This window comes from Anastrepha obliqua, chromosome 2 (assembly GCF_027943255.1).
Source record: "Anastrepha obliqua isolate idAnaObli1 chromosome 2, idAnaObli1_1.0, whole genome shotgun sequence".
Taxonomy (NCBI): domain Eukaryota; kingdom Metazoa; phylum Arthropoda; class Insecta; order Diptera; family Tephritidae; genus Anastrepha; species Anastrepha obliqua.
Genome location: NC_072893.1, coordinates 119878785 through 119950873, shown reverse-complemented (window position 1 = coordinate 119950873; position 72089 = coordinate 119878785). Strand labels below are relative to the sequence as shown.

Sequence of the window (72089 nt, the reverse complement as noted above, 5' to 3'; positions counted from 1 at the left end):
CAGTCAAATCTCTCTCTCGCTACTGCAGTATTGCCTACCTTTGGATATAAAAACGCACTAAAATTCCCATCCAAAGAAAATAACACAACAAATTTTTATTGAATAATTTAAAGAATTTTGTATGCGTGACAAATTGTCTTTGGAATGTGCGTTTTTTTTTAATAAATGTGTTATGCTTATGTACAATTTAATTTATAAGTTATTTTTGTCAAGCGAGACTCTTTTGTTAAGGGAACGACTTATTTGCTACATTTGAGGTTATGTAACTAGATAAGGTACTTTTTTGTAAAAATGTCAGTATGGTTTCTTTAGTATTTTCTGGTATTTTGTTGCTTATTTTTATAATGAATACATCTCTTGATGCCCTATGTCCCACTAAGGATTGATGGCCGGAGGAAACGATTACACCTCTATGGTTTTAATCCGCATTCAGTAAATTCAAACGCCTTTTAAAATGTGTAAAAAGTTTTCAATCTTAAGAAGAGTTGAGAGAGGGACATTTAATATTCTTCCATAACCTTAAAAGGAGCAAAAAATTTAATTCACACTCTCAAAATATCAAATTTTATAAGAACCAACTAATTTTCATTAGCACTAAAATCTTCTCAGAGGTGCCTTTTTTAACCTTCTTTTGTATAATAAAAAGTTTTTTTTAACCTAAAGTTTCGGTAGCTTTAAATTAAAAACAAAAAGAAACAAACACGAAACTTCAAAATTTTCGCATTTTCGGTATAAAAAAGCACTAAATTTATTGCGAAGAGTAAATGGTTGGCAATACTGCACAACTCAGTAAACGTGACGTCACGTACTCTCTGACGGGCGCAATCTTCTTTCTATCATTCTTGAACCCAACCACTATTTTTCCGTACCACTCTCTCTCTCTCTCTCTCTCTCTCTGTCTCTTAGCTTGCGGACCAGTCCCTTGTACACAGTCACATACCTTATTTCTCCCATTATGAACATTCATCGCCTTTAAGTCTGTTTCTACGTCATCAAACCATCTCTTTCGTGGTCGGCTTCTATTTCTTGGTCTGCTTCTCTTTCTTCCTTCAATTGGACGTAAAGAAAACACCCTTTTTTGGATTCTTTTGTTGGGCATTCTTATTCCGTACTACACCAATTTTTTCATCTGCATCCCGTTGCAAAATTATAAATACTCCACTATACTTTTTTTTAGTAAAAATAAAATTCGTACTGCATCCAAAACCACATGTCGTAAAGTCTCAAACTTTGGCAAAAGAAAAAAAATCATCAAACCTTCCAACTTTTTAATGGGGTTTTTGGCATATTTATTTATCTGTACCAATATTTATAGCCTATTGAATTTTGATATAACAAAGTGCAAGTTTGAAGTGTGGGGAAAATTGTCAATAGGAAGTTGATTTTAAATATTTTTTTTCTTAAGTGGTTACATATGTACGTCCAGAATTTTCAAAAAATCGATTTTTTTTACAAATTATTATTCTTTATAGTTTTAGGCGTACTTCTGTGGAAGTCGATTGTAAAAATTCCCCATAGAAACAAATTTATGGTAGGAAATGCAACTATCCGACGAGAGTTTGATGCGCAAGAATCAGGGCTATGAAAGCAACAAAAGGGCCAGAACATCTCGACGACCGGAAAAATATACAACAACAATTGCTTACTGATCAGGAAAGCATACAATATGAAGCTGGAATGAAAGATTAGAAGTAAGTTAACAAAATAATTAAAAAACGTGTTTAAGTTCTTACTTTACTTACGACTTCGCGCGAAATGCACTTGAAAGCTCAAACTCATTTTTTTCGAAACTAATTTGTCCGGCACGGTCTGCATGGTAGCTCATACTGTTTTAAATGTTTTTTTATGCGTTTTTTTTTTAATATTCGAAAGTATTTTCTTTATAGTCTGCCGAGCCGGATTTTTGATACTGTAATTAAAAATTTTTATAAACATAATAAAGTGCGACATTTTTGACGTAAAACGCATACCTTTCCTTTAAAATGTCATAAGTTGCAAAATTTTTCGAAATTGCAAAATCCGACGACTATAACTGCAACTTTATTTCACAAGAATTTTTTTACTTTTTACAGATCCATAAATATGTCAAGGACAAATGATGCAGACTTGCAGATGATGCAACTTTTTTCCATTGTACTTTGGGTCACATGATTTTTTATATACTAATTTTTGTAAAGAAAAATTAAAATAAATTTTTTTATAAAGTTTAAGTACTAATAAACAATGCATAAATTTTTTTGATGGACGTATGTAACCCCTTAAGATATTACGCCTTTTCTTCCATACAAAGTAGATCATGGATTTTTTTATATTTTCAAAAGCCACCATCTCTTATAATTCAACAAATGCACATTTTTTTGGTTACACTTTTGTTACGAATGACTGTCTCATAAGCGGTCAGCTCTTATAACCGGACAGAAGCTTTTGATGTGCAATCAAATTGTTCTTAATAAATGTATGCACACAAAACTATTTTCAATTCAAAAATTTTACTCAATAATTCCAATCAAAATTCCATTCACTCCTTCAGTGGTGATGCAATGAAATTAGAAAATTCTATTAAATTCACAAAAACTCCATGGCTGGCAATGAAATCTGTGGATAAGTCGATCGCAATAAAATAAAGCCAATAATAACAACAAAATTGCCACCCCAATACATTTTATAATGCATTACATTTTCTAATGCAACATAATAAATTACACTTGCATACCGATTTACAAATTTTGTCTGCTTGACATTTGCAATTTGCTAAAGCAATCAAGTGACAATCAAAAATGTTGAGATCAGTGCAGCTGGAGGGCAGATGCAAAACTGCGTAGAACAGTACGGGAAGTATTGAAGTGAACAACGACGTGCCTGTGCGTGCAGCAGGACTGTGAAATCGCAAAATTTGTATGCTACAGCCAAACTGATATTACAAAAGTACGAATATTAAATGCAACCTCCACTGTTGACTGGAGGGAGTGCTTGGATGGAATATTAAAGGAAGAAAGATTATTTTCAGAAAACAGGGTTAAGTAAATATTAGTGAGTGGCAGGGCATTTAGAATGATGTAATAAAGTGATATAAAAATGAGAAATAATGAAATGTAATGGAATAAAATTGAGGGGACGATAATAGAATTGGATGAAATATAAAGTTGAGTGGAACAGAAAGTACTGTAATGCCTTGACACAAAGCGGCATGAAAGATAGTGTAACTCGATTGAATTGACCGCGCTTGAAGAGTATGAAATTTATGCATTGAAACGAAATAGAATAAAAAGGAATGAAATGAAAAGAGAAAATAAAAAGTGATGCAATTAAATAAAGTGAAGTGAAACTAAATAAACGGAATTATAGTGAAGTCATGAGAAATAAATATGCAGCGGAGTAAACTTAAACACAAAGTTAAGTCGCTATAAGCATTAGGCAGCATTTAGTAGTAGGGATTTTTGGCATAAGAACACGCGTATACATATAATTGGTCAACGACTCCTCAAAGGTGTTCTTGAAATCGGAAGACTTAAAGTTTTTGGACGACTCCGAATCGCGGATCTTTTTTATAAGAATTTTTGGTTTATAGTGAAATGTAATATAAGGCTTTGCCGATTGGGGTAAAAAGTACTTTTCCCGTTATTCAAGGTTACATGTGTGCATCGGAACAAACCGAAGAGTAGACACGCATAATTTCACTCTACCACTTGCTGTCGAAGCCCATGGTTTTTTTAGCAGCAGTCAATAACTAAGCAGCGGCGCTCTCACAAAAATACCACCCAATATAGGCGATCCGCAAGGCGAAAGAGGATGATTATTAGCAACAGTCATAAACTGAATCGAGCTCTGTGCGGCGCCGGTATGGGTAGAAGCCAAGAATACCCACATGCGTGAAGTGGTGCGTACACACAGGCGGGATTATGCGCGTATAGAATGGCATCTATGCATTATGTTTTGTAGCCGGAAAATTACTAGTTGATATTCACGCAAGAGAGCTTCGCCGCCGATAGAGCGAGCAAGGAGCAAAGCCTACGGCAACAGGAAAAGTCATCGAGAGAGAGCAATCTATGTACGAGTGGCAAAGAAGATGGGAAGAGTCACGTAAAGGGCGATGAACGAATATCACATCTCGACAAGTGGGTCTAAAGAAAGCATGGTGATACTGATTATTACCTTAGACAGAGATAGATTACCGGCTGCTTTATGCTAGCAGATAGCCCATTTGGCCCAACCTACGCTAAGGCAAACAAAAGCGCCTAACTCGTGGTTTTTTATTATGATCGCTTCGCATGGGAATGTGCAAAATTCAAAGAGTTTTGGGACACCTAGTCCTATTAACCTCAAACGGGACATATGCTCTTCCAGTGCTAGGTGGGAGACGGTTCGAGGAAAAAATAATGCTACGACTTCAATTCATTAAATGGGCGTGGAGCAGCAGCAGCTACATTTGCAAGTACGATATGGAGATGAAGTGTTGGACTGGACAGGATAATAACAAATGCAGATATTTGAGTCAATCACTCACAATAACACCAGACAGTAGACAAGACAATAGTGTGTAAGAAGTGCGCTATCACAAATTTTTCTATGCTCCATTTCCTCCAGAACCATCTAACAGAAGTTATCGCTGGCATAAATCCTCCGTACGTCTACAGGAGGGAGACCTGCACACAGGTACCTGCTTGTGCCAATAGACATAAAGGCGGTTCCACCTTGATGAAATGATTACAGCGAGTCCAGTGTGGAAACAGCCGAGAGCGGAGAAATGTTGTAGTGTTAGTGGGAGGATGCCCCACATATCACTGGTGTGACGGCACCTATGATGATGTTTCTGATATTTTCGATTCTAAACTCTTCTGACAAAAAAAAGAAGACACATGCATCGGTTTAGGCATAAATATAGCCATACGTATAGACACTGAGATAGCAATAAAAAGGAAATAATTCACAAAGAAAAGGGAAGGACACTATTGCAAGAAAAACGATTGATGCCAATAACCTAAGTCCGTAAATTGGTTTCGCTTCGATAATCAAAAGGCATAAGGCTACTTGAAATCTACAATTAGTTGTGGTTGTTGTTGTTATAGCAGCATAAACACTCCTTATTATGTACGGAGAATGTTGGTGGAGCCTTTGATCGGATATAAATCCAGGTAACGAAGAACCGACAGCATTGCGAATGAATATAAAATTAGTCTCTTGATTAATTTTACCAGCGTCGATTTCAGTACTTTGTGAAAATCTGTTTAAACAGGTGTTTTATCGTGACTTCCGCAAAAGGATATTCAGGTTCTTAAAAGAACTATTTGTTCGAGAAGTTTATGGCAATATTCCATATGTAACTCAAATCTGGTAAAATATACCTGGAATTGCACCTGAAAAGCTCCTCCAGACATCGAGTTTTTCAATCATTTTTTGCGAAAAACTAAGAGTATTTATTCTCTTAAAATAAATTACATATCAATATTTAGGCTTTAATGCACATCCGTAAATTTTTTTAAATAGAAAAAAAAAAAATGGCTGCGTTACAGGTGCTAAAACGTGGCGCCTTTAATTTGGGCCCTGGAATGCACAGCCTCGTGTAATTAATTGAAATCAACCAAAAAAAGTTTTTCATGAAAATAAGTTACTTCGCCTTGAACTTACATATCTATTTTTAACGAAAAAAATTAAAATTTGAAGGGAAAGGGGGAAAAATTACTCTAGTTGTTTTACAAACAACTTGCTCAAAAAAATATTTTTGATACTAATAAATATAAAATTTGAGATACATGCAAAGGCCTATATATGAAAGAATATCCCTGTAAAATTTTAAGTTGATATCTGATTAATTTTTGAGTTACATTCGGAAGTGCGGAAAAAAATGTATTTTGAGAAAATGCAATTACAGTTTTCGTTCTTATAAAGTAGAGTTAAAAACAATTTATAGTTGCCCAAGCTTAATCTGCGATGCCAGGACCATAAGCCAAACCTTCTTCTTTGAAAAAATCATTCATAGTATCTATATTCTGTTTCTTCTGTGCAGTTCTGGCCTCTTGTTGAATTTAATGAACGTCGCTCCTGTCTCTTCACTGGATATCGTACGTGTCATTACTAGGGACGTTTTAGACTCTCTTTAAAGCTTAAAACATTAAAAAGATATTCCTTAGACCATAAATGAATTCTTAAAGCCAAACAAAAAACATGGAAAATTTCAAAGTGCTGGAGGAGCTGCCCCCCTCAAGCTGTCAAGAACCTGAACAATATATGATGCTAGAAGTTTTTTAAAATAAAATATTCACAAATTTAGATTCCTTCCAGTTTCAATATTTTTATTCCAAATACAAATGTCAAAGTTGAATTAAAAAAAGGTACCGTCTAGGAATTATCCCCTACTGACATCTAAGTGTCACTTTTGAGAGACCCTTTAGTTAAGTTAGCTCCGCATAATAGCGAGCAATATGAGTATCACAGGCTACTGCGCTCTGTTGCTTGATTAATAGAGGATTTTGGAACACTCGAGTTGTATGACATCTTAGAGAATCTTTAAAAGAATATTTATCATATGGAGTTAAGGTGAGTGGTTAGAAGATCAAATGAAAAAATAATTAAAAATGGAAAAAGGAGGAATGAAAAATTGTGCTCTTAATTTAAAATAAAAAAATAAATAAGAAATAAAAATTTTTCCAATCCTAGTCAGCACAATTGGACTGTTTTAAAGCAGGTCAGACTTAATAAAAAAAGTAATGCTAATTAACTGGAACATTTAAGCTTTAAACAACTAAAAAATTCTCTGCACGTTAATAGAGGAAGACGACAGAATGCAGATTTTTGTCAAAACACTCACCGGTAAGACCATCACTTTGGCGATCGAGTCCTCTGACACCATTGAAAATGTCAAAGCTAAGATCCAAGATAAAGAGAGTATCCCACCAACAAGCAACTGGAGGATGATCGCACCTTGCCCGACTACAACATCCAGAAGGAGTCAACCCTTCACTTGATGTTGCGTCTACGTGGTGGTATCATTGAACCTTCGTTGCGTATCTTGGCTCAAAAATACAATTGCGACAAGATGATCTTCCGCAAGTTCTACGCTCATCTGTATCCACGAGCGACCAACTGTCGCAAAAAAAAGTGTGGGCACACCAACAACTTGCATTCCAAGAAGAAGTTGAAGTAGATTACTGGAATCTGGATATATGGACGAAAAGGAAGAGTGTTGGGAATGTGTGTGAAAATATATTAGCATTTGCTGTTTTCTTTTTACCTATGCGTACTATTTAATTTGTTGCATTTTTTACACTTTTGCCCTTCGTAATTTACCATTTCCGCGTAACGTATAGACACTGGCATTTCAATAATTCACACTTCCTACATTCTCTCCCATCCATAACACACCACACCCTGTTTTTCATTTAGATATGCATTTCGTAATCCTGCTATTTTATTGGATACTGTAATTTCGCCAAATAACATACTAGTACATGCAATAATAAGGACAACAACAAGCAGGAGCAGTAGGATATCAGCAGCAAAACAATAGAGCACAATAATACGGATAATATTAACAGTAATAACAGCTACCCACAGACACAGTAGAAACAGAATAAGATTTTAATATTAGACATATACATATTTGCCAGCGTATGCGTATGTTTTTGTGTGCATGCGCATAAGTATTTGCAAGTACATAAATATGTAGCAGTTGTAATAATAATCACAGTCGTCAGTGTGTAATATTAGGAGCTCTCACTCTTCGAATGGGCAATTGTTCTGGCAAGCTGTTTGCTTTTTTCGCCGTCGCGCTGCAACTGCCGTGAATACGACTGTGCAAGTAATTTTGTTAATATGTAAGTTTTGTTGTTTGGTGGCATTGTTGTCGCTATTGTCGGTGCTAACGTTAACGATGGCTCAATATTTGTTGGTTGGTATTTCGATTTCGGCTCGTAAGTAAGTTATCAACATGCAACAACAACAGGAAAAATTACAAACAATGGCAGCAATAAACACAATAGCGATTTGAATGTTTTTAATAATGAATTAAGAATTTTTTTAATTTTTATGTTGCTTGTTTTTCGAATAATAAAAGGTAGTTAAATTTGTATTAAACTTGTTTTTTTATCAGCCGGTTTAATTATTTTTTTAGATATATTCGTTTCATATTAAAATTGAAATTTGAAAAAGGCAATCCAAGAAGTACCGACAGATTGGTAACTCACAAAATAGTCGGGCTAAAAAGCCCATTTATTCAAAGCTCTGGATAGTAAAGGGGTAGATAGTCAAAGAGGAAAGGAAAGGAGTAACAGAAAGAAAGAGATAGAGTAGAATAGAGACTAGAGATAGAGATAGAGACAGAGATAGAAATAGAGTTAGAGATAAAGATAGAGATAGAGATAGGGATAGCGATAGAGATAGAGATAGAGATAAAGATAGAGATAGGGATAGCGATAGAGATAGAGATAGAGATAGAGACAGAGACAGAGACAGAGATAGATATAGAGATAGAGATAGAGATAGAGATAGAGATAGAGATAGAGATAGAGATAGAGATAGAGATAGAGATAGAGATAGAGATAGAGATAGAGATAGAGATAGAGATAGAGATACAGATACAGATTGAGATTGAGATTGAGATTGAGATAGAGATCGAGATCGAGATAATTATACATTTTTTTTTACAATTTCAATTAATTTTTTAAGGAGTTAAATTTTTTTTAAGCAAATTAATTTTTTTTTAATTTTTATTTAATAGTTGGGTGTAATGTAAATAAGAAAATTTAAATTCCTTATTTAATTTTGATGTAAATAAGGAAATGTAAATAAATAGAAATTTAATTATTAATGTAAATAAGAAATTTAAATTCTTTATTTAATTATTCTTTAATATTTTTTTAAATATTACAGTTTCGATTAATTTATTAATTTATTATTTTTGAGGTTTTTTTTCATTTTTTTTTCACTTTATTTGCTTAATATGAAAATTTTAACAATTATTTTGTTTTAATTTAAAAATTTAAGTTATAATAAATTTAATTCGCTCCAATTTTCGACTGATGAAAAAAAAACTTTAATAGCTACTACAAAAAGTTTGAAAATTGTTAAGAATTTGTATTGTTTTGGTTTGTTTTTTATCAAAATAGATCGGCAGCGGTCTTGGACTGACTGCCACTCTACCTAAGTAGTTTTGCAAAATTTTTGTTAATAATATTTAAAATTAATTTTTTGGAAATTTTTGAGTACTTAATTTTTTTGTGAGCTTTCCTTGCAACCTATATATTTTTTGTTTTTTTTACTTGCCGACTACTTATACCTAAGTATTTTTTGCTAATTTTTTTTTTAATAATAAAATAAGTCTTTTGTAAATTTTTTCGTTATTTAATTTTTTTGTGAGCTTTTCTCGCAACTCTTATTTTTTTTTGTTTTTTGGCTTACCGACTGCTTCAATCTAAGTATTTTTTGCTAATTTTTTTTTTAATAATAAAATAAGTCTTTTGTAAATTTATTCGCTACTTAATTTTTTTGTGAGCTTTTCTCGCAACTATTAATTTTTTTGTTTTTTGGCTTACCGACTGCTTCTATCTAAGTATTTTTTGCTAATTTTTTTTTAATAATAAAATAAGTCTTTTGTAAATTTATTCGCTACTTAATTTTTTTGTGAGCTTTTCTTGCAACTTTTAATTTTTTCGTTTTTTTACTTGCCGTCTACTTCTACCTAAGTATTTTTTGAAATTTTTTTTTAATAATAAAATAATTTTTTTGAAAATTTTTCAGCTACTTAATTTTTTTGGGAGCTTTTCTCACAACTTTTATATTTTTTGTGGTTTTTTTATATTTTTTGTTGTTTTAGTTGCCGACTGCCACTTCTACCTAAGTATTTAAAAAAAAATTGTTTTAATAATAAAATATAATTTTGGAAATGTTGGAGTTACTTAATTTTTTTGTGAACATATCTTGCAAATCTTATATTTTTTTGTTTTCTGTTTTTTTTGTTGAAAAAACTCAACCAATGGTAGTAGTCTCAAAAACTAACGTTTCTGCTCCTTTTCTTTAACTGTCTTCCTCCTTCTTATGTCAGTTCCACAATTATGCCATTTCACAACTAATGAAAATCACTGTTGCCAAAAAAATTTTGCAATGAGTGTTTCAAAAGTTTTTCAGAGTTTACCAACTTGAAGCTACAAAAACGTCAACAACGCCGACACCAAGCAAACGAACGGTTGCAGATAACCGACACTTGAAAACCACAAAATCCACAAAGCGCTGCAAGTGTACACGTTTTTGTAGTTGTAAACCGCTTACCAACACTTGTACAGATTCATACCTGTTGAGACTCGTCAAAGTTCGTACGTTTTCGCTGCAGGCGTTTTGAAGTACTTTGTTGTTATTACTGCAGTTTGAAGCGTAAGTGTTGCTGTTATTGTTTATTAGTGGATGGGTTCATGGTGAGGAGTTATGTGTGGCAATTTAAAATCAATCAAAGTTTGATTGAAAATTTTTGGCTGATAACAGTTAATAGTGGCTCGAAGAAATTTGAGGAAGGAGAGGGAAAGATAGGATAATAAAACACAAAGTTGTAATATTAAAAGGAAGAAAAATGGGATATGCAGTTGCCTTGGATGGTAGGTTCTAGGATGATTTGTAAAATTGTTTACACTTTTGATTTTTAAGATGACATTTTTCATTTTTTTTACTTATATTGGGAGAAATTATTTTGAAAGTCATTGGCTGTCAATGAAAAATGTGGAACATATATAGTTGAACTAGACCATGTTATTGAATGTGACCTTCAAAGTAGACTGATTGTCGTAGAAAATAATATTTCTCGCAGGCGTTTGGCCGTTTTGTAAAACAACTCTTAATTTTGAGTAGTTCTAGTTGTCAGGCAGGTTTCATTGAGAGCACCCCGAGTAAGTTCTTACCAAAGAACAGGTTTAGATAGTAAAGTCATAAGTCTCTTAAAGAGAGACTTCTGCTTCCCAATCTTCCTTGGCCTGAGAATGAACGGGAAGAATGAAACGTTGTTAACTTTTCATTGAGTAATACAATCTTTCACTATTATTTTAAAATTGGACCTTTTTTATTCTAATATTGTCATTATTGTGTGCGACTGCCAGAAAACAACAATCACTTAGATTTCAAAATTATTATTGGTTCACTAAGAAGAACAAAGTCATCAGTATAGGAAGTTCTCATCCGAGGCTTTGTACATATTTGCAGTGGGGTGCGTTTTTAAGTGGCGAGTCCCAAACCCAGCGCACAACCAGCTATCCTGAGATGCTTCGCCTTCTCACTTGAATATGACTGTTAAGGGATACCATCCGATAATTTACATAAAGCATGAACCTCATGGTTCCGTGTGTAGAACTCCACGCATGTGGGGAAAGTACCTGATTGCCATTCACTTGGGAGCGGATAGGACTAGGACGATTCTTCTGCATAAGCTCCAAGCAACTCACAACTTCCTGGCTTCGTCTAAGTATCATCTGAGTAACTCCCGAAGAACATTTGAGAGCGAGCTAATGTGAGAAGGCGAAGCATTCCGGGAAATCTGATTGTGCTCTGGGTTTGGGATCCGCTACAGAAAAGTCCTTCTCTAATGTAAACGACAACAAAGCCTCCTATATAGATGACGACTGTTGCAAATAAACTCAGGACTATTATTTGAGGCAGGTACCTGGAATGCCCGGTCCTTTAATGAGGAAGGTGCCTCTGCCCGAATGGCTTATGTCCTCGTCAGAGTAAAGGCTGACATCACTGCCATTCAAAAGATGCGATGCACAGAGTAAGGCTAGAAGAGCATTGGGCCTTACGACGTCTACTACAGCTGTCAAGTAAAGGAGTGCAAATGCGGGGTTAGATTTATTGCGCGAGAAAGACTTCATCGCCAAGTATTGTCCTTCACTCCGATGGACGAGCATTTCCGATCGCAATAATTCATATCAATGCGATATTCTGCAACATATCGCTCATTTGCGCCCACGCCTCGACGTAAGAGAAGTACGATTTCAATGCCAGAGTGGGTAAATAGGGAGCTTTTGGTCCCACAGTCGAAGAATTCAACCTGCACAACGAAAAATCCGGCAACGTACAGTGACTGATCGATTTCGTCGTAGTCCGAAACATGGTAGTCGGCAGTACTAGATTCCAGCAAAAGAAAAATACATCAAGCTACGTGGCTGACCTACACATAAGAAGCGGAATTCCTCGGGGGCGTTTGTCGCACGCCCAACATGCATACTGTAAAGGCAGATCAGTGGAATCTGCTCTGCACACAATTGTTAAAGATATTGAGGAGTCTCTATATCAGAAAGAACTCGCAGTCGGCGCCTTCCTCGACATTGAGGGGGCTTTTAACAACGTTCTCCCGGAGGCAATCATTAAAGCTCTGGATAGACTGGGGGTCGGAGCCGATCTTTCCAGGTTTATCTACAGAATGCTCAGCGACAGAACGGTCGTGGCAGAGTGGGGCGGCAGGGATATCTGAACGTAGTTGTTCGATGGGCAGCAGATTGCGGCTTATCGGTGAATCCTCTTAAGACGGAGCTCGTCCTATTTACGAGGAAATATAAAATACCCAGAGCTCAACTCCCCTCGATGGGGGGCGCTCCACTGGTGCTTTCTGACAAGGTGAAGTACCTAGGTCTAATCCTTGACAGCAAGCTGACGTGGAAGCCCAACATTGAGGAGAGAGTAAGGAAGGCAACAATCGCCTTGTATGGGTGCAAAGGCGCAATTGGCAAAAGGTGGGGCCTTTCGCCCAGAGTTGTATTCTGGCTCTACAACACCATAATAAAGCCAATTTTGTTATATGGAGTCACTGTCTGGTGGAACTCACTGGAGAGGACGACATCAGTCAAAAAGCTAGAGAGAGTCCAGAGGTCCGCTCTCATTGGGATCAGTGGGGCGCTTCGAACCACTCCTACTCTGGCGCTTAATGTAATGTTAAATGTGGTACCTATAGACATCGCAGGCAGAATTGCCGCTGCTCGTACCGCAATCAGACTGAGGGGCTTGGGCTATAAGCTCAACCTCACATATGGGCACTCAAGCATCCTCAGAAACTTTGAGTTCATCCCCTCGTCGACGGACCAGTGTGTGCCTTCGCTAAGTCCAAGCGGAACTTTCTCCACCTATATTCCACCAAGGGAGGAGTGGAGCGGGGGCAACACCTGGGGACAGGGCATCGTTAACCTGTTCACGGATGGCTCGAAGTTGGATGGCAGGGTTGGAGGAGGAGTATTCTGCAAAGAGCTCCCCATCAAACTCAAATTCAGGCTACCGGATCACTGTAGTGTGTTCCAAGCAGAGGTGGCCGCAATTAAAGAAGCAGCTGACTGGCTACTTACTTGCGTAATAACTGCAAAAAAGGTAAATATTTACTCCGATAGCCAAGCGGCCATTAGGGCTCTAGGCTCTATTATGGTGCACTCGAAGCTGGTCAGGGAATGCCTGGTCTCACTCTCGATGGCATCAGAATTCTTCGACATTAAGATAATTTGGGTACCTGGTCACAGTGACATTGAAGGAAACTGCGAAGCCGACGAGCTGGCCAGACAGGGGACCTGTGAGGCAATGTGTCCGCGAAAGGAGAGAATCGGGATCCCCCTGACAACCTGCGCTCTACTCCTGGAAGGATGGGCTATGCACCAACTCAGCGAACGCTGGGCAAGTACACGAACGTGTAGGGTCGCGAAGTCCTTCTGGCCACGTTTAGATAGGAGGCGCTCGAGGGATATCCTGGGGATGACAAAATGTCATCTCTCAAATTTCGTGGGCATCATCACGGGGCACTGTCCGCGAGGTACCCATGCCGTGAGACTCGGAATTACTTCGAGTCCTTTTTGCGTCAGCTGTATGGAGGATGAGGTGGAATCATCTCAGCACCTGCTCCTAAGCTGCCCAGCCTTCGCAGGACTAAGATTCAAATACCTTGGTTCTCACTTCTTTTCTGCGCCTGCTGATATAGCAGGCGTTGATAACAAAAATCTGATGAACTACATCAGCAGCATAATGAGGTTAACACAACCGCGGACTAGTCACCGTTCGTAGTCCACAAGCACTCACCACTCCCCATCCCTTCCCTTCCTCCCCCCCTCCTTGTCCTTCAATGGTATCACAAAGGACGAACCAAACTATTTCGTCCAAGTGGGCCCTATTGGGCAACCATTACAACCTAACCTAACCTACGTGGCTGTCTCCTCATCGAAAAGCACGAAACCAGATCGATCATGTTGTGATAGATGGAAGACGCGCTTCTAGTGTATTAGATGTACGTACGATCCGAGGGCCCAACATCGCCATCGCTACCTTATTGCTGCCAAACTACGCACACGCCTCTGTGCAGCAAAAAACTTATGTTGAACTGCACACAGAAGATTCGCCACTCGACTCTCACTCCTGCTCTCGGAGAGTACTATCCAACGATCCGACATGCACGAGTAATGGAGCAACATTTCCCGTTCTCTATGTACCGCCGCCAAAGGAGAAATCGGATTTTGGCGAGCCCAAAAAAACAGTTGATACGATGAGGAATGTTATACTGCCGTGGAAAGAAAGGATGCTGCCTCGGAGAATAGAGAAAAAAAAACTCGTTAAGGCATGAAACTCGTGGGTAAAAATACAAGTAAAAAAATACAAAATGTGACGGAATTTTAAATAAAACTATCGCTCAATAATATCCAGTGCGATTTAAATGTATATTAAATTAAACGTATTTTATAGGACGGTTTATTGGGAATCTCCGTATTTAATGCTGCTCGTTGCTCGTCTGTCACATTAACACGAATTACGTCATTTACACTTACATGTGCACATATAATACCTCATTAAAAGCTGGTTAGATAAATATGCAATAAAAATAGAATTCGCATGAAAATATTCCAGATACATTAAAGTCTACATATATATATATACATGTGTGTGTGTGTGGAATAACGATTGTGCATGAAATAACATAAAATCACTCGTGCGTACGACATTATGATAGGGTATGCGTGTGTGGCCACTTTATGACACATAAAGCACAAAAACAACAACCCAAGTGGAATAAACAGCAAAAGTGATAACAGAGAAACTATTAATGAGAAATAAATACATAGAAAAATAAGCATTAATAACAGTAATTGAGTACGAAAATGGACCACATAAATGTGTAAAAATGTTTATATTCAGATGTAATTAACGCTAAATGTGATGCAAAAAAACAAAAAAAGGCAAAAAGAGATTAGGCTAACCTTAGGAGAATTAATTTTATTAAACTAACTACGTTTAATTAGATTTCAAGTTTTATTAAAAAAAATAGCGACAATGCTCGGCGAAAATAATGCGGACGCAAAATTAGTAAACCCAAATCAGTTGGAAGGAAAATCTGTCAGTAAGCTGAAAAGTATAGCCTATGCACAGGCGTAAATATTTTTTTAATGTTATGCCTCTTAATGCTGATCAGTCGGAAAATTTGTGGGAATACTATATTTTACACCGCATAACAAATTTAGATCCGCCGCCATAGCCGAATGGGTCGGCGCGTGACTACCTTTCGGGAGTGAGTAGGTTTGAGTCTCCGTGAAACAGCAAAATTATAGAAAAAGATTTTTCTAATAGCGATCGCTCCTCGACAGGCAATGGGAAAACTCCGAGTGTATATCTGGCATGAAAAAGGACCTCATAAAAATTATCTGTAATGTAATATTTAAAAGCTATTAAAAGTGAACTTTATCTAATTTGATATTAGGAAAAACCCCGTACAACAGCTCACTAAACGTGATAAAGCTTTTAAGTGCGACAGATACCTCATCTGACAAAACATACTATCACATTTTTCTGCAGAATTCTCGTGAACTATTAATACCTAAGTTTAAGACTTTAATTGTGACTCTCTTTTAGCTACGTAGATTAAACATTTTCGGGTTAATAGTGCTCAACGTTTTTTAAAGAAATAATAATAGTTATGTTTTTATTTTTATGAATTAATTTGTAGCCTTAGGCTATGCCTGGCGAAAAAAAAAATTTTTTTTAAAAGACATTTCAACAACCTGGAAACGAAATTGCAAATTTTAAATCGGCCCAAAAAGTGCGAAAAGATATCATGTGTCCCAAATCATTGGATTTAAATGAAGCGACAATACGGATTAATAAATAAAGAATAAATAAGAAAAATACAGATTCCGTTGCAGAAGGCAGTTCTATCTCCTCAAACATGACATCTCGTCCTAGGGCAGCAATAATTGAGCAGATGGAAAAAGCCTGGATTGAAAACTGTTCAAAAAAACGAATTCCACTTAGCACCAATATTATGAAGCACAAAACCTTGAAAATTTACAACTACTTAACCCTAGTAAGATAACGCACGTCGAAATGACGTACTCATTTTTTCTCTTACGCTCTCAATCTCTTGTTTGTTGTCGGAGAAACTTCACACGCTCAGTTTGCTCAGTCAGTAGCTGCAGTTGTTTGGTGATGGTTGTTTTTTCGAGGTGAGTTTGTTTTTTTCTGAGTTATGATCATAGCATACGTCGAAAAGACGTACTATTATCTTTTGGGTTACTTTTTAGTTTTGGAATTGCATATTGTTTATATAATTTATTATCACTTTTTGGGGTTTGTTTCACTATCTTAGCGTTCTATTTTTGTTTTTGTTTAGTTTTGATTTGTTAAAAATATGTCCTCTACATGTAGATTAGATGACTCACAAATAAGTAGTCTATTAGAGGAGTTATGTGATGACTCTATTTCATCTAATAATGGAAGTGAAACGGAAAATGCCTTACTGGAGGATGATATACAAAATGATGTAGAAGATGATCTCGTTGATATTCAGGAGCAAGACGAGAATGTGTCACCATCACAAACTTCAAATACTACTCCTTCCGATTCACGCATTATAACAGTATCCATACCAACCTTTAGAAGTAAAAGTGGGCTTTGCTGGAGTACATCAAAATGAAATAGTGTTTCCCGATTTGCGTTGACAAACATAGTTAGATCCGCAAGAGGACCTACTCGACAATGCAAACCGTTTTATGATCCACAGGAATGCTTCAACGTAATTGCTACTGACGAAATAATTACAGAAGTGGTTCATGGACTAACGCTGAAATCTCTATAAATCGTCGTGGCGATATGACAGCTGCAACATTTAGAGAAACAAATGCCATTGAAATTCGTGCTTTAATTGGAGTTCTTACACTAACTGCAGTTTTAAAAGACAATCACCTCACAACTGAAGAAGTGTTTAATATAACGTACTGCGGAACACGGTATGCAGCAACATTAAGTCGAGATAGATTCGACTATCTCATTAGACATCTAAGATTTGATGACAAGGTATTGCGCCAATCACTTTGACCAAACGACGCATTTACTTCTGTTAGAAATATATGGAATATTTTTAGAAAACAGTGCCAATCCAGCTACATTCCTGGCTCACATACAATTATTGACGAGCAGCTTTTGGGATTTCGTGATCGCTGCAGATGTTCATTCCAAATAAACCAAGAAAGTATGGAATCAAAATACCTATGATATGCGACAGCACTACGAAATACGTGTTTACTGCGATACCTTATCTTGGAAAAACAACGAAAACTTGCGATCTCCCTTTGTGAGAGTACTATGTAAAGGAGCTTTCACGACCAATTAATGGTACATGCAGAAATATATCATGTGATAATTGATTCACGTCGATCCCCTTGGCGAAGAGTTTACTGAAAGAGCCATACAAATTAACCATAAGATCAAACAAACGTGAAATACCCGAAGATATGAAAAAATCACGAAAACGACCTGTTGGAACTTCGAAGTTTTGCTATGACGGCCCGTTAACACTCCTTTCATATGAACCTCAGCCATCAAAAATGGTTTATTTACTGTCATCTAATAATGAGAAAGGTATTATTGATGATGCAACAGGAAAGCCGAATATAATATTGTATTATGATCAAAATAAAGGCGGGGTAGATACATTTGATCAAATGCTCCGTGATGTCGTGTTCGCGAAAAACTAATAGATGGCCGATGACAGTTTTTTATGGCATGTTAAATATAGCATTCATTAATTCGTATATCATATATTGCCATAACATAATGAGTATCAATAAAAAGCCATTGAGTCGTAAAGATTATATGAAGGCACTTTCCTCAGCGTTAACAACACCATGGATGAAAAAAATACTTGATATTCCTTCACTGTCAAAAACTTTGCACAGCAGCATTCAAGTTGCTATACAAAACTCAACCGACAGCGCTGGAAGAAGCAGTGGTGTTCCAGACGCCTATCCAGATGATACCAACAGTGATCGAGAAGGCAGTGCAGATCAACAAGAACAAAAAAAAAAGGAAATTACTGTGGTTTCTGTTCGTCAAAAATAAGACGCATGTCTAAGAAGGTATGCGTCGTATGTAAAACACCTCTGTGTGGAGAGAACCAAAAGCAAGTTTGCAACACGTGCATATAAACTTGTTCGATTTAAGCTTTTTTCATTTTGAATGATTATTCGATACATTGTTGTGCAAATGAAGTTAAAAAATTTCCATTCATTTAGATTTAAGAAATCAATTTGTGTCCTTGCAGTCTTCACAGCCTAATTTTTATTACGTTTTGTAAGACAAAATGAATTTTATTATTTATTTTACGTTATGTATTATTTTATGTTTTTGTTTATTTTATTTGACTGAAAATAAATGAAATAAATGATCTCAATTAAAAACTTAGTAATTTTTTTTTTATTCCACCCTTAATTTGCACAAAAAGATGATACGTCATTTAGATGTATCCTTATCTTTTTAGGGGTAGACAATAGCGTTATCTTTCCAGGGTTAAAGGAAAATAGAGAATCTGCTACTAATCCAGATTTTTTAGCCAGAAAAAAAGGGGTTTGATTGTATAAGAAAACGCTTATCACTACAAAACCTAAAGAAATAAGGTGAAACTGCATCAGCCGATAAAGCCGCCGCAATTTATGCAATGGAATTGAATAGAATTATTGAAGAGGGTGGATATTGAACATACCAGGTTTTTAATGCCGACGAGACTGCTCATTGGTGGAAAAAATGCCCAAGAGGACACATGTATTTCTAAAGGCGAAAGTGTTGGGTCAGCCTTCAAGGTAAGAGATTGTGTAAAATTACATATGTGCAGTAATGCTGCAGGCGATCACATGGTAAAACCTATATGGTGGTTTATAAATCTCTCAATTCTCGTGCATTGAAAAACCTAAATAAGAGTAATTTACCGGTATGCTGGGCAGCAAATAGAAAGACTTGGGTGACTACTGAATTATTCAACAAGTGGTTTTTAAACTGTTTTGTGGCAAGTGTGGAAAACTAATTAAAATAGAAAAGACTTGATCACAAAGTTCTACTTATATTGGATAATGCTCTCTGCGATCCGCAAAATTTAAATAACTCAAATGTCAAAATAAATTTTTACTCCCAAAGACAACTGCTTTACTTCAACCGTTAGATCAAGGAATTATATATTAGCTCCATACATTTAAAACCAATCACAAAGTCGATGATGCATCTGCGGACGTCAAGGAGGCGTGGAAGCACTTCACAATTTTGGACTGTATTAATGTTCTCTATCAGAGAAATAATACCGACGACATTAAATGGTTGTTGGCCGGAGTCAATTGAAAATGTAAATTTGATCGAGGCAGCAGGAAACAGGATGGATGCAATAATGGGATTAGCTAAGTCTTTAGGAGCAAAAGGTTTTGACGATTTGGCTGCACAAGATATCCAATGGTTGTTTTTGTTGTTGTTGCCGAACAGTTGAGTCATATTTCTCAAATGAAGATCCTTCAAATATATCTACATTATAACGTATATCTTAGGCCATGAAATATCAATAGTCGTACGGAATCTTCTTTTATTCATAATTTATTGGGCTTGGGTCTAACTCAAATTAATGGGTTAGCTAATAGTATGAGTCGTTTATTAGATTTGATTTTTATTAGTTTTGTTGTATCGCAGCCTGCTTCTTCAATATCGCCGATTGATGTCCACCATATTCCTTTAAAGCTGGACTTGGAATTTTTAGAATTTTTTGAAATCAGTCCTGATAACGCGCATCCTTCCTTTAATTGTGCCGGTTGTGATTTCAAAACTCTTGGTAATGCTTTACGTGAAATTGTTTGGAAAGTGTCTTTAGGCAATATTGAAGTTGCAGAATGCTTTACGATATTTAAGACTTTTGTTCTAGATCTATATTCTAAACATATTTCAATATTCATATTTTCATTCATCATAAAAATATCTGAAATAAGTTTTTTAGGAAGTTGAGGTTAACTTTTATGAGTTTTTTATCTTCCACAGGAATAAGTTTCGTACTTTTAGTCTTTGTATAGATAATACAAACTCACAAATTCGAGCATAACATAAAAAGTAATACGAAGATTTTTTGGACATATATTAAACCGATTAAAAAAGCCTCTTGTATTCCTAATTCTGTTTTTTATAGGAACGTAACTGCCTGTTCTGTCAGTGATGCACCTAATTTATTTGCCAGTTTCTTTTCATGTAACTTCGTGGCTGATGAAGATATTCAGGAAGAACATTTGGCAGCAATTCGCCATAATTTCTTGAAGAAATTGTCTCCTCCAGTTGACTTCGGTTCACTTGTTTTATCAGATGATAATGTCTTTGAGAGATTGTTAAAGATTAAAAACTCTTCTCATTCGCATGTAGACGGTCTTTTTGTATCTTTGATTTAAAATTGTCGGCAGCTGAATAATTTATTTCCCTGGTGCCTTACGAATCGTTTATTTCTTAATATTGAAAAATATCATAAAATCCCATTTTCTAAGCCTCCATATAAATCGAGTGGAGAAGGTTTAAAAAAGTTTTGTGCGTTTCGCACCACATTCACTAAATTTTTCAGAACCCAAATCATCATACGAATCCCGCTGTCGTTTCATTAGTCTCTTTCCATTAAGTGACGGAGGTACTTTTCAGGCAGTATCATTTATCTCTGAGCACATTAATGGCGAAATTGGACCGGGCAGTTCTAGAAAGAATACAGTTTAATATTTCTTGCAGAAATTTACGCCAAATTTAACCAAATTTACATTATTGGACATCAAACCACCAACACGCTTACGTAGAGCGCGAACTGAAGAAAATATCGCAGCTGTATCGGCCAGTGCTAATGATGACCATCAATTCATCAATTATCGATTCGTCGCCGTTCGCAGCGATTGCCCTCTGTTACTCAACAACGTGGAAAATTTTGCGAAAGGATTTAGGTGTGAAGCTTTTCAAAATACAGCTGGTGCAAGATTTGAAGCCGAAGGACCTACCGCAACGCAGAATTTTTGGTGAATAGGCTCTTGGAAAGTTGACCGAAGATCCACTTTTTTATCGAAAAGTTGTGTTCAGCGACGAAGATCATTTTTGGATCAATGGGTACAGAAATAAGCAGAATTGCGGATTTTGGAGTGAAGATCAGCCAGAAGAATTGCAAGAGCTACCAATCTATCCAGAAAAGGTCACAGTTTGGTGCGGTTTATGGGCTGGAGGTATCATTGGACCGTACTTCTTCAAAGATGCTGCGAATCGTAACTTAACTGTGAATGGTGAGCGCTACCGTGAAATGATATCCAACTTTTTTTCCCCAAAATGGAAGAGCTTGTCTTGCATGACATATGGTTTCAGCAAGACGGTGCCACATGCCACATGCCACACAGCACGCGTAACAATGGACTTGTTGAGAGGCGAGCTCGGTGAACATTTTATTTCACGTTCGGACCTGTCAATTGACCACCCAGATCGTGCGATATAACGCTTTTAGATTATTTTTGTGGGGAAATATTAAAGCTCATGTCTATTGAGACAAGCCTGCTTCAATTAACGCATTGTAAGCCAACATTAAAGCATTTATGTATATGTGAGATACCGGCCGAAACATTGGAAAGAACATGCCAAAATTGGACTAAGCGGATGAACCGTTTGAAGCACAGTCGCGGTCAACATTTGCATGAAATAATCTTCAAACATTAAATTATATGGACTGTACAGGGTGGGCCATGTAAAATTTTCTTTTTGAATCGGCTATAAAAAAAACTGGTCGATATTTTTTCAAACTTTTTTTTTGTTTTGAAGATTGAGCATTGTCATTTATGAATGAAAAATAATATCGTTCAAATGACTGCCACGACTGGCTTTACAGTAGGCCATTCGATCAACCCAATTTTTAAGCACATTTTCGATTGTTTGGGCTCCAATTTCATGAATGGCAACTTCGATTTCGTGTTTTAAAGCATCAATCGTCTCTGGATGGTTCACATAGCATTTGTTCATAACGGCTCCTCACAAAAAATAGTTTAACGGGCTTAAATCACAGCTCCAAGGCGGCCAATTGATGTCGGAATTTCGGCTGATTATTCGGTTTTCAAAAACGGTAGCCAAAAGTTCGAGTGTAACTTTGGCAGTGTGACAAGTTGCACCAAATGTCGTCCATGTCATCCTCTTCAATTTTTGGAAACAACTCGTTGAGCATATCACGGTAACGCTCGCCATTTACTGTAACCGCGGCTCCTCGCTCATTTTCGAAGAAAAATGGCCCGATGATGCCGCCAGACGAAAAACCGCACCAAACAGTGACTCGTTGTGGATGCATTTGCTTCTCTACAGTAACGTGTGGATTTTCTGAGCCCCAAATCCGACAATTTTGCTTATTGACGTAGCCACCGATGTGAAAATCAGAAAAGAAGAAGAAGACTCACCACTTTGCAAATTGGATTTCAATATTTCCCAATTTTGTTCAAGCGTATAGCGTCCCATTTCGTAAATGTCAAACCTTTAAGTAAATTATGAACACATTTGACATGTCATTTGTGTTACCATTCTCAAAAAAATAGGTGGTTCAAAAAGCAAATGGCCCACTCTGTACTATCGATTTAAATAAAAATTTCATGAATTTTTCTGAATTTTACGTGGGTTTTTTTTTTTAATTTTCCTAGGGCTCTTAAGAAATCACCCTAGTATGTATTAATTCTGAAGAAAATTTTAATAAAGCCATTTATTTTATTATATAATAACATATTTTTTTAATATATATATACATATTTTTGAAATCTAACCCCTCTTTTCGTACTAGTCCTTTGTTTCGTATAACACGGATTCGCATAACACGGCAATTTTTTGGGACGTAACTTCCGTGTTAAACGGGGGTTACCTGTATATAAATGGTGGAAACTGTAAGGCTGGTCCTCTCGAATCTTCGATTTGTTGCCTCATGCCGTTGTTCCAGCAAACGAGCGATGTGACATATGCCTTTGAGTATTTAGTAGAATATTTATTTTGGTGGCTAAATGTCTAATGATGAATTAAATAAAAAGAATGAACATATTTTTAAAATTTTTTAATTGCTCGATACCATTAATTTTTTCTTGTGAAAGTAGTTACTATTCATTTAATGCAGCTTACGCCTTCTTATTATTTTTCAGATGCTCTTTATTGTTGCCTGCCAATGCTGCATTTGCATTTCTTTCCATCAATATTTTTATATTTTTTTGCGTACTAAAAGCATCATATAAATAAATAGTCTGCAATTCTCTTTTTTTCCAGCCAATTTATTGGATTTATCTTGACTTTTATAACGTGCGCGTGGATATGCTTAAGACACCCACGCTCCACTTTTAGTACCACCATGAAAATGCAGAAAAAAAAAATTAAAATGAAATAAAAAAAACAAAACCAAATATTAATTACCTCTGGCAAAGTGTATAAACTCAATTTAAGGCGCTTTATAGCTGCCGCATTCACCGGTGGCTCCATCTCATTTGCTTGCCACACTCCGCTCCCGCAGCTTATGCAACCACTTGAATATTTCCACACTCTTTCATCGTCTTGCGGAAGTACTCTAACACCGTTACCATTTTTTCCATAATTCAAATTATACTTTTGTGTGCTTTCAGAAAGAGTATTTATGAGTTTCGGGCTTTTAAAATTAAATACCTGTGTACGTTTGTTCATTAGCCAAACTTTGCTGTTTTAAAGACGTTCAAGTGGATCGAAAGAAGCACCAGCTGCGGTGCGGTGTGCTGAATGTATGTAAATGTATATGTGTGTGTGCGAGTGAGGATGCTGCGTCAGCCTGTCTTGTGGCTTTGTTATTCAATTAGGTGTGCATTTTCCAGGTGCTATAATGCCCAGTGAGAAATTTATAATTTTTTCTTTCATTCTTGGTTCATGCCCAATTAAGCCATAAAAATTGGAGGACAAACTTAGCCGAATACATAAAAACGTACGTATATACATGAGAATATATATGTACGGGTAGTAAGCAATTAGAGACTAAGAGTGCTTATGAAACTGGCGCCATGAACTGATACTTTCCAGAAGAGGAGGAGGGTTGTTTTAGTGGCCACACCACACGAGGAAGTAGACGGCGGTCGCTGGAAGTGCGAAGATATATTTAACTATACCTCATCCACTCCAAAAAAACAAAAAAAATAATAATAAAGAGGCTCTGGGTCGAGAAACGGGGGAGCAAGCAGCTCTTCTACCAAGTAGGCAAACAAGTATATGCTGCGGTTCACACTACGTTTGTTCTATAAAATATTCACTAATCACATCCATACTACTGTAGCGTATTCCAAGTGGAAGTATGCGCTATCTGGTATGCTGCGAAAACTCTGTTAGAAAATAGAATATCACTAGAGGATATCCACTTTTTCACCGACAGTCAAGCGGCCGTTCGAGCACTCAGCTCCTCTTATACCCACTCAGATGTGGTTCGATCCTGTCTCTTATCTCTTAACGAGATAAGTGTTCAGAATTCTGTCCAAGTTATCTGGATACCGGGTCACAGTGGATTCGAAGGTAACTGCAAAGCTCATGAGCTCGCAAGAGCTGGAGCTGCGCAATCAAATGTTAGTAACTTACCCACAATCCACATTCCGCTCTCAACATGTAAATTGCTCATTGATCGAGAATTTCACAGCATTGCTGATCGGAGGTGGCGAGTGGAAACTACTTGCGTTACGACCAGACAAATCTGGTCATCCTACAATCTGAAACAGACAAAAACCCTTATAAGTCTTTCGAAACACGAACTAAGGCATATAATATCTCTTATCACCGGCCACTGCCTTTTGGGCACTCACGCACGTCGGCTCGGGGTTCCTCAAAACGACCTGTGCAGATACTGCGAGGACGAAGATGAGGAAGTATCGAGTAGACATTTGCTGTGCAGTTGTCTAGCCAGAAGTCGACTCGCTCTTCTAGGCTCTCTAACAATTGACAATCTTTCAGTACTCTCGAACCTGAAAATCGAATCTCTCATCAAATTCTCGAAACGAATTAATATCTGTGACCAAAATCTACAATAAAAATCCCGGTTAGGTGGGGAAATCATATAATATAATGAGCTCCAGGGTAACACAACGGACCCAACTTGCGGTCTATGTGGCACTCCGATGCGGGGTCACCCTTAAACCAACCAACCAATCACCTCCATATCCTTCTCCTTTCCATTCACCAGGCCATTTCAAATATCACGGAGGACTTCCGTATATTTATTTGATAATAATAAATAATAATTGATCAAGCTTTTAGAATTAATCCAAAGCACTATAAAATAACTGTGTTTGATTAATGAAATAAAAAAGAAAAAAATAAATAAATAAGTAAAGTAAAAAAAAAAGTATTTCAATGAAATGAAAAAAATGATAATGAAAAAATAAATAAATTAAATAATAAATAAATATATAAAGAAAAATAAAGAAAAGAAATAAATAAATAGAGAAAAAATAAATAAAGTAAAAATAAATAAATAAGTATGGAACTTCATTTCATCACGCATTCATCACCCATTCCTCAGAGAACATTTCGCTCTCGAAGTCCCTTTTCAGGTCGAATAACAGCCCTCTCATTTTCTTCTATTTATATCCACCAATTCAGCAGCCATTCGTACACAATTCATGCATCTTTCCTCAGTAAAATTACTGTTGAAGTCACACCGTTTATGTGAAAAGTTCATCAGTCTTTATAAGGGACTTGTTACTTACACCTTCTCGCTAAGTTGAAGATTTCGTCAATGTTTCATCAATGTTTTACTTCAAACGTTACAAATATAAGGCGGGGCAAAATTATTTATTTTAATTTTATTTTTAAATTAATTTTTTACTAAGAAAAGAGACATAATTTTTTAGTTTAGGAAATACTTTTTTTAATATATAATATATTTGAAGTGAAACTTTTTAGGCGTCGATGGACGAGCGAGAATGGAGAGTAAAACTTCAAGGCCATGAAACGTTTTGGGCATTTTCGTTCCGCGAGAGAGAAAAAATATATAACGTAGAGGAAAAGGAGAGAGAGAGCTATACCTTATATATTTTATAGTAATTTACCATCATAAATCCATCCATTTTCAGTTGATTATTTGCTGTTGACCGTCTGTCTGATATTTGACAGTTTCTATTTTGTATTATTTTATTACGGGCATCAGTCACAACGCTGTGTTTAAATATCGGCTTATTTAAGGTTTTTCGCAATATTAATCCTTTACGTGGGTTTTCCGAATTGTTACTGCAATGAATGAGAAGCGTTAACCAAAAGATTTCAGATTGCTTAGACTTGAACACAGGGAAATATATTTCGACATAGTTACAATTTCTTAACTGCTGATGGTCGAGCAATCTCTTTGGTTTTAATTATTTCGTTCAAGCTCAGATCCATAGTCGTTGTATGCCGTATTTCTTTTTTTCCTCGAAAATTTTAACTAATTTACCTTCAAATATTACGAAAAAGAAACAAATTTGTGCCCGTGTACGTCTGTAAAAAGTCGGATGCGCTTGCTCTATTGCGAATAGTATGTAAGCTGCCGAAGCTAGTTTTATTTCAATGTCGCTGCTAGATATTCACAATTTGAAGAATGTTTAGGAATTAACGCAGTTAGGGCCTCCGCACACGGCTCGTACAGTTAGTGGCTTGTCCGAACACAATGCAACTATCTATCGTAAAAGTACGAGTTGTCAATATGTCGAGCGATGAAGGGGAATTTATTTGTAAATTTTGTATATTTGTATTCTCTGCAAATGTTGTGAATTTATTTAGATATATATTCTTTCTCTCTCTCTCTCTCGGGTCTCTTCCTCTTTCTTTGTCTACCTTGAAAATTTCTCTTTCTGTTATGTGTACTACGCTACATGCACTTTTTTTGAGTGATGGACACATTTTTTACCATCACACACTCCTTTGCTTATCGGTTTGTATACTAAATTATGAATTGATGCCCGACGTTATTTAAAAAAATTATAAATCTGTCAATGGGCTGATTATTTTTGCGCCTCCTTGTACATATGCCAACCAACTAGTCCAAATCGCCTTCGCATATGCGCTCATTTCTCTACTGAGCATTCGGCAATTTTCTTCCATATTCTTGCTCAAATTCTTTGCCGTAGTGTTATCTTATAATATTAAAATTACAATGTTCTAATTTTAATTTTCTTTCACCTAAATCTGCCACCATAATTACAAAGCTTTTGCAGATTTTTACTAAAATTGTTGTTGTTTTTTTTTGTTTCTTTTTTTATACATTTTTGTCAGCTTCAGTTGGGCTTAGCGACTTTGTCCCATTTGTAAGCATATTTATTTCAATTAATTAAATTCATAAACAAAATTTAATAGCGAGAAAATCTAATAGCTCCATAGGTCAGTAGATTGGGTAATAAAAAAGAGGCCGCGTGAACTTGAAATGGCTTAAAAGGCTGTTGTGGTCGTAAAAGCGCTTATGATGGGTTAGCAAAGCAAACCGCAGTTAGGCTGTGTGATTTACCTCAATTGGGGAATTTTTAAAGCAGGAACACTTGGCGTTGAAAAATATGTTTTGTTTTTGTGCACTCATTTGATGTTATTTTACAAGCAATTGGTGGATTGAATTTATTATCATTGAAAGTAAATTCTAATTGCTTTGAGCTCTAAGGGCGCAAAAGACATATTTTTTACGTCTGTAATTGCTTAAAAGCTAGACGGTTACTTGGTTGCAAATAAGCAGCGACCACATGAACTCCCACCGAATTCAAATGTGACTCCTCCCCATCTTTAACCAATATTGAGCTGAGACAGATGGAGCTCTACATTCCGCAACTAATTTTATTTTCTTGTTTGTAGTCACTGGATCTCTGTAAGAGAGAGGCATCCATAGACCGGACTTGGACTCACTAGTCGAATTTTGCTGCAACTAAAAAATTATATGAACTTGCCTCATTTAACAATTCCGTTTCGCCTCGTGAAACCCCACGTTTGTACGTACTTATGTCAGTATATTTGTGCACCTATCTGTATTTCTTATATTTTATGGCAACCACCAACGACTGCTAAAGCGCCAAACCAACCGGAAATGTGTTGATTTTAACAACTGAACTGCCACTTTAAATCGGTTAGTTTACGAGTAGTTGCTTGCATGGGATGTCCTTACTGCTCGTATCTAGACACTGGAACTGCTTAAGAACAATACCATAAAAATGCCACTAACTGCTTTCACGTAATCTCCATATCCATTTAAAATTATAGCTTTGCCACAAATGCACAACATTATTTTAATGATCGTAGCAATGACTCAACTAACACCTTGAACCGCACAGTTCGAATGGCAAATGCATGAAATCACATGACTGTTGATTTTTTAGGTAAATAGATATAAATTTGTATTTTTTTTAAGTAAACTCAATGGTGGCATAGACTTAGTTTGATCTGCTGGAGTTTGGAATTTATTTAGCGTTGATTTTTTGAAGAGCGGCAAGATAATATGTTACAATAAAAAAAAATGCAAAAACCAAAATGTATGATTAATTTTGAGCCACCTTGTACAAAAAATTCTTAATTCGCCTTTTGAGAAACTGCATTCCTTTTTATTTACTAAACAAGAGTTATTCAAAAAGAAAATTGGATGATTAATTTTGAGCCACTTGTACAAAAAATTTTTTTCTTAATTCGCCTTTTGAGAAACTGCATTCCTTTTTATTTACTAAAAAAGAGTTATTCACAAAGAAAATTGGATGATTTATTTTGAGTCACCTTGTCAAAAAAAAAAAAAAAAAAATTGTAGTTCGCTTTTTAAGAAACTACATTCCTTTTTATTTACTGAAAAAGAGTTATTCAAAAACAAAATTGTGTGATTAATTTTGCGCTACCTTGTACAGAAAAAATTTTTTTTCTTAATTCGCCTTTTAAGAAACTACTTTCCTTTTTATTTACTAAAAAAAGTTATTCAAAATCAAAATTGTATGATTAATTTGGCGCCACCTTGTACAAAAAAAAAGTTTTTATTTCACCCTTTTAAAAACTCCATTATTTTCTTGTAATGAAAAAATGTTATTCAAAAACCAAATTGGATGATTAATTTTGCGCCACCTTGTTCAAAAAAATGTTGTTAATTAACTTTTCCAGAAACTGTTTTCTTTATTATTTATTGTATAACAATGATGGCACACAATTTAAGGGTCCATAGCGCATTCATTGTAAAGTGTAGGTCACTTGAATTGAGACTTTTCAGAATGTAAAATATTTTGGTTGTGCTAGAGTTTTCTGGACTTATTTAGAGTTGACCATGGTCCGAAAAACTTACCGAAAAGCTCCGGATAGAATTCATGGAATCCGTTTCAAAAGCTGAGTGACCTGGACTACGCGAATGACATATGTCTTCTCTCATATTCACTGTACGGAACAAAGAAAAATTTGGAAACGCTCATTGAAAACGTATGGCTTGTGGGCCTGAAAGTAATCATGTCGAAGACAAGACTCATGCGAGTAGAGATAATGAGTAAGACGCTCCGAAATTACGAGCCATTCTCTTTTCCTTTTTCTTACGCTATTAGTAAAAAACAATTTCTAAAAATTCTAACTATTAAATAAATTTATTTAAAAAAATTTGTTTTTTTTTTTTTTGATTTTTTGCAAACGTTGAAACTTAAAGTTATATGGTTTTTCTTGCTGCATGAAATATATTATTTTATAAGAAAATAAAATAAAAATAAATAACTAATCAAAACTTTGCAATAAGAGGCAAACTAAGTATTTATTCTTTGTAAGTATTTTTCTCTAATTTGTTTTTAACACTTTTTTCGTTCAGATTTTAACACTAAAGTAATTAAATTAAAAAGTAAATAAGACATAATAAAATTTATCTGTGTGCGTTCAGAACCTCTATCGTACATCTTCTTATTCATTTCTGTGTTATTCATCTTTGCTGCTGGATATTTTATACCTGAACAGATTGACCCTCTTCGTATTCTGCTATGACGATGCAACACTCCTGCATAATAGCCAATAACTCTTTGACTTGCTGAACTATACAGATTAGCCCCAAGCTCCGATTCCACTTCCGAATTTGATTAACTTTTCTTGCAATGCGCCATCTTCTTCTGCTCGATTAGCGCGATAGCCACTTATGCGACTTTTGTCGAGCCTAAAAAAGAGCACCAGTCGTTTCTTTTGAACAAATTAAACCTTTCAGTACCTCACCAAATCTTTTACATTCGATCTTTTCCTTCTTGATCACCTTCGAGCTGCTATTGCTGTTTCACTTGAGGATGCCAGCGAAGGGATTATTCATGCTTGTTTCCCAAAGTTTCGTGCTTAATACTGATTTATATGATGCGTTCATTTCGAAGCTCTCATATGGCTCAAGGCTAGTCGACGCATCGAAATTTTCATCATTACTTCTTGATTTGTCTTCAAGGTGCTTCACGATGGAGTTGTTTAGTCCAAAAATTGGTTTTGATGCTTTAGTAATAAGAGATGACATTTACAATTCTAAAACCTCCTTTCAGACTCCATCAGAGAGCACTCCGAGAACTCCGTGCTCTGAACAGTGCCTTGATGTGCCTTTGAGTTACCGAATTCCGTATGATGGCGCTCTTTAATATAAAAGTCAGTTTTGATACTTTTTTAATGACAAATTTTCACCAGTTTCTGCAAGGTAGAATTGAGAGATAGAATTTGGGATTCCAAAACTTTTCTTCTGACTCCACTAATCGCGAGTTATATGTTTTGAATTATTGGGAGATTATGCCACAGATTTTGAAGGCTAATGAATCCATGTGACACCTGGCGTCGAGTTACCGTTGATTGCTGCCGTCTGTGTAATATGCCACGGATTTTTGTATATTTAAAAGGGATCTCCAAGATATAATACTTAATACACACAAGTCAGCTCGTTAGCATTTATTTGTGGAGCATTGGGCAGAGCTATGCAACCTTTCTTATGTAATACTCGCTTTCAGTCCAAAGAATCCATTTAAGAGTTTTAACTTAAGACTCAACTTTTTTGGTAAATTTTTCACCTTCTTTGCCACTCGCATCGCTGCTGTCGCTATTTTGCACACTGCAACTCATCCCTTTTCATGTCCATAGTTTGTTCTAAGTTTGCTGATGTATATACAAACTCCTCCTTCCACGCACTAACTGTCATCTCTTTGTATGTAAATTTGTTTGGCAAAAATTCTGGTATGCAACTTTCACTTAATTTCTTTCAACTTTCTGTCGTTCCAACCAGCGTGAAGGATACAATAGCTACGCCGCGTGCACATTAATTATTTCCGCAACTTATCACTGTCAGTGTGTATAAATTTCAACACACCGTACGCTGACAAATAAATACATGCAAGTGAATTGTTTTGTACATATAAGTACACTTATGAAATGAAATAAGTGCGTGCGCTTGTCACTATTATAAAGTGTGTGTGTGTGTATGTAATAATGAAAAATTGCAAGCCATATATTTAACCGATGCAAAGCTGACAGGACAGCAAGCAGCTACTTTCAAGTTCAACTCTTAGTTGCTTTCACAACATGTGAGTGTGTGCTATGCACTAAATAGGCACAACTTTCATCTTCGTATGTGCAAATGTGTGTGTATGCACATACATGTGCTGATAATTCAGCCTACTCGCACGTCAGTCTATTTTTCTTATTAAGTTATTCATTGTTTAACGCAGACAAGTGTTTAAATGCCTGCCCCACATCCACACACATACACATCCATCAAGCGGGCCTTACTTAGGGCAAACACCACATGAGTATATGCATGCGTACACTACTTGTTTCTCGTGTATGTGTGTTTGTGTAGGTATGTGCGCTTTAGTAGGCATTATTTTTCTGCCTGTTCATAAATATTCACGCCGTGCTGTTACTTGAATGATGACTTGCATACTCTCAGGCAATTATTTCAAATGTGCACATACATGAATATATACAAAGAGTTGTGTGTACTTCAACACCTGACATTAACGAACTTAGAAAAAACAGTAAGTACATTTATTTTAGTTGCTGCACCTGCTTATTTTAGTTTTAATGCACTGCAGTCGCAACCAGGGCGTATAAGTAATATTTCTCTGCTTAAACTCAGGCATTGCGCAGTAATTGCACATTAATTGAAAGCAATTATTTTGTGAAAGAAAAATTGTTTAAACGAAAAAAATTAACTCTACTCGCTTAGGGCAGGTCTGTGGTAGCGAGCGGTGAAGGTGGGCAGCTCACTAGTCCATCGCCTACGATACTTGTCAAAGGTAATTCGCAAGGGTCCATATTGAGGATGCCAATTTCGGAATCATGAAGATGGGTGAAAACGGGGTTTCAGGATTCCGAAATTTTTGGTTTATTTTTTAAGCTTCGCAGTTTAATTTTAATTATTTTAATTTAGTTTAATTTATGAACTTTTTTTAGTTAAAGTATAGGAAGAATTTGGAATAAAAACCTAATTTTGAAATAAAGTGGACATTAAACTAAAGAACTGTGTAACACATGGGCTGAAAAGTTCCAAGATTAAGAAAAAAAATATGTTTTTTGTTCAAAATTAGCCTCATTCATCAACGTAATTTCCATCAAGATCAACCCAACCAGTGCAGCGCTGCTCTAACAATCAATGCCACTTTTGTAGAACGATTTATCTTTTGCCACAAAACAGGATTCTATTTCAGTGATAAACTCTTCATTCGAGCAAAATTTTTGCCGGTGAGCATTGCTTTTTAGGTCTAGGAACAGTCAGGAGTAGTCGCTGGGAGTCAAATCTGGCGGAAACGCTGAATGTGGAATCAATTCGAAGTTCAATTAATGTCATTTTGCCATCATCAACATATTCGTAGTTTTGGAGAGAAGTGAGCAAACGTGGCACCCACTTTGAGCAGAGCTTTCTCATAGTCAAGTAATCATGCAACATAAAGTCAATACCTTCTTTTGATATCTTTCCGATGTAGGCTAACTCACGCGACTTCACTTTTCGTTCATTCAAAAAGATTTTGCGGTTTTGCTTTATATTTTCCGGTGTTACCGCCGCATTTGGACGTCCATTGCGTTGTGCATCATCGGTGTTTCTACGACCACGTTTGAAGTCAGGAAACCATCGTCTTTTTGTTGGTTCTGAGGGAGCGACGCCCCCATAACACTTTCCAAGCCATTGCTTTGCGTGAAAGATATTTTTTCTTTATCAGGAAACAGTATAAAATTAAAACACGAAATTATTTTTATTTCATTATTTTGAAAATGACAAAAGTGGCGTCACTCTTAGCACAATAACTCACACAACAATGTCTCTTTAGGGTTAGTGCTAACTGAAAAAGAGGTGAATGCAATAAAACTGGTCCGGAACTTTTCAGCTTTTTACTGAATTTAATAGAGTCTTGTCCTGAGAGGAATCCCGAAATTTATAAAAAATAGTCCCGAAATGTCGGGATCAAAAATCACAGTTCTTATTAATAATATTAATTTAAGAGCTAAGTTTTGTAGTAAATAAACAATACACAAAATTTATTTAACTTAAATTTTCAGCTGTTGAAATGCTTCTAATTTTTAGCAAAAACAAAAAATAAAGTATGTTGAAACTTTTATTGAATTTAATAGAGTTTTATCCCGAGGTTAATCCTGAATTTTCGGGATTATTTTTACTAAAACTGGTTTTTCGGGACACGTACCGAAATTTCGGGATCAAAAATCACGGTTAATATAGGCGTTTCTAATCAGAAAATCTTCTCAGAAAAAAGAGGAAAGCTTACTTTCGCCGTTTCATCTGCTGTTCAAGCTGTGCGCGGCCAAGCTTCTGTGGCAGTAATTGTTAGTGTAGTTCATGGATTATCAGAATACTAAATACTATGAGAATACTAGAAATAATGAGAATAATAAAAAAATTCCGAGAAAACACTTCACACCGCCATTGACTGTTTCAATTGTTACTTAATTTCAGGGTAACCTTTAAATTACTTTACTTTTAATTCTAATAAAAAAATAATGCATGTATAAAATAACTAAGCATAACTTTAATTTAGCTAACATTAATTTACTTTTGTTTTCGTCCACATCTAATAAAGAATTAATACCATTTTCGCATTCACAATTTTCACAAATTAATCTCAACTACAACAATCAACAACTTTGTCACAAACTGCTTATGAGCAACCCAGGAAATGTTGTGATGTCAATGCACCAGCATGTGCCAAAATGAATTTCCATGTCAAGCTAAATATTTTGACATATTCGTGTAATTTTTGTTATTGGTTCCACTACCGCTGCTGTAATCTCTATTTATTTGGCTTAACGCCAATTGACATGTAATCATAATTTCAGCTGAAATCGTTAGATTTATTTAATTTAATTTTTTTTACTACTTACTTTGCTCTAATGCATTTAGACAACTTGTATTATGCAATCACAATGTTGTGCAGCAATGCAAAAACAGCAAAAAACACAATAATACTAAAATGGTAAAATCACTATTCCGTGTGCGTTGTTCGGAAAATAGCTAGAAACCCACAAAAACCGCTGATGGCAAGTCGCGCATTTAAATTCGATTGCTGCTGAGTAGTTGTGTGCGTTGCTCCCAATTATCATTGGCTTTGGCAAGTTTGGTTTAAAATAAGTACAGTAAATTGCATATTTACATAATACTTGAATCATCGTGCATTGGGTAGCGTGGGAAAAATTATTCATTTCAGAATTAATTTTGCTCCATTCCGAGGAAAAAAATGTATGGCGATTTGGCTTTAATTGAAAAAATACTATTTGGTTTGAACTTGTAAGTAAAGTTGTGCGTAAAAATTTCAAAATGCTGTATTTTATGCAAACTTTTTATCACATTTACAGTGCAAGATTTTTTAAACTTCAAAGTTGATTATCATACTTGGAAAAAAATTCATTCTTGTGCTCATGTCAAGTGATGCAAGAATTTTGGACATTGGCGTATTTTTTTTAATTCGTTTATTTGTAGGCTTTAGTAAAATAAGAAAGAGGTTGACACAATTTAAAACAAAATTATTAATTTTGAGATTTGTATATATGCTTATATATAACGGGTGATTTTTTAGCTATTATCTTTTTAAAAAGTTGGTTTAAACAGCTGACGCACGTTTCGTGTTTTGTTTCACTGTCAAACATCTTCAGTTTGGTCTTTAATTTAACCATGAAGCGTCTCACTAACGAACAATGCTTGCAAATCATTAAATTTTATTATAAAAATGCGTGTTCTGTTAAGAAAGTTGATCGCGCGCTTCTTCCATTTTATGGTCAGAGTAATCGACCCACTGAAGCAGCTATTTGAGCTATTGTGACCAAATTTAGAACCAAATTTACATTATTGGACATCAAACTACCAACACGCTTACGTAGAATGCGAACTGAAGAAAATATCGCAGCTGTATCGGCCAGTTTTAATGATGACCATCAATTATGGATTCGTCGCTGTTCGCAGCAATTGGGCCTCTGTTGGTTGGTTGGTTGGTTTAAGGGTGACCCCGCATCGGAGTGCGACATAGACCGCAAGTTAGGTCCGTTGTGTTGCCCTAGAGCTCATTATGTTATATGATTTCCCCACCTAACCGAGATTTTTATTGTAGATTTTGGTCAAAGATATTAATTCGTTTCGAGAATTTGATGAGAGATTCGATTTTCAGGTTCGAGAGTACCGAAAGATTGTCAATTGTTGGAGAGCCTAGAAGAGCGAGTCGACTTCTGGCTAGACCGGGACAACTGCACAGCAAATGTCTGCTCGATACTTCTTCATCTTCGTCCTCGCAGTATCTGCACAGGTCGTTTTGAGGAACCCCGAGCCGACGTGCGTGAGTGCCCAAAAGGCAGTGGCCGGTGATAAGAGATATTATATGCCTTAGTTCGTGTTTCAAAAGACTTATAAGGGTTTTTGTCTGTTTCAGGTTGTAGGATGGCCAGATTTGTCTAGTCGTAACGCAAGTAGTTTCCACTCGCCACCTCCGATCAGCAATGCTGTGAAATTCTCGATCGATGAGCATTTTACATGTTGAGAGCGGAATGTGGATTGTGTGTAAGTTACTAACACTTGATTGCCAGCTCCAGCTCTTGCGAGCTCATCAGCTTTGCAGTTACCTTCGAATCCACTGTGACCCGGTATCCAGATAACTTGGACAGAATTCTGAACACTTATCTCGTTAAAAGATAAGAGACAGGATCGAACCACATCTGAGTGGGTATAAGAGGAGCTGAGTGCTCGAACGGCCGCTTGACTGTCGGTGAAAAAGCGGATATCCTTTAGTGATATTCTATTTTCTAAGAGAGTTTTCGCAGCATACCAGATAGCGCATACTTCCGCTTAGAATACGCTACAGTAGTCGGGTAATCTAAATGATAGATTGATGTGAGGGGAATTGGAAAAGATTCCAAATCCCACTTTGCCGTCTTGTTTTGAACCATCTGTACATATAATCAGAGGGCCATCGATTTCGGTTAGATTTGTCTTCCGTTCTTCTCTAGTTGGGAGTGAACAGGAGAATAGCAAGGGAGGTGATAGAAGACTTACATGATAGTCTATGTCGGAAGAGATAACAGTGTTCCTGTTCAGTATGGCCGAATGACCAAGATACTTATTCCATTTCGATATATAATAACATTCATGCGTGTCGCTGCTTTCGCTGCAATCGCTTTGCCAGCCAGATCGATAGGGAACAAGTGAAGCAACGTATTTAGAGCCTTAATAGGTGTTGTACTTAAGCATCCTGTTATCAGGAAGCAGGCTGTTCTTTGGACTCGATCAATTGTGGCTACTCTACACCGTTTTTCGAGTGCTGTCCACCATACAACCACACCGTAGAAGAGTATCGGTTTGATGATCGAGGTATATATCCAATAAATGATCCGAGGTGAAAAACCCCAGGTTTTGCCTATAGCTTTCTTACAATTATAGATAGCTATGAAAGCTTTTGCACATCTGTTTTCGATGTTCAATTTCCAACTCAACTTCCTATCTAGAATAACTCCTAGATATTTAGCTGAATCAGATAGGAGTAACGATTCCCCTTTTAAAGTTATTGTTTGTAGTGGAGGAGATTGTTGTTTCCTATTGAAGAGAACAAGATCTGTCTTTGCTGGATTCGCATTTAGTCCGCATTCGGTGCACCATTTTGACAGAATATTGATTGAGCGTTGCATGAGCTCAGTGAGGGTATTCAGGTGTTTGCCTGACACGCAGAGAGCAATATCATCTGTATAGGCTACAACCTTGCAGCCTGCTTTTTCGAGATTTCGAAGCAAACTGTTTACAGCGAGATTCCAGAGAAGGGGTGAAAGTACTCTGCCTTGAGGAGTGCCTTTGACGGCGTACATTCTCATGCGGCTTAACCCAAGCTCTGAAGTGATTATTCTATTTTGGAGCATTTGTTCGATCATCTTTCGGATGGAGTAATTAATACCCAATTTGGCAATTTCGGACAAAATAGCGTTGGGTTCAATATTATTAAAAGCACCTTCTATGGGGCTCTGTTACTCAACAACGTGGAAAATTTTGTGAAAGGATTTAGGTGTGAAGCCTTTCAAAATACAGCTGGTGCAAGAATTGAAACCGAACGACCTACCGCAATGCAGAATTTTTGGAGAATGGGCTCTTGGAAAGTTGGCCGAAGATCCACTTTTTTATCGAAAAATTGTGTTCAGCGACGAAGCTCAGTTTTGGATCAGTGGGTATATAAATAAGCAGAATTGCGGATTTTGGAGTGAAGATCAGCCAGAAGAATTGCAAGAGCTACCAATGTATGCAGATAAGGTCACAGTTTGGTGCGGTTTATGGGCTGGAGGTATCATTGGACCGTACTTCTTCAAAGATGCTGCGAATCGTAACGTAACTGTGAATGGTGAGCGCTACCGTGAAATGATATCCCATTTTTTTTGCCCAAAATGCAAGAGCTTGTCTTGCATGATATGTGGTTTCAGCGAAACGGTGCCACATGCCACATGCCACACAGCACGCGTAACAATGGACTTGTTGAGAGGCGAGGTCGGTGAACATTTTATTTCACGTTCGGACCTGTCAGTTGACCACCCAGATCGTGTGATATAACGCCTTTAGATTATTTTTTGTGGGGCTATGTTAAAGCTCATGTCTATTCAGACAAGCCTGCTTCAATTAACGCATTGGAAGACAACATTAAAGCATTTATATGTGAGATACCGGGCGAAACATTGGGAAGAGTATGTCAAAATGAGACTAAGCGGATGGACCAATTGAAGCGCATTCGCGTTCAACATTTGCATGAAATAATCTTCAAACATTAAATTGTATCGATTTAAATAAAAATTTCAGGCCTTTTTCCTTATTTTATTTCACGTGTGTTTTTTTGAAAAACTTTCCTATAGCTCTTAAAAAATGACCCTTTATATATTCGACTTGGTGATAAATATGCAAAAAACCAAAGGCATGCGTATAAACACAGGAAGTACGCGAAATTTCTCAGTTGATGGCGTCGATCTCGAAAATGTGCAATCTTTCTGCTATTTATATAGCGTTATATCGGTCTCTGGAGGTTTGCGCAATGATGTTAAAACCCGAATAAATTAAGCTGTGGCGGCATTTTGAACTCTGCAAGCAAATCACACATTTCGCGGAGCACAAAACTGCGAATTTTTGACTCCACTGTAAAGTCGACTTTACTTTATAGTTGTGAAACGTGGAATACGACGTCACCTGACATAAGCTCAATATAAATTTTTGTATGCCTTCGAAAAATTCTGAAAATATTCTGGCCAAATATTATCTCGAATGCTGACTTGGCGGCCAGAACCCAGCAAAAGCCAATACTACTAGAGATCCGAAAGAGTAAATGGGGCTGGGTTGCCTAGGTTCTACGCAGGGGTAATCATGACTTAGCAAGGGCCCCCATTGACTGGAGGCCGCCGTAGCTGAATGGGTTGGTGCGTGATTACCATTCGGAATTCACAGAGAGAACGTAGGTTCGAATCTCGGTGAAACATCAAAATTAAGAAAACCCGTTTTCTAATAGTGGTCGCCCCTCGGCAGGCAATGGCAAATCTCCGAGTGTATTTCTGCCATGAAAAAGCTCCTCATAAAAATATCGGAGGCCGTTCGGAGTCGGCTTGAAACTGTAGGCCCCTCCATTTGTGGAACAACATCAAGACGCATACCACAAATAGGAGGAGGAGCTCGGCCAAACACCTAATAGAAGTGTACGCGCCAATTATTTATTTATTTTTAATTCATTTGAAAAATAATATATTAATAACATCTTCACCAAAATTTTTCAAGGACAGTACGAATGGTCTGCTTCGTGGGTGGAAAAATTATTCATTATTTGTAAGCCAGTGTAATTCAAGCACACATGCATTTGAAATAAGGAAAAACCAGTTTTCAGCAACTAATAAATTATTGTGTAGGAATAAAGTTATTTGACCAACAAATGGAAAGTTGTGATTAGAAAAAAATTCAAAGCTATTATAACTAATAAACAGGAAAAATTTCCTTCAAGCAACTGCAAGTGTAGCTAACCACTTTCTCTGTAATTATCCTACATTTCTAGTTCCAACTCTCATGAAATGTCATAGTCTGTGTGTGCATGTCATGTGAGACCTGAGGTGGGATGCAAAAGTAACTGGAAACTAATAATTGACAATGCGTCAACACCTAGGCAAAATTGTGCTGCAACCTGCATATTTGCACAGCCACAATAGTTGCGCGTATGTGAGTTTGTATGCATGTATATATTATAAATACATGTATATGTGTATATATTTATATATTGTATATACAAACTTTCATGTTGAACCCTATGTAGTGGCAGCTGTTATAATGACATTGTGATTGTTAGAGTTGTTGTTATTGTTTTTGTCATTGCAAGATGAGTGTTGTCAGCAATGGCAGTATTGTTTCCTTGACGTTGATAGAGGAGCACATAAATCCTGAGCGTACACAGTTAAGCAGGTGCAAACATACATTCGTACGGTTGTGACTAAGAATGCCAGTTGGAAATGAATGCGAAATGTTAAATGGAATATGAATTGGTTAGCCTCTGAATTGATATGCTTATAGTAGGCAACCTTTAAAGTTCGAATGCGCATTTAAATCCAAATTGAGCACAAATTTTGAATGGTAATTCATATGAGTAATAAATGTTTTTATGTGACCAGTTGTGAATGATCGAAATGCAATTGGAAAGTCGATCATTGCTAGCTGGACGCTTTCTATTCGCATGAGAAATATTCGCATAATATCATTTAATATTCATTTTAGTCAATTTCAACTTCAAATTCGTTTCAATTGATTCCTTCGTTCGGTGAAATTTTTGATTACATTTTGGCATACTTGAGGATTGCGCTCGGCAATGTCATGTTTCTAAGTGTGAATTATTTCCCATTTATTCAAATACATCCTTTAGATAGCCGCAAAAGCGTTAAATCGGGGTTTCTTGGTGTGCACATTGCGGTGTAAATTTCTTTTCCACAAAATCCACTACCTTCAGTGAAACGTGTGTCTCCCAAGTCAGCTTCTTATCCAAAATTACTCCTAGATATTTAACTTCGTTGGAAAGACCAAGTGTCACACCTTTCAGTGTTGGAAGACTGAGTCCATTCAATTTCCGTTTTCTCGTAAACAAGACTATGGTTGTTTTGTTCGGATTAACGGAAAGACCTTGTCTCATGCACCAATCATCGATTTTGTCAAGAATCCTCTGCACTTTCGTGCAAAGCCTCCTTAAGGATTTATCCGATGTTAGCGTACAGACGTCGTCCGCATATGCTTGGACATGAAAGCCGCGTTCCTGCATCTCCACTAATAGGGAGTCTACGACGAAGCACCACAGCAGCGGAGAAAGAACACCCCCTTGGGGACATCCTTGCTTGGCCCTGACTGTGATTTGCTCGTCATCGCTCCCACCAGCGGTTAACAGCCTCTCAGAGAGCATGGAGTATATCCATTTTATAATGGCTTGATTAACTCCGTGTCGTTCGGCAGAAGAACATATCGAGCCGAAAGTGGCATTATCAAAAGCCCCCTCAATGTCCACGAACACGCCCATTGTGTATTCGTCAGCTTCCAGCCCAGCTTCAATCTTGCTTACAAGATCGTGTAAGGCTGATTCACATGATTTTCCACTCTGGTAAGCGTGTTGATTTCTACTAAGTGGACTTCTCGGCAATACCCCCACTCGAATATGTTTCTCCACCACTCGTTCCAGACTTTTCAACATGAACGATGTCAAACTGATTGGTCTAAAACTTTTTGCTAGGGAATAGTCATCTTTTCCTGGTTTCGGAATAAATACTACTCTTACGCGTCGCCATTGGGATGGTATATAACCAAATGCAAGACAGGCTGTAAAGATCCTTTTCAGGGCCTCAATCAGCCTGTCTCCTCCTTTTTTAAGCATTGCTGGATATATTCCGTCAGGTCCAGGGGACTTAAAGTTTGCAAAGGAAGATAAGGAAAACCTTATCGATTCCCTTGTCACTATCCGACTAGCAATATACCAGCTGTACCTAGAGGTTCCACCATTGCCACCGTTGTTGTTCATGCCACTCTCACCTTCAGAGAGAGTTCTACTACCCGGAAAGTGGGTTTCGAGTAAAGCATTAAACGTTTCCGATTTGGAAATGGTGTATGAACCATCAGGTTTTCGAATGGAATCCAGCCTTACTGAGCGGTCTAAATGAAGGACCTTACAAAGTCTCGCTGTTTCCCTCATTTCTTCGACGTTACTGCAGAAATTTCTATAGGATTCAAGTTTGGCTTGCCGTACTTTCTTCTTATATTCTCTCTGTGTAAGTCGATGATTGGCCCAGTCCTCTTCTGTTTTGGTCTTCAAGGCCTTATTAAGAAGTTTCCTGGACCGTACACGAAGCTTCGACAGTTCAGGGTTCCACCAAGGAACCGCTTTCCCCTGTCTGCTTTGCCTGAGTGGACACAGTTCCTCGAAGCAATTGATTAAAGTATCTTCTAATTTCTTAGTCGCATCTTCAATCATTTCTGCTGATTTGAGTTTTTTCAGGTTTGGTAATCGCTCTGTTACAAGCTCACCATACCTGTCCCAGTCCACATTTCGAGGATTCCTACCGGAAGGTATTGATATTGTGTCAATTCCCAGTCGGAATTCGATAAGACGATGATCAGAAAGAGAGTCCTCTTCCAAAACTCGCCATCGGTTGATTTGATTTCCAGCTGACCTATTGGTAAGTGTTAAATCAATCACCTCTTGTCTCCTTCTGGTCACAAAAGTTGGTTTGTTACCAGTGTTTTGAATGACCAAATCGGATGACAGGATAAAATCCAGTAACTTGAGACCTCTGGGGTTGCATTTGCTGCTTCCCCACACAATGTTCTGTGAATTTGCGTCACAGCCCACTATTAGCCCCAGATTATTGGATTCTGCGTACTTGACCACTTCTCTTAGCTCCCTCGAAGGAGGTGGCTGTACAGAGTCATAGGGTAGGTAGGCCGAAACTATGATAGCTTCGACACTGTTCCCACTTTTCCAGTACTTTATTTTTGCAGCAACGATATCTCCAGAGCATAGCTCTTTTAACATCGTGTGTTCGATCAACCTCGGCATGATAATACATGCTCGCGGTCTCACATTCCCTTCACAATAAAGTATTTGTCCCCACGACATAGCACTTAGACCACAGATACGCTTGTGACATACCCATGGTTCTTGTATAAGTATTATGTGTGGGTTTGTTTGCAGTTTTGCATGCCTACGGCACAAGAGAGCCGTAGACGCTTTGCTATGCTGCAGATTAATCTGTGTAAATATTACTTCAGTCATGAGACTGAGTATATTTACGCTTTGTCCTCCACCTTATCCTGGACGCGGAACTGGATCCGCCCCAGATGTAGGTGAGGACGGCAACCGTACTTCGACTTAAGCACCTTGAGGGACCCAAGATCGATACCCAGTACCAGGTGGGAACCCGTCTCCGAAGTGGTAGCGGATTTCTGCCTGGTGCAGGAGTATACTCTCCAGAGAGTCGTGTCAAGATCCTTGTTCTGAACACGGATGCGTTTGAGGAGTTCTGCTGAATTACAGGAAGGACCCGGAATCCAGACACTCGCTCGTACCAGCCTTTCTTTGCTACTCTCAACAAGAATAAACTTGCTGTTTTCGCAGGCTGGAATCTTTGCTATAGCTTTTTCTAGCCATTCTCGGGAAAAAGCATTGGAACAGTGCACCTTTACGATGCCGTCCACCACGCTTTTCCCCTCGAACGTCGGCGCGTCTTTCGACTCACCGATAGCTTTCCAAAGATAGCTGTCAAGATAGTCTTGTTGCCCTTTGGACAGTAGACCATCTTGTTTGTCGGTATGTATCTCCACCGTCATTGCCTTTGCTGCCATTCTCGCGAATGATTCGCCAGACGTTGACGGAAGAGTGTCATTCGACATTTGAGGTCCCTTAGCCTCTGCCTTGTCAGGCAAAGGTTTGTCTGCCTTGGATTGGGTCGAGGATGCAGGCATTTCCGAATTCCGTCTCTCGACTTTCCTCTTCTTTGCCTTTCTCCTCTTCCCTGTCGTTGGCACAGACCCCGTTTCGTTTCCGGAAGAGCGCAGCGCTACAGAGGAATCCTCTGTTCTGCCACGCTTTCCCGTTTTCGTTACAGGTGTCGAAGTTGACGGAGCTTGAGTCCTTGCCTTAGCTAGTGCTTCGGCTTGCCTCGCCTTCTGTCTCCTTCGTTTGATCTGCCTTGCGGTTAGACCAACACCTGCGTTCGAATCTCCAATAACTTCGGTCTTTTTACCGGTACTTACCTGATTCGCACCAGGTTTAACCGTTATCAAAGACTTACTCGGTACCAGAGATCCGTCTGAGTCTACTGAGAGATTGTCCGCCATCTCCACATCCTCCACAACTTGTTCAGTTGCTTCAGATCGTTTCGACGCCGGTGTATCACTCACACTCACTCGGCTCTCCATTGGCGTAGCCAATGTGCCATGTTTCACCACTAGTAGTTCGCTTCCTCCGGAACCCTGGGTGTCAGTTCCGGTCATAGGGGAATGTGGGGTTCGGGCCTGCACATCCGATGCCCGAGCCGTCGATTGCTCGACGGGAGGATTTCCCAGAAGTGGGTTACCTCGTGCAGAGAGATCCTTGTTGAGCCTCCACATTGTAGAAAAATGCATTTTATACCTCCTGCCAGGTTGTCGGTACGGTACTCTCCACATAGTACTTGGGTGGCCACCAATTCCGCCGTTCCGCGGTTGAGTGGATACCCAATTCCTATGTGGAGCTGCCCTCTTAGTTCGTGGTAAGTTAATCTCCATAGAATGGGGTTAACTCCCCACTTAAGCCTCATCCCCGCGGCAAGGAGACCGACATGACAAGGATCATCTACATACTACATACTCATTACTCATCATCTACATACTCATTACGATCTCATAACACTGTGAAAAATAAAAAGTAAAATCCACAATGGAAGCTGCAAAAATTGAGTTAAAGTAATATCCAAAATGAGTTCCCCAAACTAAGTTCCACAAATAAATTTCCACACTTCAGACATCCAAAATTAAATAACCACATTTTCTTTCTTTGTATTTAGACATATTGGACTGATTTCAAACTCCATTGGAAGCTACAAATTGAAAATCGGGTATAGAGGGCCAGTATAGCTTTCTACTCCTGCAAATCTATCCTCGGCAAAAAATAAGGATTCAAGCCACACGTCGTTTTTTGGATGTACAATGTGATTTTAAATATGGTTGCCTGGTTTGGTGAGAACCTCTTTGGAATATAATATCACTTAACTAGGGAGAGTTCAAAGGCCTGCTTACACTGCCATCACCGGAGCATGTATAACTTGTCTCAGTGCTGCCCCGAATGTTGTATTGCACTTACTTCCCATGCTCTTTTACGTTATTTCCCTTGCTGCTCAAAGTGCAGTCAAGTTAAAGGATACTGGCCTCTGGAGGCAATCTCTCAACGGACATGGTAGCATATTTAGGCAGCTTAGACCCATTTCTGTGAACTTCTTCTCTCTCTGCAAAATGGAGTTAGAGGGTCCAAGTAAGCAGGATCGGAACGAGGAGAAAATCTGCAACGAAGCTGGTACCCTGTCTTCACTGACGCTGTTTTTCAAGATGGAGTCCGGAGTCGGAGCAGGGGTTTTCACTAAATCAGGCAATTTATCTATTTCCTTAAAACTGCCATTTTTCAGGCAAAGGTCTTTACGATCCTGCAGGCATGAAGAATGCCTAGAGAACGCGGAATCGTTGAAGGCAACATTTTTTTCGATAGTCAGGCTGTGAACAAGACTCTGACGACACCATGATACAGATCCAAAATGATCAACTCCTGCAAGGAGCAGATCAAATCTCTTGTGTGCCCAATTGAGATTTCTCTGATCTGGGTTCCAAGACATAGGCGCATAGAGGGAAATGAAATTGCCGATGGGCTTGCCAGGAAGGCTGCTGAATTGGTCTCAGAGAGACCTCTTACCTAGTCATTGGCATCCCCCTAACTGAAGAGGTGGATCTCCATTTCATCGGGTGCTATTTGGAAAACCATTTAGCCCCAGTACAATAGACATAATACTCAGGAAGTGTCGGGCACTCGTTGCTGTGTTTACCGGTCATTGAACGATCACCACACATCCGGGAAAGCTAGGTTTACCATTTAATTTCTATTGTAGAAGTTGTGCGGACCTTTCAGAGAAAGAGACTGCTTTTTATTGTTCGGGTTTGGCAATTAGACGATAGCCGACTTCTTCGACAGTCTGGGGTAGTGCGCCAACCTAAATCCCATCAATTTTCTCCATTACCTCTACATCTCCTGTTGACTGTAAATATTTTTCAGTTGGAGGTCTCTTAATGGTATCAAAATGTATAAATAAATGTTTATACAACCAGGTGCAGCCAAGAGTTTTTAAAAATGAGGACTAATTGGAAGTCGGTGAGCTCGAACCGTAATATTTTTAAATAAATAAATTCCGACATAGTCCTTTAACGAAAATGTATTCAAATGCTTTATTTATAAATGATTTTCTTCAAGATACAACTATAACTTTGATAAGGAACTGATGTATTTACGAGTAAAAATATAATATTATATTTTTTCCACCTTAACTTCGATTTCGCCTTTTTTGATTTTTATATATCGAAATCGATATTAAAATATGAATTTATTAGGTAACTCTTAAATTTGGAAAAAAAAATAAATTAAATATTGCGGATATCAATAAAATAAAATCGTGCAGTTCTAAGCGCGGCTTAGACAAAAAATTTGTTGCAAATATTACGTACAGTGTTGCCATACTTAAAAAAAAATAACTTAGTGTATGGATTTCAAGCGAGTGAATATATTTAGTAGATATGATATCATTTAAGTACTGCAACCTTGAATAGAGTTGTCAGATGAGTTTTTAGGTACTTAAAATTAAATTTAATAAACCTTTATGTACCTAATGCTGTGAGTTTACAATGGTCGCTATACATATATTTATCTATAACAACCTTAAATAGTGTTGCCAGACCATTTTTGTTTTACTAAAATACAAATATTTATTGCTAATTTTATTTTATGACCAATTTTTGCTTCATAGAATTAAACACTTTACTCATTAAATAGTCTCGAATAGAGTTGCCAGATGATTTTTTCAACCACTCAAAATCCAAAAAATTTGATAAACTTTTGTTCATGCCTTTAACGATGTGGTTTTGTAATTTGCGGTATGCACATAACAACCATGATTAAGGTTGCCAGACTATTTTTTCAACTAAAATAAAAATACTAAAATTACATTTTAGTTAAAAAAAGTAGTATTTATTTTATTTATTAACCAATTGCCGGTTACACAGAATCATAGTACTCATTAAAGTATAACAATCTCGAATAGAATTGCCAGATGATTTTTTTAACTGAAATAAAAAAACCACATACATCTTTATTTGCCTGTCCAATGCTATTGCTTTTCAACATCTTTTTTACATATCAGTAGTTTAACCATTACAATTTTGCGTAGCGTTGCCAGCTAATTTTATTTACTAAAATAAAAAAACTTACGTAATTTATTTTTCCTTAAGCATATTCGACATTTTATGCTAGGTTTCATAAGTTAGTAGGTTTCATTTTTAAAAACAGCGTGGCCATATATGAGTATGCACTAATTAAAAATAGCGATATCAAAGTGAAATTCCCATAAATTATATAAATATAAAAGCACGTACGCGTACATCCTTTGTTGGCTGATTTTGTAATAAGCGCCTTGATGTTGTTTCACAACCGCCTTGGAATGTCAGATGGGTTCTTATGAGTGACTTTTTTTATTGATTTGATTTTTGATTCTTTGACATTTTTTTCATACTACCTACCTATTCTCCAAAGGTTTCATCCAGCTTTATGCAATTCTATACTTCATTAGAATCACTCAATATTGCAGATTCGGATTTTACATAAAATTTTAAGAAGAAAGTTCACTAGAGCATACCTCCTATGCCAATTTCGAGCGGAAACATCCCTTACTGGCTGTTTGGTCGAGTTCGGTTTCTCCAAAATCGAGGAACAAATAGTTGTGTTATGAGGGGCTTTTTGGAACTCTTTAACTAAATACAAATCTCAAACTTTCTCTGTCTGATCTGAGATTTTCTCTTATTACGAGGGGTGCCTTTTATATGTCGGGATTAGAGAACAAAAACAAATTTTAATCATCGAAAATCACTTTATTCTTTTTCAAAATATTCTCCATGAAGATCTACATACTTTTGCATGGGTTTGAACCAATTGTCGAAGCGCTTTTGCCACTCTGAATGAGGTACCTCCAAAACATGCATTCTGAATGCCGCAACCGCTTCTACAGGTGTCGAAAAACGTTGACCTCTCAGTTTGTTTTTTACGTACGGGACTAAAAAGAAGTCATTCAGTGCCAAGTCAGGACTATACGGCGGATGACCCATTAATTAGATGTTTTGGGTGCTCAAAAATGCAGTTGTTTGAGCCGATGTGTGAGAGCTCGCATTGTCCTGGTGAAGAGTGATCCGTCTTTGGCGATTGGTTTTCCTAATTTCTTGGAAGACAACTGGCAAAAAAATGGTTGTGTATCACTCAGAATTTACTGTTCTGCGTTGTTCTAGTGGTACGGTTGCGACATGTCCAGTTTTTCCGAAAAAACAGGCGACCATTTGCTTGGAAGTGCTTCGTGCGCGAACAACTTTTGTTGGATTTGGCTCATCTTGAAACACCCATACAGTCGACTGCTGTTTACTTTCGGGCTCATGCGCATAAATCCATGATTCATTACCTGTCACGATGTCATAGACGTGTTTCGAAGCCCCGCGATCGTATTTTTTGAGCATTTCCTTCGACCAATCGACACTAGCCTTTTTTGAGCGATTGACAAATTGTGTGGGATCCAACGCGAACAAATTTTTTTGACAGTCAAATGTTTATACAATATGGAATGTATGCTGGTCCCACTAATGCCTAGGATTGTCTCAATCTCACGATAGGTCACATGACGATCTTGCAATATCAGTTCGCGCACAGCATCAATGGTTTTCGGAACAAGAACTGATTTTGGACGACCTTCACGAAATTCGTCTTGGAGTGAACTACGACCTCGATTGAATTCACCATACCATCGATAAACACTGGTCCTTGCTGGAGCTTCATCGCGTCGAAAGTTGTAAAAAATAATCGCACGAAAATGTTTACGATTTAATTCCATTTTTGGACCGAGATGAATCTTTTAAGGGGGAGGTAGGGTTTAGCGCTAAAAAAAACACTTTTTTTGTGGATTTTTTACAGAAATATGGCTTAAGATACTTTAATAAAATCAGTTACATGTTATTGTACATCTTTTCAATAAGTTTTTAAAAAATATTAATAATAAAATATTGACAAATAAGCCCATGACAGAGTTTTTTTGGAGATATGTTTTTCGAGAGGTGCTCTGCGGTGCCAATCGGCATTCGTCGTAGAATCATCTGAAACTAAAAAAGTCGAATTTTTCAGTCAAAGTATGACGTAATGCTCCCCCCTACATTAATAAAATTTTTCTTTTTTCATTTTTGTAGTTTTGGTGGCAAAAAAACGTAAAACGAGCATTTTTGGAGAAAAATTTCGCCATATTTGTAAGTGAAAAACAACCTTTAAAAACAAAAAATAAAAAAAAAAACAGTGTAGGGGGGAGGTATTTTTGATTTAGAAAACGTGTGCCAAATTTGAAAAGAATCGGTTGAATAGTTTCGGAGTTGTGATTGGCACCGACTTTTAAGAAGTCGTTTCGGGAAAAACGCGTTTGAAAAAATGACTCTGAGAAATTATCGATGCTCCGCATTCGAGGTAGAGTGCCTACAAAGGCTATAACTTTGAGAGTTCTGCTCCGATCCACTTAAAATTTTGACACAACATTCTTGAAATGATTTACTAAAAGATGAGTGAAGAAAAAAAATTTCGATTTTGTGACCCTACCTTTTGGAATTAATTTTGGGCTTCCAGTCACGAACAGGTTTTGTTCTTCGCTTTAGTTGGCTGCTTTTGTACTTGTAAATAAATTTTGGTCATTCGAAGCTGTTTCACAAATAGAATTGACTTACAGCAGATGACTTTTTACGAGGAGTTTTTTCGTGGCAGAAATGCACTCGGAGTTTTTGACACTGCCTGCCGAGATGCGAACGTTATTAGGAAATTCTTAAAGAGAAAAATTCTTATAAAATTATTAAAAATAAAAATTTTGTAATAAATATAAATATAAAAATTGTGTTTGGTTTTATGGTCGCAGTAATCATCTGCCGACTTTGGTCGGACGCCAGTCGTTTCTTTTCTGTGCAAGCCAATGCTAATAAGAAATATCAATACACAACCAGTGGAGGCCGCTTCTACTATTTTCAACGCTGGAGCATTTGCCTCCTCCATTCAAATTCAATGACCCCCAGATTTTTAACCGTTGCACTACACCAGCACAGTATTAAATATTTATTGACAAGTTTTCACAATTTATTCGTCTTCCATTTAATTTTAACAATTTTTTTATGAAAATCTAGTTGATTTTCACAAAAGCCATACAAATCAAAGTTTCAAACTTTAAGCAAACTTAATAAAAAAAAATCAATAATCTTCATCAAAAACTTTACATATTTGTAAAATATTTAGAGTATTTACCGCCCTCTGAATTATGTTGCAAGAGCGTAAGTCCAGAGTTGCTCAAAAGTCGGGCTGATTTTTGAAACATTTTTTTTGCAGGCGGTCTTTTGAATTTTAATTTTTTTTTTAGTTCTCGACTTTGTTTATATGGATAAGAACACCCAGTTTGCTTAATTCGCCCAAAATTGCAAGTAGTCGTCGTCTGTTAAAGTTTTCTAAGTTTAATTCCTAAACCTAAGTCGAATCCTTTTGTAAGTAATTCAGCTAATATTAGAAATGTTTAAATGCGTATTTCTTCTTCAAGATATAAAAGCGGAGTAAGTAACGTTTATTCAATATTGTGCATATATAGGTAAATAAGAATAGCTTAACAAAAAAGAATTTATAATAACTAGAATACACGTTGACTATTTAAGAGTTGCCATCTCAACACTCCTCCTCAACGTGGATACTGTTTTACAAAAATTATTCAAAATTCATTAATTTCATGAAATTATAATGTTTGTTCCTGGCTAAATTCTTCGTTAAAATATCAGCGAGCATTTCGTCTGTAGGACAATACCTCTGTACGGCTTCGCGAATGTGATGGAATTTGATGTCAATATGTTTGCTACGTTTATGATAAACAGGATTTTGCGCCAATTTCATAGCGCCTTGGTTATCGATATACAGCTCTACAGGCTCGTTTTGACCAATTCCAAGTTCAACCAACAATCGCCTCATATATATAGCCTCTTTTGTTGCATCTGATGCAGCCATATATTCTGCCTCTGTGCTGCTGAGTGCAACCGTATGTTGCTTTCTCGACTCCCAAGATATTGGACAATCGCCGTAGAAAAACATGAACCCAGTATACGACTTCCGGTCCAACACGTCACCTCCCCAGTCAGCATCCACAAACCCTTTTATGGACTGCTCGCCTGCACGGAATTTCATTCTCATTTCTACAGTGCCAGCCAAATACTTAAGAATATGTTTCAGTTTGCAAAAATGCTCTACATGAGGGTTACAATTACGCTGCGCCATTTTTGACACTGAATGCAGTATATCAGGACGCGTTGTAATGGCCAGATACATAAGAGCACCAATAAGGGACTGATAATCCGTTTGATTTGCCTTCTCGCAATCATCTGCACAATCGACTTGATATCCCTTCTCTAATGGAACCGATACAGCTTTGCAATTTTTCATACCATACTGTGACAACATTTCACGTATGTACTGTGCTTGACAAATAGTCATCTCGCCTGTTTCTCCATCGCGACTAAACTCAATTCCCAAAAAGTGTTGTAACATACCTTTATCGCTTACCTCGAATAGTTCTGCCAGTTGTAGTTTTATTTTAATCACCACTGCCTTGTCTCTGCACCCTATGATCAGGTCATCAACATACACCAGCACCAACGTAAGCTGCTCGTTGAAATTTGCCTTGTATAAGCAGGGCTCATTTTCGCATGCAGTAAAACCAATGCGCGTTAACACACCATCAAGCTTGCTATTCCACTCTTTGCCACTTTGCTTTAACCCATATATGGCCTTATGGAGTTTCAAAACTTTCTGCGATGACTCGCCCTCGACGAAATGTTGCGGTTGCTGCATGTAGATCGTGTCTTGAAGCTCACTGTTTAAATATGCTGAATTCACATCTATTTGATGAAGATGCATTTCATGTTGCACTGCTAATGCCAACATAAGTCGAATAGTAGAATATCTTGCAACCGGTGAGAATACTTCTTTGTAATCAATTCCATAACGCTGATTACAACCTTTCGCCACAAGACGTGCTTTGTAGCGCACAATTTTGCCGTGCTCGTCTTTCTTTAATGCAAACACCCATTTACATGGAATGGCTGTGCCATCAGCTGGCAAATCTGTCACTGACCAGGTATTGTTTTTCTTAAGCGCGAAATATTCGTCTTCCATTGCTTTTTTCCATTTTCTACTATTTTTAGAAGTTAGCGCTTCTTCAATGGTTTGCGGTACCCCTTCTCCTACCATGCTGTATAATTCGTTGAATTGATCTTTCGGTCTGCTTACCTTGCACGTGCGCGGAAGTTTGGGTCTGCCTTGTCCGATTTTCACTTCTCTCTCTGCTTGCTCTTCGCTCATCTGATGCGCGCTTGAATCGCTATCGATGCCACTGTTTGGTGTATCATAAGCATCTTCATGCTTACTTTGCTGCAAAGTGTCTATCTCTTTCTCCCAATTCAGTAGCACTAAATCTACCCCTTCTTCAGGGTTGTCGCCATCAAAACATTTATTAAAAGCAGTTTCGTCAAACAAAACGTCTCGGTGCTCAATAACTTTATGACTCTTTTCATCATATAAGCGATAAGCTTTTGCTGTTGTTGAGTAACCAACCATAATGTACTGCCTACCTTTGGCCTCGAATTTGGACTTCTTATGTGACTTGTCTAATGCAACTGCAATAGAACCAAACGTGCGAAAGTGCTTTACAGTGGGCTTTTTGTTCCACCACACTTCGTACGGAGTTTTGTCTCCCAGCTTATTTGATGTGCATCTATTCCTGATATATGCTGCCGTATTTATAGCTTCAGCCCACAAACATTGAATAACACCAGCATGCACCATCATCGATCGCGCCATCTCGACCAGTGTGCGATTCGCGCGTTCCGCCACTCCATTTTGCTGCGGAGTATATGCCACTGTCAACTGCCTTGTTATACCGTATGTTTGAAGATATGCGTCGAATTCTGCATTGACGTACTCGCGACCGTTGTCGGACCTGATCGCCTTGATTTTATGTCCAGTTTGAAGTTCCACTTGTGCTTTAAATATCTTGAAATATTTAAAAACTTCATTCTTTGCTTTCATGAAGTACACGAAAATACGTCGTGATAAGTCATCAATAAAGGTAACGAAATATTTTGAGCCACCTACTGAATTAGTTCGGAAGGGTCCACACACATCTGAGTGTACAAGTTGTAGCAAATCCTTTGTTTTTGTACTAGAGTCATCAGGAAACGGTAGTACATGAATTTTGCTTAGCATGCAAGTTCTGCAATTTCCTGTATCGCCACGACTGTTTACTTGCATATCGCGCACTATATTTCGACGGCTTAGCTCCCGCAGACTTTTGAAGTTTAGGTGTCCCATTCGGTTATGCCATGCTATGTCACTATTGCATGCTGCAAATGCTTTTTCTGCGCTATTTCTTAACACAAAAAGGCTATCTTTTCTATCGGCTTGTAAAAGTACTTCGCCTGATCTGTCGTTTATTGTGGCTTTGCTCGAGTCGAATATCACTGTATACCCTTTCTCTACAGCTTTGCTTACAGAAATAAAATTTGCTTGTAGTTCTGGTGAATACAACACATCTTTCATTTCGATTCCACGACGAATCACAATATCTCCTTTGCCTATTGCTTTTATATAGTTGTCTCCAGCAAGTGCAATCTGCTCGTCGTGTTTATCCAAACGCGTGAACATGCGGCGGTCGTTACACATATGTGATGTCGCGCCACTGTCGATATACCATGCTGTCTCTTTCCAACTTTTGACTTCAGCAGCACTCAGCATCGCTAGTCCTTTGTTCTTATTGTTCTGTTTCTTCTCACACTGATTTGCATAATGCCCCTTCTCACCACAAACGAAGCAATTTCCTTTGAATTCTTTTCTCTCCTTTTTGAAGTTGTTGCCGAACTTTTTCTTTTTCACGCTTTTCGCTGTAAACGCATGCTCACCTGTTGCTACTTCGCTCTCGTTGTTCTCATTTCTCCTTTTTCCTTCTTCCAGAACTTTCTGCTTCAAAATGGTGAAATTGGGTAGGGAGTCCCTTGTTTCAATAGCCACCACGAAGTTCTCGAATTCTTTGGGCAAACTGGATAAAAGCATAATGGAAAGCAACTCCTCCTGAATTTCTATACCCGTTTCAGCCAGCTTTTCTGAAATTTCTGTGAAATCATTAATATGTTGCACCACATTGCCATCTTGCGCCATGGTCAAATTCAGCAGTCTCTTGTAAAGCGAAACCTTTTGCAACGGCCCTTTCGGATGATGCACCTCCTGCAGTTTCACCCACGCATCTCTAGAAGATTTGCACTTCTTTACATGTGCCAATTGCGGCGACTTGACACATAACAAAATTGTTGCTAGCGCTTTTTCATCGTCGGCTTCAAACTTCAATTTGTCCTCTGCATTCTCATGGGTCAACTTCCCAGACACCATCTTCCAGTAGCCTCCATGGATGAGCACACTCCTCATCTGCACTTCCCAGGAATCATAGTTTCTGTCATCTAATTTGTCGATTTGAAGACTAGGTACACTCATCTTGAGTCCTTACCTCACAAAAATTGTTTTCTTTCAAAAGCGCAAAATCGAAAGGCCCTGGGCCCATAACCTGTTTAAATGCGTCTTTCTTCTTCAAGATATAAAAGCGGAGTAAGTAACGTTTATTCAATATTGTGCATATATAGGTAAATAAGAATAGCTTAACAAAAAAGAATTTATAATAACTAGAATACACGTTGACTATTTAAGAGTTGCCATCTCAACAAGAAACCCTAAATTTGGGTATGTGTATGTGATATGCATCACTTAATGCGCATATTTGCCAGCTTCCGGTAGCATCTGTTTTTCAATCCATTTATCATTTTCCGCATCGTACACTTCCACATTGTCCTTAAGTACCCCTTCACTATAGCCACCGAATGCCCACAACTCCTGATTCATAGACACCGCACAAATACTGCCACGCGTAACATTCAAACCGGACATCTGTAAGAAAAATTAAAATCAATTACTAACTAAAAATACGCACTTTTATGAAAACCTACTTTAAACCATTTGTTGTTCTCCAAACTGTAGCGTTCCACCGATCTCAGTGCACCATTAAACCAACCGCCGACTACATAGATTTGTCCATTATGTACAGTTACCTAAAAAGTAGCATTTTCATTTAATTAAACTTTTAGTTCAACAGCAATCCACTCTATTCTGTACTTACTCCAGGCCAGCCACGTGCATCGTTCATATCCGTGCATTGTGCCCAGATATTCTTCGCTGGATCATAACGCTCAACCACACTTAAGTGCGTTTTATTGAAACCACCAATTACGTAGAGTTTGCCATCCAAAACAACAGCACCAGTACCCGCACGCCGTATTGACATACTGGAAAGTGTTTGCCAATGACCAGCTGTAGTATCGAACCTGAAAAAATTTGGATATGAAACTTGAATGCAGGGAAGTGGATGAAATAGATTAAAATAGATTGATCTGTAGTCTAAGACAGACTCGCGCAGTATTCATCAAATGCTACCATCTTGGAACTGTTTAACTAAATAGGTATCTAAACATTTCTCTGTCATGGCATTGATCATAAACTTGCCCAAGATTTTCTTTTATTATTGGCATTTATCTAGACCAGAGAGCTGGTCTTAATACTGATGTCGCTCTGTATCGTTTTTACTTATTGGTATTCGCCTAAACTTTTGTCTAAGAATTGATTTAGGTCTTCTCCAGGTCTTTGTACTGATACGAGTCTCAGTTTGGTCCTTGCCTTGGTCTTGCTTTCAGTATTTGTTTGATCTTAGCCCCGGTGTCAGTTAATTTTTAATCACAGTTCCGATCTTGGTCTTGTCTTCCATTTTCGGTTTTGTCTTAATCCAAGTCTAGTTTTAGTCTTAGCAATCATCGCGAACAGTTTTAGGTTTTGATATTCATTTTGGACTGGCTTTAGTTTTGGTCTTAGTCTTCGTCATGATCTTGGCCTCTGTTTCGGTGTTAGTATCGGTCTCGCTGTTCCACAAATGGAGAGACCTACACTTTTGTGTTGCCTCCGAACGAATGGTCTTTTGTGAGGAGCTTTTTCATGACAGAAATATACTGAGATGTTTGCCTGCCGGGTGCGTCAGTCCCACCCGGCTACGCCGACCGCACTGATGTAAGTTAGCTTTGATTATGATGATCTGAGTTTAAGTTTCGGTTTTGATCTTTATTTTGACTTTGCTTCGGCTTTGATCTAAGCTTTAGTTTAATTTACGCTGTTGATCTCGGTTTTGGTCGTACTATAAATATTGTAAAGCAGAGCTTTTAGATGCGATTTTGGTTTCATTGTGGAGTGCAATTGTGGTTTGAATCTTTCTCGAGGTCTGACTTTGGCTTTGATTACAATTTTGGCCTTAGTATTGGCCTTAACTTTGTTTTGGTTTTGGAATTGGTCCAGATCTCGGCCTTGTTCTTACTCTCAATCTAAATCTAAAGCTCAGTTTCAGTAATAGTAAAGCTCTCAACCGCGGTCTTGGTTGTCTTAAATGTTTGTAAATAAGTTTTAAGTGGTCTTTCATGTCTCGCGTCCTTACCTCTGTCTTAAAATTAGCGTCACCTCTAGATTTGAGTTTTAAATTTAGATGTTACGTTTGGCTTTTGTGTCAATTGTAGGATTTGTACAGGTTCCCCTAATGCACGTTTTATTATAGATTCCAGCGTTTTTGCCTTCACACCGACACGCCTTTAGGCTTAACAGCATCTTCTTACTCTGTACAATTGCATCCTTCTAATTTGGGTCCCTGGACACAGGGATATAACTGGGAATGAAGTAGCGAACGCATTGGCGAGAAAGGGGCCTTGTTACCAATAAGGCCCGACCCCTTCGTTACCATGGGGCAACACACTATCAAGGAGAAGCTCAAGAGTAAAGAGCTACGGCTATTGGAGATTTGCTGGCACTAAACTATGGGGCTACCCGAGGCAAAATCATTACTGGGAGGGCACAATCAAAAGAGGTTTAAAAAAACTCATAACCCTCCTCAAGGATAAACTGAGAATGCTCACGTGCATCCTCACAGTTCACTGCACACTGCCAAGCCATCTGCACATGTTCGGGATTTGGTCTACGGGCTCTTGTCGTTTCTGCAATCAGTCTCTAATGTACTTTCTCCTGAAATGCAGCGCTGTTGCGCGGAGAAGGTTGAGACAACTTGGCCATCTGCAGCCAGAGGAGAGGCACATACGCTCAATCCAGCCTAGCTCTATCCGAAGTTTAGTAAGGGAACCTCATTCAAAATACTGTGACGAGTAGAGCGCACAAAAAACCATGAGGTCGAAGTACAAATCTCATTAATATATCTATATATCTGTCTTGCCCTGCCATTCAACGAAACATATCGTAAGTATGTGGGACAAAACTTACATTTCCACCGAGTTGAGTGCTTGGTATTTCTCGTCCTGTCCACCAAAAGCATAAATTTTGCCATCCAAAAGCGTTACACTCAAGTTAACTCGACGCTGTTCCATTGACGGCATTTGCTCCCAGGTTTGGGTATTCAGATTGTATCGACTAACAAGATTGCTGGGCCTGTTGTTACGTCCCAAACCGCCAATGCAGATAATGCTATCATCTATTTGAACTACGCCAAAGTTGCTGCGCTCCAATTTTATTTCAGCCCACTTCTGCCATTCACCATCCACTTTGTTGTAGCGCAAAACACATTTCTCAGCGAATCTGCGCTAAAAGTTAAGTTATTTTATACGAAATCTTGAAAGAGAAAAGTCACCTCCTTTTGCACTTACGTCTCCTCGTGTCTGGACTGCATACCAATAAGTTTCTTCTTCTGCTTGCAGAACCTTCCGAGGTTTTGTGAAACGCAACATTATATTGGAGCGCGCTGATGGGCGAAGCAGCCATTCCACTGCTCTATTCACCAGCAGCTCACAGCCCGGCAGTGTGTTGATATTGGAGTATAAAAATTCGACATCGAATTGTGTGAGACGCAAACAGCCAATCAAATTTGGTAAGTGTTCTTGTCGCGCTTTTGTGTCTTCTTTATACCAACGCATGATTGCCCGGAAAACATCTGCCTCAGAGTTCACATTCAAATCATCATTCTCTACGATGCGCTGCAAGTGTTCGTAGTGAAAATCAAGAAATTCCGGACTTTGGTATACCTGTAGGAAATACAAAATGCGAAGTAGGTTTTATACCAGTCTACTGAGAACCGACTTACCTGCATGAAATTTCTAATCTCATAATCGGTGATGCGTTGGCGTGCTATTTCACACCGTACCTCGCTCTCCAACAGATCAGCTCTAGCCAAAGTGTAATCTGAGATAAGTGCCGCTGCTAAATTCAAACATTCTTACAAATAACTTTTTAGTGGATGCCAAGTGGCGTACATACTTGATAGGTCTACCAAAGTGTGTGCGAATATTTCTCGAGATCGGTCCGAATAAATGCCTGATGTTGCAGAATCATCCAATAGAGTCGGAGCAAATGTGCTCGAAGATTCATCAGAGTATGTGAAAGATGCTGCTGTATCCATTGACGATGAGTGCGCAAATATTCGTGGAGATGACGCCACCGAGCAGGAACCATCACTAGATGCCCTTCGCATGTTTGTCAAGGTGTAAGAAGAATGATGAGGTCTAAGCGAATGCGGAGAAGTGATTATTAATGTAAGAGGGGAAAATTTCGATAAGATGTGAAGGAAGGAATTATATTATATTAGGTACCAAGGCAATAGTTTGAAAGTTGTGGTAGGGTACCACTTAAGGGGTTAGGGGTAGTCAGAATTTTCAAAAAATTGATTTTTTTTTTTGCATTTTCTTAAAGTATAATGTTTTAAAAATATTGTGTAAAAATTTTACGTGAATCCGACAAATACTTTTCAAGTTATTCAACAATTAACAAAGGGCGCTCGGCCGCTCCGGAGCCGATAGCAAAACTTTAAATGCGTTTTTCTCAAAACTATGTTTTTCAAACTGGTGAACACTGTAACTTAAAAACCGCTACGTAGATTTCAATAAAATTTATACAGCTTTTGAAAAACATAAAAAACTTGTGCCTGATCGAAGGATTTTTTTTTTTTTTCAAAATTTCGATTTTTTTTTAACAATTAACTGTTGGTTTTTGTCTCTAAAATCTGGAAAAAATTTTCTGAGGCCGCCATTTTGTTCATTTTGAAAAAAAAAAAAAAGCTTCGATCAGGCACAAGATTATCTATTAATAAAACTAATTTTTCTTGTCCGATTGGTTTTAGATGAATCTGCAAGGACTTGTGATGTTCACCGCAAGGGACTTCTGGAGAAACGGGCTTCACACAAACAGCGATAACTTTTGCAATTATTAATTTTTGTTTTTTGAAATTTTGGTGAAGTCAAGTTAAGACATGATGTTTTTATTCTATGTTTTTATTTTTGTTAAATAAATTAATTAAGTAGCAACCAAAAATTCGTGAAAATCATCATTTTTTCGGGCCTCTGACTACCCCTAACCCCTTAAAGTATAATGTTTTAAAAATATTGTGTAAAAATTTTACGTGAATCCGACAAATACTTTTCAAGTTATTCAACAATTAACAAAGGGCGCTCGGCCGCTCCGGAGCCGATAGCAAAACTTTAAATGCGTTTTTCTCAAAACTATGTTTTTCAAACTGGTGAACACTGTAACTTAAAAACCGCTACGTAGATTTCAATAAAATTTATACAGCTTTTGAAAAACATAAAAAACTTGTGCCTGATCGAAGGATTTTTTTTTTCAAAAATTTCGATTTTTTTTTAACAATTAACTGTTGGTTTTTTTCTCTAAAATATGGAAACAATTTTCTGAGGCCGCCATTTTGTTCATTTTGAAAAAAAAAAAGCTTCGATCAGGCCCAAGATTATCTATTAATAGAACTAATTTTTCTTGTCCGATTGGTTTTAGATGAATCTGCAAGGACTTGTGATGTTCACCGCAAGGGGCTTCACACAAACAGCGATAACTTTTGCAATTATTAATTTTTTTTTTTTTGAAATTTTGGTGAAGTCAAGTTAAAACATGGTGTTTTTATGCTATGCTTTTATTTTTGTTAAATAAATTAATTAAGTAGCAAAAAAAAATTCGTGAAAATCATCATTTTTTCGGGCCTCTGACTACCCCTAACCCCTTAAAGACACTCACATGGCGTCAGTTCTCCAGATATTCCAAGCAGTTTTCAGCTACAGCAGAGCCCACAACGATTTATAATACTGACGATTACTTCAATACTACCTAGGCATAGTTTTTTCATTAGACTCTTATGTTAAAAGCATTCAATAACTTTCGAGGTTTTATCATTGAGCTTTTATTGTTTTTTCTAAGCGGTTTTTATTTTATATTCGCACTTCGGCTGGCAACGGCAAACCTCCAGGTATAATTCTGCTAGTTGGTCCCTGTTGCTGCAAAGTTGGACTCTGAATTTCATACAAAAAAGGGACTGCATTGATATCGCCAAGGACATTATTTTGAAGACTGCATCCACCCCAACATTTATCAATTGCATCCTTACTCGTGACGAGTCTTAGGTTTATGATAACGACACGCAATCCAGAAATCAGCTCGGTGTGCTCCGAATGAACCGAGACCAAAAAAAACCACATCGTTTTTAGTCAAGAAAGAAACCGACTAAAAGAAGGGGTTTGTGGGAACATAACTCGTGAATTTCGGCGCATGAAAACACACCATCGCATAGTGTCATCGTTATTCGTAAATTTTTGACCTAGATCGAGGCGAATACCATTCAACAACCATCGAATTCATCTGATCCACTTGATATCATTCCCTGATTGATTTCTGCTTGAAGGAGTCAATAGTCGAAAGGAAGTAATGTAACAATTTTTTAAATCGAAGACGGCTTTGATGGTAGAGTTCCAGAAATGTTTGGAGAGCTGGATCAAATGCTAGCATAAATGGGCTAGAGTTTCTGAGGAGCACTTTGAAGGTGACAATATCACTTTTGAGGAATAAATTTGTATTTTAATTTTTCAAGCCATACCAGAAATAAGCTTTGTAAAAAATCTAAAAGTGTATTGGACTTCCCATAGTAACAAATATCGAAACGGAAGCTTAAATAAAAACAAATTTTTCACTTCTGTCTCTTCACTTGTGGAACTATTTGAATTCCCCTCGTAGTTTGGGTAGTGGGAGGGCTCACACCCCATCAAATAGTATTACTGTAATTTGATATGAATTGAGTGATAATTATATATTTTCCTTGCATGTATTAATTTTTATTTTTATTTATTAATTTTTTTTTTGAAGCCTATTAATGGAATGTTTTACAGCTGATTGATGGCAAATTTGTGGGGGTTCCTTTTGTATTTGTATAAATAAATTAACATTCTACACAATCAAATCACAATCAAACAAATGCAATTAAAGATCTCACTACGCTACGGGTTTTTTCTTTTGAATACCAGTTTTAACACATTGAGCGCCGTCATATTTATATGTACACACAACACTTTGGACAAATATCCTTTTTTATTTTTGAACGCTCATTATTTTTGTGTAATAAAAAAACTGTAAGTCCAATTTTGAAATTATACCCAAAAATATTATCCATTGCAAATGTCAATGACGTCGCGATAATCGCGCGAAATAAAAAATGTCTGGCCGAACTTTTTCTCAGCATTAAGAAAGGTGTTGAAATCGGAAGATTTAAAAATAAATGCAGAAAAAACTAAAAATCTGAAGATTTCACGCAATGTAGAGTGAAGACAGCCACAAGAAATGGTAATTGGCACTTACCATTTCGAGGGCCATACATTCGTTTAAGTAACTCGGGGTCAAGATAATCATTCAAAACGACAAAGCAAGATTGCGTCAGAAAACAGACCATATTTCGCTCATACCAAACTACCAAAATCTCAACATCTTACGAGAGATGACAAACTACTTCAATTTCAGTCAATAATACGGCCATGAAGGCTGCATGCGGCTGTGAAGGCTGGGCAATGACTTCTAAAGATAAATCGTGTCTAAGACTATTCGAAGGAAAGGGCCGCGAAGGCTGTTTGGTACGCAACGACTGCAAGATGATATCTACCGGATACGCTACAATAAGGAATTACTACAGCTAAGTAATGGCGAGGACATAGTGAAGTACGAAAGGGGATCACGCATCTAGACTTAACTTCCCTTTCAATCCCATCTGCAGAAGCTGTGAAGCGGAAAGGGTGAAAGAAAGTCAGTTCCACTATTTATGCGTATGTCCAAGTCTAGCTAGGGCAAGACTTTGCTCTTTCAGCAAGCCCTTCTTGCAGCAAATTAATGAAATCTCAGGCGTAGAAATCAAAATTTGCTATTATACCTAGAACACAAGACATCATCACACGAGAACAGTGGTAGTAAAACGGCGCTAATCGCTAATTACGAATATTTCAGCAGGAATACTCAACCACTACAACAAAAACAACGTAAATTTCCGCTATGGATAGATGAACGCCCCCAGAAATCAATCGTGTCATACACCTCCGTAGCACCCAAAGCACGAGGACGACCACGACTAACAAATTCTAAGGGACCTGAAGTTTTATTGCTTATTACATTTTAATTTACTGAGGTGTGAAGAAAAATTTCGTTGATTTTTATACATATAGTGTTGTTGTAATTTTAACACATAAAAAATAATATATTATATAAATTGTCGATCATTCCTCGCTCTAAAAACTCTATACTTGAGTATTTTTCGTCTCCTTTTTATAATAATACAAATAGTCCAAGCCAAAAATAGAAAAATTCATAACTGTTGCATATTTAAATTTTATTTTATCAAAAAGTAGGTCCAGTAGAATCGGCTATATTTGTGTTCATTGTTTATGTGAAGACTATTTTTTGAAGGCTGGCAACTTTTTGAACAAACCTCGTATGGTCAAAAAAAATTTTTTAAACTTTAACAATGTTTGAAAAATTAAAATACTCAAACAAAAAATAGTTTTTTTTTTCGTTTCCGTTTTACACGCTTTTAAAGAAACACCCAAAAATCACGCTTTCAAATGAGGCGAGGCCCTTAATAAAAGCAAAGCACGGAGCGCCGACTCTACACACATGCCACTTAAGTCGTTAATGCTGTTGTTTTAACTTGATTTACGCTGCACTTGCTTAATATTTATTAACATTCAACGCAAAAAAAAAAAACAAAAACTGGACATTTAATAGTCAATTACTTACATTTCGTTGCGAAGTCAACAACTTCACCGCCTTTCAAACGAACTCATACTAACCACCAACCTATGCGCATTCAACTTAAATGAGCAAGCGCACTGCAGTGCTGATCTCAGCATTGCAAGCGTTAGAGAGTGGCGAGCGCAGCTGGCTGGCATTCTTAATCGAATAGTGGTGAGAGAGATTTCTTTCAGGTGTGAGAAATACTAATTAAAACATTGTTATTACTTTAATATATTACAATCTTACAACTATGTAAAAATACAGTACAATCAAAGCGCGCTCTTTTTCACAACTACATTAATAGAGGGGAATATGGTTTTTCATTTCTAGTAATTGCTGTCTCGCGTGATCAAAGAACAAGAGTATGTGCCAAATTGAGCAAGTAGTCTGGCAGATGTGCACGGTATAGTGAGCGGCCGTTTTAATAGTGCAGCAACGTTGCTGAGAGCTAAGAAATCAACTAAGTTTTGTTTTTATATTCACTTATAAATTTTGCAGCGATTCAGGTAAAAGCTCTAAGCGCTCAATTGTTAATTTTTTGAATTGAAACTACTGGAAGAGATGCTATGTTGATTGCAGGTAAATTAACTTTTGAAATGGCGAGTAATATGCTTACAACTTTTCATTATTTGCAGATATGGAAAACAGTTCAAATAAGAATGATGTCTTGCAAATATTCGAGGAATTAACTGAGTCTGCCAAATTGACTGATAAGTACACAGACAATGACATAGGCATAGCCTTACAAACATGTAAGCTTTTTTAAGGAGTTAAGAGTAGTCAGAATTTTCAAGATATTGGATTTGTTTTTGCATTTTCTTAAAGTACAGTTACGGATTTGAACTAGGTATTATTTGAAGAATGGTAACACTTAGCTGTCATCTGATTTTACAGAAAATTAGTTTTATTCTTCCGCTGAACGAAAATGGTTGAGCATACGCTCAAAGAACGCTGGGAAATATTGCGACATTACTTTGAAAATCATGGTAATGTTGCAGAATGTGTACGAAAATTACGTACGGCAATGGGAAGAAAAAAAGCACCGAATGAAGCGTATGTGCGTTACTTTGCGAAAAAAGTAAGAGAAACTGGGTTGCTTATTGACAAACCAACGCGTGACCGACCGCGTGGATTATTATCTTTTGGGTGCCGTCAAAGAGCAGTGTTATCAGAGAATGTTAATGCAATGAGAAGGTGCAAATGTTACTGTAAGCTTTTTTTAGTACAATTGAGATTTGAAAGATTTGTAATAAGGTCATTTATCACACCGAGTTTATAGACACCTCACTGACTTTTGCCCACACAAAAATTAGAAACACCACACATCTTTCACCTCAACACACAACACATTTCTCACCTCGACATTAAACCAATTAAATTTGTACTATTTTCGTATTTTTGAAATAATAAGCGAATACGTAAAATTTATTACATAATTTTTTTTTTTTCAATTACATTAAAAAAAAAACGATTTTAAAAAATAAAATTTATAAAAAAAAGTTTGCGCCGGGAATTGAACTCGAGTCTAACATGTGGCGAGGAAAAATAGGCGGTGCGTTTCTTTCCTCGAATGCTTATTTTTTGACCATTTTGTTACTTTTGAAATGATAAGCGGATACATAAAATTTATTACAAATTTTTTTACGATTACATTAAAAAAAAAAATTTAAAAACGAAAAAAAATATTTGTGCCGAGAATTGATGGCGAGTCACGTGGGGAGGATAAATACGCAGATCGTTTATTTCTGCGCCTGTGAACAAAAGGTTTTGTGCATGCGCGCCACGCGAATAAATTTTAATAAAGTTCTGAAAGTAATTCATGAAGTTTTTCATTACACACATATGTACATAAATGAACGTATACTTTATATGTAAATAAATGATGGTATATGAAATATACATAAGTACATAATATGTATGTACATGTCAATAGGAGGTATTTGCATTCAGAAAAAAAGAACGGTTTAAGATAAATCAACATTTATTTTATATTGTATGCCAATTTATAGTTTATGTATTCGACAGCATTTACATACATATGTATGTATGTACATTTGTATATGAAAAACAATAATGCACAAGCGCAAGAACATCATATCACATATGCAAGTATGTCCAAATAACCTTGACTTATGTATGTACACATGTCATACCACATCACATTCTTACAAGAAATCAAATACACATACGCACTAGTGAACGAGTTTCTTCCTAACAAGTGCAAAAACAATTCTGCTCTATGTATGCATACATATATACCGACTTTATGTCCTAGCATATATACATACATACATATATACCTACTTGCCTTCTAAACTTCCTACAAAATAATTGTATTCATATGTTACTACATCCATGCACGTTCATACATTCAATGATTCTATCAGCGACGGCGCTGAACAATTTAGATCAAAAACAAAAAGTTCATTCATAAGTTAGAGCTCATATTTCAATTTCATTCATAAAACGAGCCGCCCATATGCCAATTTTCGCGACCATTCGAAAATAGTCAACATTGGAATATTTCGCGTGGAATTATTTGCCAATATTTGATAAATCTTAAATTTTTGTCATGTCGAGTGGCCGCGGCTCCGTATGTATGTATGCACCCTTATATGTATGTAAATATGTCTTCTAACTGTGCGACAGTCGCGAGGTAATGCGACTTACAGCGAATCACACATTGCTGTCCGCAAAGCCGCATATATGTACCTTGTGATCAGAAAGTACCGGGAATATTTAAATTAAACAAAACAGAGTTAAATTTAAGACAAATTTATATTACCTCCCTCAAAATATGACCCGTCTGAAGCAACACACATGTGCCAACGCTTAACCCAGTCCTCCAAACACCCCCGGCAGGCCGATTTGTATTCTCTTTGATCAGTGCGATGGCGCGTTATCATCATGCAAAATCTGAGAATTGTTTGCTCACATTTCCGGCGGTTTGCAACACACAGCATCTCTCTAAGGTTTCAAAACGGATAAATAATATTCTCTATTGACTGTCTGGCCCGATGGAAGGTACTCATGGTGGACTATGCCTCGGCAATCGAAGGAAACAGTCAACATCACCTTCCCGGTTCTTTTTGCTCATAGGGTATATATATCCCATCTTTTCACTGACGGACAAGAAGACGGTCGCAGTTGGTGTTTTTTATATGCATACATTTTGCGTTCGTTGAAGGTTTGTATATATTTGTATATATTTATATACATATGCGTGTATGCGCGTTTGGCTTTCTGGATGCATCCATGGATATTAGAATATTTTCTCATCAATATGTGTATGTAAGTAGTTCAGATTTGACTGAAGAGATTCAATATAGGAATGCATATTCATATGATTGCCTTTATGGCTGTTTTACATATAAATTAATTCAAATGAAGTATGAATAATGTTATATAAATAAATTTCTAAATAACAGGTATTAGAAAAACCTGAATACACTATTTTAAATCAATTCTAATTAAATCAAATATAAAAAATGAAATAATATAAAAATATCGAACAAAAAACTGTGTACAAGATTTGAACCTGAGTCAAATATGAGACGATGTACTGCATATACAACACGTCTTTCACGATTGCGCTAATCTACAATTATTAATGATCTTTTCTAAATCACTCATGCACATATTCTGCGTTAGTTGAAAGTTTGTATGCGTAATTATATGAATATGCATGTGTGTATGCGCGTTTGGCTTTCTGGACGGATATTAGAATGATATTTTCTCATCAATATAATTTGGATTTGATCAAATAGATTGTAGATGTATGTACATACTTTCTGTTTTGATTGATTTATATAAAAATCAGGTCATATCCAGTATGAACTATTTTATACCGAAAAGAAATTTCCATTTATAAAATACAAAAAAAACAGTAGTTTAAAGAAATTTTAATTAAAATAAACTCAAAAATTTTACCAAACTTTCCTGGTTTGAATTGTAAAAAAAAAAATGTGCAAGAAAAAAAATATGACTTCAGGACTTGAACCTGAATTAAATACGTGCAAAAAACAAAACGAATAACTCCGCCGACTTTAGCTTCTGCACCACAAACTAACTGCCGCGCGGCCTTCTTAATCGCAAATTTATTCGCTTCGATTTCCTTAGTAGTGTGCCGAAAAATCTTATGAACTTCCTCAGTAGTCTGGTAAACGCAGAAAATATCTGAATTCTTGTCCTAGCGTGGTAAGTAAATATAGAAACCCTCCACTCGCGTCACTCGCGTGGTAAATATCTGGAATTCCCCACTCGTGAAGATAGTTGAATTTGAAATGACCTTATTATGAATCTATAAATTAGAACTCGAAAAAGCTCTTTTAACATTTGCTCCTTCTCATTGCATTAACATTCTCTGGTGTTATGCCAACAAACCAGCAACAATTGATGCACTGAAGACCAACATACGCAATGTCATAGCTGAAATACAGCCGCATACAATCGAAAATGTGTTGAAAAATTGGACCGATCGTATGGGATGGTGCATGGCTAGCCGAGGCAGCCATATGAATGTGTTCCATCATTAACCGGAAGGATTGTACTTCAAAATAAAAAAAAAAAACAGTTTGGAAATATATTGAGTAGTTTCTTTTTTATAGCATTTTTAATTAATATGGCGGACCCTTTATATATATATATCTGTATAATTGGAAATGTAGAAAATTATGACACAATTATGGTTCTTTTTAAAATATATTTTTTTTTAATTAGGAAAAAAAGTTTTTTGAAAAAAAAAAATTTTAATTTTTTTTCGAGTAAAAATTTAATGGAATAATAGTTTTGGAGAAAAAAAATTAATGGTTTCTGTTCAAAACATTCTTGGAAAAATATTTTTGGAGAAACATTTTTGTTGGAGTAAATATAGTATTTGATTGAAGGGAAATGTTTAATGTTTTTCGTTCAAATAATTTTTGGAGAAAAAATTTAACTGAATTGTAAGAATCATAGCAACCCATGATTATAAGAATCATAGCAACCCGTGATTGTAAGAATCACAGCAAACAATGATTGTAAGAATCGTAGCAAGCCATGATTTGTAAGAATCATAGTTGGCTATGTACATTTTGGTTCAGCCGTTATTCTTAGTTTTAATATGTACAGTTAGTTGAAATAAAGCAACCGAGCAGTTTAAACGTGCGTTTCCTTTGTTCCCGGATGTGTTATATAAAGGTAAAATAACCTTACATTGGTTATGGGCCCAGATCACGTGGGCAATTGATTTTGTTTCTTTTTTGGGTATCGCGTTGATACGGAAAAATGAGTGCAATCGCAAATATTGAAAAACTTTCCCAGGACAATTACGCGACGTGGTCGGTACAGGTAAAAAGCCTGTTAGTAACATTAGATTTGTGGGAATATGTGGTTGGCGAAAAGCCGGACGAAGAGATTGCAAGGGCTCTCTGGGTAAAAAGTGACCAGAAAGCATTGGCAACAATTACATTGTGCGTAAAATCTAGCGAATTAATACACGTAAAAAGTTGTGCAACTTCAAAGGAAGCGTGGCGGGTCCTAAATTCAATTTATTGCACAGATAGTGCCGCGCGTAAGGTTGCTCTATTTAAAAAGTTAATACACTTCAAAATTTCCATGCAAGACAAGTTCGCAGCGCGTGTAAATGAGTTTCGTTCAATTGTTGAGGATCTTAGAGAAATAGGAATTGTGGTGCCAGACGATTTCATCTCAATTTTGCTTCTCTGTAGTCTCCCTGATGAGATGGAAAGTTTTGTAGTGGCTATTGAAAGCCGGGATACCTTGCCGAAATTCGATGCGTTGGTGTCAAAAATTTTGGAAAGCGAAATACGCCACAATGAAAAGTGTTCAACTCCTAATGAAAAGGTGTTTTTGGCCAAGTCCAAAAGTCGACAAAAAATTGTGTGTTTTAAATGTGGCAAAAAGGGGCATATACGTGCCCAATGTAAAGTGCCAATGCCTAAAGAAAAAAGAAATGAAAAGGCATGTTGTTTGTTTGAAGAGCGAAAAAATGATAGTGACATGTGGATTTTGGACAGTGGTGCTAGTTCGCACATGTGTATGGAACAAAGTCTTTTCAACTCAATTGAGCCCAGAAGGCAAGAAATAGTGCTTGCAACGGGAAAAACAATTTATGCGGAAGGTATAGGTACGGTGAGCTTAAAAACGGAATTTATGAACTTAATTTTACAAAATGTGTGGTATGTTCCAGAACTAAAATCAAATTTTTTCTCAATTGGCAAAGCCATAGAATACGGTTATTCAATAAAATTTTCGGAAAATTACGCATTAATGGAAACAAAAGAAGGAGAAAGCATGTTAAAAGCACAGTTATCTGGCACAATATCAATCCATCAAGAACATTATGTGAATCAACTTCTTAAAACATGGGGAATGGACTCATGCAAGTCGGCAACTACACCTTGGGTTGATGGCATGGTACTCAAGAAGTGTGAGAAGCAGTGTAAAGATATTGACGCGATGCGATACCAAAGTTTAATCGGAGGGTTGATGTACCTGGCGGTAATATCTAGGCCAGATATCGCCCATGTTGTATCTAAATTATCACAATTTAATAATCATCCACATGAAGAACATTTTAAAGCCGCGAAGCACGTGTTACGATATTTGAAGCAGAGTGCAGCAGCGAAAATAACTTATTTATCTACAGGCGAAAATTTGGTGTGCTACACAGATTCCGACTGGGCTGGTGACGTATCTGATCGCAAGTCATACAGCGGTTACGTAGTATTCATGTCTGATGGTCTGGTTTCTTGGGAATCAAAAAAACAGTCTATCGTTGCCCTCAGTACAATGGAGGCAGAATATATAGCTCTATGTCAAGGCGCAAAAGATGTTGTTTTTCTTCGAGCGTTGTTGCGTGAAATGGGCTATGACGGATACGTAAATGAACCTACGAACATGCATTGCGATAATCAAAGTGCACAATTTTTGCTGAAGAACCCGATGGTGCATAAGCGCAGTAAACACATAGATTTAAGATTTCATTACGTCCGTGAGTTGTTTGAAAAGGGCGAAATCGAGGTACATTTTGTAAATTCTGATGCAAATGCAGCAGATATAATGACTAAATTTTTAAAGAAATTGAAACATAAAAATGGATGTAAATTGCTAAAGCTTACAATGTAATTAAAATGTACTCAAAAGTAGCAATATTATTATTACAGTTTTGTCGTAATGAAAATATTAAAATACGGAAAATTTTGAAAAATGTAATTTATAATATAACTGGGTTGAGAGGGAGCATTGTAAGAATCATAGCAACCCATGATTATAAGAATCATAGCAACCCGTGATTGTAAGAATCACAGCAAACAATGATTGTAAGAATCGTAGCAAGCCATGATTTGTAAGAATCATAGTTGGCTATGTACATTTTGGTTCAGCCGTTATTCTTAGTTTTAATATGTACAGTTAGTTGAAATAAAGCAACCGAGCAGTTTAAACGTGCGTTTCCTTTGTTCCCGGATGTGTTATATAAAGGTAAAATAACCTTACAGAATTGAAGAAAAATGTTTAACGTGTTTTGCTCAAAACATTCTTGGAAAAATATTTTTATAGAAACATTTTTTTTGTAGGAAAAATTTAATAATTTAATTGAATAATTTTTTTTAGAGAACAAATTGTCCATGATTCCTGTTCAAAATATTTTTGAGAAAAAGCGTTTTCTAGAAAAAAAATTTATAATTGACAGATTTTTTCCATGTAGAAAATTTGAAAAATATTTTTGAAGAAAAAAATTTAATTGAATTGAAGAAAAAAGTTAAAGTATTTTTTGTTCGAATAATTTTTGGAGAAAAATTTAATTGTATTGAAGAAAAATGTTTAATGTTTTTGGTTCACAACATTTTTGGAAAAATATTTTAAGAGAACATTTGTGTTGGAAGAAAAATTTAATAATTTAATTGAATTATTTAGAGAACAAAATTTTCTTGTTTTTATTCAAAATATTTCTGAAAAATAAATGATACGTTGGAAAAAAAAAAATTAAAAATGTAATTAAATAATTTGTTTTTAACATTTTTGGAAATATATTTTTTGAGAAACCGGTTTTTTTGGAAAATAAATTTAATAATTTACAGATTTATTTCATATGGAAAATTGTGGTATAATAATGGTTGTATTTACAATATAATAATATAATAGTTTGCTATTTTTGTTTTTAAATAGGAGAAAAACATTTTTGGGGAAACAATTTTTAATGTTTTTTGTTGAATTTTTTTTTTTGGCAAAATATGCTTTTCTGCTAATTTTTTATTGTTTTTTATTTTTATGTAGAAAATTATGTTATAATAATGGTTCCTTTTATGCTAATATGTTTTAATTTTGGTTTTGATTTTTTAAATTGGAAAAAAATTTTTTTGGGGAACAAGTTTTTCCCAAATATGTTTTTTGCTAATTTTTGGAAAGCAGCCCTCTGATATTTTTTTTATTTATTTATCTACTTATTTTTTTATAAATTTTTTGTTTTTCCTTTTTCACTCATCTCGGGATCATAGGGCCTCGACAAGACTCTTCCATCGTACACGCTTTTTTGCGGTTGTGTTTCACCTTCCCACCGCCGACATCTAAGCATATGCCAGTTCCCGCAGCATCGACCTTCTCCAAGATTTTTTTGGTTGACCGCGACCTCTGCTCCTTTGAGGGTTCCAGTTATGCTATCTGGTGGTTTTCTCATTATAAAATGTATACAACTTAAATAAACGAGGGTCGTTTGAAAAAATCCGTGCAAAAATAGAAACTACTACTGTTTTATTTTTCGTCATATGCTCCTTTTAGGCTTATTCACTTCGTCCAACGTTTTTCTTGTATACTGATGCCCTTTTAAATATCTTTACTTGAAATTTTTTTATAGTAATATAACTTTTTATTTATGAAATCTTT

At 36.9% G+C, this 72089-nt stretch overlaps 1 protein-coding gene and 1 pseudogene across 1 annotated transcript; one reads left to right on the top strand and one right to left on the bottom strand.

Annotated features, from left to right (window-relative positions):
* The first annotated feature begins 6763 nt into the window (after positions 1–6763).
* LOC129237854 (ubiquitin-60S ribosomal protein L40-like) lies at positions 6764–7141 on the top strand (annotated as a pseudogene).
* A 47695-nt stretch (positions 7142–54836) lies between these two features.
* Positions 54837–63276, bottom strand: LOC129238392 (kelch-like protein diablo). Its single transcript, XM_054873416.1, has 8 exons — positions 63210–63276; positions 58419–58663; positions 58246–58343; positions 57812–58186; positions 57432–57748; positions 55246–55450; positions 55076–55177; positions 54837–55016 (listed from the first exon to the last, which is right to left on the bottom strand). Exons 2-8 carry the CDS (start codon positions 58630–58632, stop codon positions 54837–54839), a joined length of 1491 nt encoding a protein of 496 aa, XP_054729391.1. The 5' UTR covers positions 58633–58663; positions 63210–63276.
* Between the last annotated feature and the right edge of the window lie 8813 nt (positions 63277–72089).

Bases quoted from the DNA above. Each gene is read 5' to 3' on its own strand.
- LOC129238392 (XM_054873416.1), bottom strand. From the start codon at position 58,632: ATGCGAAGGGCATCTAGTGATGGTTCCTGCTCGGTGGCGTCATCTCCA. The intron at 57,749-57,811 runs GTAAGTGCAAAA...CTTAACTTTTAG, and splicing joins CAGTCCAGACACGAGGAGAC to CGCAGATTCGCTGAGAAATG. The intron at 55,451-57,431 runs GTAAGTTTTGTC...AAATTTTTTCAG, and splicing joins GCACTCAACTCGGTGGAAAT to GTTCGATACTACAGCTGGTC.